At 42.1% G+C, this 66286-nt stretch overlaps 3 protein-coding genes across 3 annotated transcripts; 1 reads left to right on the top strand and 2 right to left on the bottom strand.

The window, feature by feature from the left end:
* Positions 1 to 855: 855 nt before the first annotated feature.
* On the bottom strand, positions 856 to 20476 carry DCTN6 (dynactin subunit 6). Its single transcript, XM_051964512.1, has 7 exons — positions 20360 to 20476; positions 18314 to 18378; positions 9768 to 9873; positions 7302 to 7390; positions 6437 to 6484; positions 1663 to 1805; positions 856 to 1293 (listed from the first exon to the last, which is right to left on the bottom strand). Exons 1-7 carry the CDS (start codon positions 20380 to 20382, stop codon positions 1195 to 1197), a joined length of 573 nt encoding a protein of 190 aa, XP_051820472.1. The 5' UTR covers positions 20383 to 20476; the 3' UTR covers positions 856 to 1194.
* Positions 20477 to 22760: 2284 nt separating this feature from the next.
* Positions 22761 to 32409, top strand: MBOAT4 (membrane bound O-acyltransferase domain containing 4). Its single transcript, XM_051967625.1, has 3 exons — positions 22761 to 23130; positions 28567 to 28791; positions 30469 to 32409. Exons 1-3 carry the CDS (start codon positions 23012 to 23014, stop codon positions 31427 to 31429), a joined length of 1305 nt encoding a protein of 434 aa, XP_051823585.1. The 5' UTR covers positions 22761 to 23011; the 3' UTR covers positions 31430 to 32409.
* Positions 32410 to 34107: 1698 nt separating this feature from the next.
* On the bottom strand, positions 34108 to 60623 carry LEPROTL1 (leptin receptor overlapping transcript like 1). The gene is made up of 4 exons (XM_051967624.1): positions 60504 to 60623; positions 41269 to 41344; positions 37570 to 37756; positions 34108 to 36584 (listed from the first exon to the last, which is right to left on the bottom strand). Exons 1-4 carry the CDS (start codon positions 60517 to 60519, stop codon positions 36468 to 36470), a joined length of 396 nt encoding a protein of 131 aa, XP_051823584.1. The 5' UTR covers positions 60520 to 60623; the 3' UTR covers positions 34108 to 36467.
* Positions 60624 to 66286: the final 5663 nt, after the last annotated feature.

Below are 66286 nucleotides of genomic sequence, written 5' to 3' on the forward strand. Positions count from 1 at the left end.
CACACGCACACAGACAGGTGCAGGCGCGCACACACACACATATCTCACACACACACACACACACACACACACACACACACACACACACACACGGCGCTCTGGGACCTGCGGGGGAAGCTTCCCGGAGGAGGCGGGTTGGGGGGTAAGCTCTGGAGGCTTGCAGGAACCCCCAGGGCAGAGCACTGCAGGCCTGAGCCTTCAGCCGGGCTGGAAAACACAAAGCCCGGGAGACCGAGAGGAGGCCAGGAGGCCGAGGGTGAAAACCAGGCAGTGGCAGCCTGCGGGGCCTTGAATGTCAGCATTGTACCGGACAAAAAGAGGGGCCCCGGCTATAAAACCCACACATTAAGATGTCTTGGGCCCCCTTCTCAAAGTGCCCGAGGGCCTGCTTCAGAACTGACAGGAGGTTAAGTCCATGGGGCCGACTCTTCTTCTAGACGTTAATCTCCACATTTCCCCTGAGCGGGCCTCGGCTTGCCAGCCTTACCTTCATGAGGCAGAGAAGGAGCCGAGCCCTCGGGGGCCGTGGTTTTGTCTGGCGTGGAAGGGACTCCTGAGACACCTCGTCTGGCTCCTTTACAGAGAGAGGCTGAGGCCCAGGAAGGACTCCTTTGTATATCACACGCCTCCGGGGTTCGCTCTCTCCCACCCAGCGCCTGAGGTGCCCGAGGGTGCCAGGGGGCTGGACTAGCCCGTTGGCGTGCGGCACAGACCCTGCACCAGTGGGGAAAGGGGCCCACACCCAGGCGGCCAGCCGCGGCTGGAGCACCGGGCAGCGCTGAGGGAGGCTGAGTGGCGGGGACGGGATCGTGCCCGCTGGGAGGAGCCAGCCCAGGGATTCGAGGAGGAGCCAGCTGGGTTCGCACAAGCGCCTTTATTTCTGTACGAGTGCCCGTTACAGGAAGGGGGCCCAGAGCGAGGGGGCAGGAGCACAGATCGGGCCCGGAAGGGCCTCGGAAGCACCGCTCCCGGAGCAGGCCGAGGCAGGCCGGGGCGGCCCCCACAGAAACAGTCAGCGGCTGCTCCCCGCGAGGCCGGGCTCCTTTCGTCAGGGTGACGCATGCACGAGTGTCGGCCAGCTACAAGACAGCCGCTGTCACGGCAAGGACGACACGCGGGAGGAAACGCCGCGGGCCAGCCCAGAGCAGAGGCCAGCCCAGAGCGGCCTCCCCTCCTCCCGGGGGCCCTGCTCGCTCAGCTCTTGGCAGGGGCCGCGATCCCCTTCGTGGTCTTCTTCAGGTGGTGGTAGTTGGGCAAGATTTTCATCAGGAAGTCCAGCTGGAGGGTTTGGGGCTGGAGGACAAAAGACAGGAGGAGGAGGAGGAGCCCATTAGCAAGGCCTGCAAGGCTCGAGGCCGGCCCGAGTGCCCAGCCATGGCGCCCAACCTTGGGGAAGGAGTCCCCCCGGTCAGTCTCCTACAGGGACCCAGAGCACCTCCTGGGGAGGTCCCAGAGCCCAACACCCAGCGGCCGTCACTGATGCCTCAGGAGGAGGCCGCCCAGGGGGGCGCAGAAATAGCCCTGGGGTCTGGGCTCCGAATCAGCAAAGCCCACCCTTCTCTTCCTCACCCTTTTACTATTTATAAAGTCCAGGGCGTGTTCAGAAGGCCCAGAAGGGACCAGGAAGCCAGGCTGCGCCCGGGGCCCCCCCTCAGGACCTACCTGGGGTCTCTCCGTCTGGACCCGGCGAAGGCAGTCGGCCCCATAGATGACGGTGTTCTCAGGGATCACCTCGAAGGTGTTCAGGTTGCAGCAGGCCCCGATGATGCAGCCGCTTGTCAAGATCACGTTCCTCCCTACGTGGGCTGTGGACAAGGACACGGCTCTTAGCAGAGGACCAGGGGACGGGCAGGAGAGCTTGGCTCTGAGGAGGCCGGGGGAGACGGCTCTGAGATGAGAGCAGGGGACCCCGAGGCAGCATCTGCCCCGTGGGGATGGAGATGTAAAACTGGAGCCCTGTACACCCAGTTCTCGGTCCTCCAAGTCTAGGACCCCTCCTCCCCCCGATCGCAGAGGGACCCCTGAGATACTCTGCTGCACCCTGTGGGCTCCAGGCTGGTGCCCTTCAGAGCCCAGGACCCAGGCAGGAGCACTGGGCCAGAGCTCTCACCTTGGCCTTGAAAAGCTGAGTTCTAGCTCAGGTACCTGGGGCAGGGGCAAATTCCTTCCCTTTCCTGGACTTCAGTTTCCTCATATATAAAATGAGGGGGAGGAAGGGGAGAGCAGACTGGATAAGGCCTCCTGGCCTTTGAGATCATCTGGGCTGAATCAGAGGGAAAGAGGGAAGAAGGCTGCTGAAGGCACAAGGAGGGCACTAGTAGCTACAGAGGGTAGGGGGGAGGATCAGAGGCAGGAAAGCAAACACCAGGGGCCAGCATAAAGGCTGGAAAATGGGCAGAAAATGGAATAATTCCATGAATAAGTGTTGGACTAACCATGCTGCCATTCGTGCCTCTGTTTCCTGGAACACCTCCCTCCTGTGCAGCAAGGGAAGCTCTTGAGCCTCCTGTGCCAGTGTCTCCCTTGCCAGCTCTAGCCAGGGTGGCCCCTGGCCTGGAGCCCTGATTGCCCTCCCTCCCAGAGTGCTTATCCGACCACAGCCTGAGGCCTAATGAGCTCAGTCTAATGGCCTTTTCTCAGTTCTTCTCCCTGACCCCCTCAGCCTATGACACTGCTGGACGCCCGCTCTCCTGACACTCCTCCTACTTCTCTGACCATCCCTTCTCTGAATCTTCTTCCAGACCGGGCCCCTAACTGCAGCTGTCCCTCCTGTTCTGGGCCCTCCCACAGACTGAATTACCATCTCTGATAGCTCTATGTCAGCCTCCTTTCACACTTCTTGAACTGAATGTCCAGCAGCCCTGTCAATCTCAAGGCATCCAAAACAACCCCCAACCTTCCTTATCAGTGTAGAGGGCAACCGCCTCCTCCCAGTCCCTAGCGCTCCCAATGGAGTCATCCCGAATTCCGCTCTCTCTTCCCACACCCAATCTACTGCCAAGGCCCACGGACTTCCCCTCAGCAGCACCTCCTGAACACAGCTCCACCGAGTGCAGACTCATCACCTCGTACCCCGGCTACTGCAATAAGTGCTGGGGGGATGGGGGTGGGGCTGCCTGCCTCAGGTCTCTCCTCCAGTCCATCCTCCATTCAGCTATCAAAGTGATTTTATAAAGTGCAGGTTTGACCATGTCCCTTCTATCCTCAGACCTCCACCACCTCACACTCAGTAACCTCCAGTGGCTCCCAATACAACAAGCTCTACTTGGCCCTCCAAGCCCTTCATAATCTGCCCCCTCCTCCCTTTTCCCCCTCACTGCCCCAACATGTCCTCTTCCACCCAGCGAGCCCGGCCCCTTGGCCATCGCACCAACAATCGCTTCATTTCGTGGCTCTGGGCATTGTCTTCTGCTCTGACACCCCTGGCTTCCTATAAGCCACTTCCTTCTGTAGGAAGCCTTGTCTGACCCCTCTTAATTCCAGGGCTTTCCCTCTGTTAAGCACGTCCTATTTGTCCTGTCTAGAGCTTGTCTGTATGCAGCTGTTTATTTGTTGTCTCCCTCATCAGACTGTAAGCCCCCAGAGGGCAGGAACCATCTCCTGCCTTTTTGTATTTCGAGCTTTCAGCACAGTCTCTGGGACATAGTAGGTACTTAATAAATGTTTATTGATTGATTGGTTTGTACTTCACAGAAGAAAGACTCCCCCCTGCACAGTTAGTGCATACATTCAGTGCCAGGCCCAGGGGCAGCTGATCTTGGCTCAGCTCAAGCTGGTGGCAGAAAGGGCATCTCCTGACCTAGAGATGGATCCTTGTGCTTGGAGCGCTCTCCCTGTCTCTTCCATGGCTGTGAAGGTCATTTCCCTCTCAAAGCTGGCACTCCATGACAGGGAGAAGGACATGTGGCCCTTCCATACGGGGCAGGGGCAAAGAAGCACCAGTCATGCTTGCCAGTCCCACCTAACACGTGCCCACTATAGCAAATGATGTGGGCACTGGGGGAACAAAGGCCAAAGTCCCTTTACTGGCAGATGGTAGGCCTAAATCTCCATGACAGCAAGATTCAATCTAAAGAACTGACTGAAGTCTGAGATGCTGACCTTTAGCAAAGCTGTTATCAGGACACCAGAGAATGTCTTAATAATCACCTGTATTTCTACAAACCTTGAAAAAAGACAAGAAAAAAGACTCTTCTAAGATCCTGAGCAGCTATGTGAGCTTCGTGTCAACTGGAAATCTGGTAATTGTGTCGTGAAGGGACAAGGTTCTTCACCTTGGGAGAAGGTGATACAGGGGGTTGTGGGAAGACAGGAGCCCGGATGTATTGTGGACCACACCGTGAACTGGTGTGGACATTCTGGAAAGGCCCATGCTCCCAAGGGATCCAAGATGGAAGAAAACATGGAGATGGACAAAAATATATTGGCAGCACTTTCTGTGGGGGCAGAGACTGGTGGGTGGCTGAGCAAATTATGGTCTATGGATGGGATGGAACACCATCGTGCTTTAAAAATGAGAAAAAGGGGGCAGCTAGGTGGTGCAGCAGATAGAGCACCAGCCCTGAAGTCAGGAGGACCTGAGTTCAAATCTATCCTCAGACATTTAACACTTTCTAGCTGTGTGACCCTGGGCAAGTCACTTAAACCCAATTGCCTCAGCAAAAAAAGAAAAAAAAGGAGGAAAATGAGGAAACCAAAGAAACTTGGAAGATTTGGGTAAACGAATGCACAGAAAAGGGAGCAGAAGTAGCAGCACAACTTACAGAATAACCCAATAATGTAAGGGAAAATAACTCTGAAAGACTCCAAGGACAGCCATGACAAAGCCTGGAGGCAACAGATAGAATGGTGTCCATGAAAAGTGCCTGAAGGCCAGCTGGGCTGAACCAAAGCCTAAGAAGACTGGAAAGGTGGACTGGAGGTGAGCAGAGAACGGATCTCCAGATCAAAGGAAGGCGCTTGTATTTAATCCTCAAGTTGAAGGGGGGCCATCCAAGTCTCCCCAGCAGGGGATTGGCCTGCTCAGAGCTAGGCTTTAGGGAAGTCCCTCAGTACAAAGTGTAGAGGCAAGAACGAGGGGAGAAGAAGGGACATGGCTCAGGAGGCTGCGTCCATTCTCCAGGAGAGAGGGAGTGAAGGCCACAAGAGGGATGAGAGAAGCCATGGAAGAAGATGACCAATGCCTGGGGAAACAGGAGGTGCTGAAGATGGGAGTGGGGGGTGTGCCACTGAAGGGAATCTTGACAGAAGGGAAAAAGGTGGGGAAGGAGAATGAGTTTTGGACACGCTGACTTTGAGCTGCCTACGAGGCATCTGACAGACAGCTGGGGATGCTGCCTGGAGCACAGACACTAAGTGGCTGCACAGAAAGGAGAACCAAACTTCTGGGGGCTGAGGAGATTACTGAATACAAAGAGAAAAGAAAAGGGGACCAAGGACAGAGTCTGAAGGAACATCCTTAAGAGACAAGAAAATAAACCTTAGACACCACATATATGATTGGACCGAGAAATACACACATCTATCCCAACAACCAAGTAAAGACCTCCTCCATAAAAGGCCTAGCTGTCTGATTCAAATCTGGCCTCAGTCACTAGCTGGGTGATGCTGGACAAGTCATTTAACCCTGTTTGTTTCAGTTTCCTCATCTGTAAAGTGAATTGGAGAAGCAAATAACAAATCCCTCCTATATCTTTGCCCAGAAAACCCCAAATGTGGCCATAAAAGGTTGGACATGATTGTAAAAAAAAGCAACTATAAAAGGCCCAGTCCTTTTAAGGATAAAAATAAAATGTCCCCCGCCTTTATCCCATCAAGAAGTAAAGAAAAGGTGATCTGGGAGGGACAGAGCATGGCATGAACACCTGGAAAGATTTGATTTGATTCCATAAGCATCTATTGAACACCCTCTACATGTAGGACACTCACCATTGACACTTCCACAAAATCTTAAAATTTTGTCTGATCCCTCCTTTCTTTCCTTCAAGTGACAACCTTAGCTTGGGCTCTCGTGGACTCTCACTTGGGTGACCATAACTGCCCTCCCTGCTCTCCTCTCCCATCCCATGTCTCTGCGTGGCCTGAGGGGCCTCCCCTGATTGATCACTTCCAGTACCTTCCTTTTGCCTCTAGGATCAAGTAGAAACTCCTCTGATGAGCCGAGAAAGCTCTTCACAACTCATCCCCATCACATGCCATCTCCCACTTCTGAACCTTATCCCAGACCTCCTCCATGTAAGCCCTCCCCATCCACCTTCTACCTGTACATATTTGTAGTTATTTGTATCTCTGTTCTGTGCATTTGGCTCTATCTTTGTCATGTTCCCATTGAAAAGGAAGCTCCCTGGAAGTAGGGATGATTTCCTTTTTTGTTCTTGCACCCCCAGTGTTTGACACACAGTAGGTGCTTAATGAATGCTGGATAACTGATGTTTACCTTTGGATTCGATGACATTGTTGTCTCCCATTTTCATGGCTTCTGAATCTGGAAACGAGGGTTAAGCAAAAGATGATGTCAAAAATGGAAAGAATCACCAAAAAGGCAGCAAATGTAGACAGCAGGGCGGGACGTGTGTCTGTGATTATTCACTCAGGCTTAGGGGAGATCTTGACCCAAACAAGAGCATGAAGCTTTAGTGGAGGAAGTGAGTTCATCAAACGCCGCTTTGCCTCCCACTCTGCACTGTGCACTCCTCCAGCCTGGAGAGAAGAGTGTGAGGGAGAAGATGGGCACAAAGGTGCTCCCCAAATGAGAGCCCAGAAAGAGTATACAACTCCTCCCTCAATTAGGACAACTGAGCATTTCCATAATACTTCAAGGTCTGCCAAGAACCTGGCATCAGATCCTCACCACCACCTGAGGCAGGTGCTATTATCCCTCGCATTTCATAGATGCGGAAACTGAGGCAGGCACTGAGCCTCTGGGACTCCCACTCTGCCCTACACCTGCCACCAGCTGCAGGCCTTCCTTCTGAGGCCTCCCTCTCCCTCCCGCTCCAGCCTCAGCAGATTTCCCATTACCATCACTCAGTTGATGATGCCATTGCAGGAGCAGGAGAGTGGAGCTGAGTGGGCCTGCACCTGTAGCTAGGTCCAGGGGCTCAGGTAGTCCCCAGGTGCACAGCTCAAGCCTGGCCTCCAGGTATGGCCTCCAAGAGCCCAGCATCCTCTCCCATGGGCCACCAGGACTCAGAGGAAAGGAGGAGCACCAGATCCACCTCTGGTGGAAATGTTATCATGGCAGGTGGGCCACTGTAGGAGAAAGGCCACTCTCAGGACAGGGTCCTCTCTGCAAAGGATACAACAGCCAACTTCAAACACGTTGTTGGTGCCGATGATCATGGGCTTGGGCTCCACATCCTCTGTGTCGGGGATGACGTTTTCAGGATAACTGTGGAAAAAACAAATACATTTTCAAAAAGCTTTAATGGAACACAGTTTCTCCCCTATTTACTGAACCCCAAATGTTTATCCACAGTAAACTTCAGTCCCACAAGTGTTTGTTTCTGGATCCAAGGGTTTCCAAGTTTCAAATGAGAGGAAGAAAGGAAGGAAGTTGTGGTTAAAACTCCAGGTAAACGCGAATGAAACAAATCCTCAGAAAACATTCCCAAGAAGATGGAAGGGATGGGACAGCAGGACAAACTGGGCACAGCCTTTGACCCACCAATACCACTCCTGGATCTATACACCAGAGAGAGCAAAGAAAAGAGGTAAAGGATCTACTTGTACAAAAATAGTTACAGCAGCTCTTGTTGTAGTGGCAAAGGATTGGAAATCAAAGAGATGTCCTCCAATTGGGGAATGGCTGAACAAGTTATGGTATAAGATTGTCATGGATGACTATTGTGCTATGAGAAATGACAAGCAGGATGCTTTCAGATGCAGAGGAAGACTTACATAATAAGACATAGTGAAATGAGAAGAACTGGGAGATCCCAGACAATTCTGAAGGCATGATAAAAGTGCTATATCCTGCCAGGAAGAGGACTGATCAGTGTGTGCTCGGATTGAAGCTGGTTGGTTTTCACTTGCTTTATTTTTTATCACCCAGTTAACATAGAAACATGTTCTGCATAACAGCGTATGTAGAGTGGGTACTATATTCTTTGTCTTCTCACCATGTGGGGGATGGACTGGGAGGAGGAAGGGAAATTGGAACTCAAAATTTAAAAAGAAAATTGGAAAAAAATAAATAACAGCTCTCTGGATAAACTAAACAACAACAAAAACACACTCAATAGGAAGAGTGCTGATTTGGACGTAAGAAGCTCAGGCCCCAAGACAAGAAGCCAGTTTTCTATAAGCTGGCTGGCTGCATGGCATCTGCTTCAGGTTTACTGTTAACTTGAGTGCACGAAGCTGTCCAAGACACATAAAAAAAGCTGCTTCCTCCAGAGAAACACCAAGGGAAAACAAATCACTTTGATAACTTGAGCACCCAGGCCGGGCACCTTTCAGAGCTCAAGGACACATGTTTCATGTGCTGCTGTTTTGGAGGAGAAGGCAAGAAGAGCCTGGAACCTTGGGTCCCCTGAGGAGGCTGGCAGGAATGGCGCTGCTGTTGCCTTTGGAGGCCAATGCATGGCCAAGGGCTCCATCAAGGGCAGAGCCAGAGTGACTCCAAGTCTAGTTCCTCCTCCCTCCCGTCCGCACCTCAATGTTTCCCAAGTACACAAAGTCTGGTTCATTAATGCACTGCAGACACAGCCAGACAAGGAATCTCGGCCAAAGGACTCATGGGTTCACATCCCTCCTTTGTGACTTTCTAGGTGGAGTGGGGGCCCTAGAGATAACCATGGTCAGGCTCATGACTTGCACGGACCTGGACTGGTCCTGGGACCCTAGGATGGATTGATGGCACTGGAGAAGGATGGCTATCTGCCTCAGGCAGGGCACTGCTGCATTTGGACGCGATCAAAACTCTTTCACATGTATCCTAGTGAAGAGGGCCTTCTTCTTACCAAAAAGTAAGATCTTCCACAATCTCCAAACCCTTCCAGTGTTAACAGCTGACAAGCTTATGCTGCAGTTAGCACTAAATTTCCCCAGTAGGTGCCTGGGAGAGACACGTGGAGCAGCAGAAGTCCCAGACATGGCTCTCTCCTTGCCACCAGCACAGGGTGAGCACTGAGAGTCAGCAAGATGTAGGGGATGGGGCCCTGACACCCAGATGTTTACTTCTCAGCTGTGACCCTCACTCTCACATTTTCCTCGCTGGACTGATGGTCTCTGAGGTCTCTTCCATCCCTAGATCAATGACTGCAATGACAGCCTGAATGGTTGGGACACAGAAATGAGAAGCATCAAGGAAGAAAGGTCAAAGTCGATTCTCTGTGCTTTGGGTCCAAAGCCCAGTTCATTACTTCTCTGCCAACAAATCCAAAGGAGGAGAGATCCATCCACTTTGGAAAATCTCTCTGCCCAGAATCAAATTCTTCTCTCTTTTTTTTATAATAGCTTTTTATTTTTCAAAATACACCTCAAAATAGTCTTTAAGACCAGAATCATCTTAAACTCATCCCCTCACTCCTCTGATTCTTTCTAAGGCTCCCGCCTACTCAGGCACAGATAGATTAAGAGATCCTCATCTTGTCTAACCAAAAGACGTCCTGGCGCTCAGTCTGATTAGCAATCCCACTCACAGTCGCTGGGGAGCTGAGCTGGGCAGAGCAGGCTCAAGCTCCGGGTGGCTGGAGGTGGGCAATAATGAAGAACCCTACTGCTGCCTGGCTCACAGGCAGCCCATTGCAGAGACTCATACTCACCCATTGAAAATGAAGGCCTGCTCCTCTATGAGGTTGCCCTCTCCAATCACTATTGGTCCGGCTTCTGCAATGATACGGGCCTTTGGATGAATCACTGTCCGCGGACCTGTGGAGGAAGCAGGACAGGATATTACTACTGGCAATATGCAGCTTTGGGAAGAAACAGGCCCATTCCCTTTAGACAAATTGAAATATGTATTTTTAAGCAGACATCCTCCAATGAAGGAAAGAATGAGACAAGAATTGGTCTCTCTGACCAATACACTTGACTTTTTAAAGCATATGATGCAGACCTCCCACGTGCCTGACTCCCTGTCTTACAAAAAAAAAAAGGCTTGATGTATCCCACGTAGCCAGAACACTGGCCTCGGGTCTGATAGGACTGTTCACATCCCTATGAAATGAGCAAAGCTGGCTAGCCTCTGTGTCCTCATGTTTGCCAACAACAAATTTTATTTTTTATTAATTAATAATTAATTTCATTCATTAATTAATAGCACTGCAATACTAGGAATTGATACCAAAGACAGAGACTACTTTCAAGTGGAAAGAGAGGGGATCTGGTTTAAATCCCTACTCCCAATGTGATCTTGGACAAGTCCCTCTTGTCCTCGTCCTTAATTACCTCCTCTGTCAAACAGGGGCCCAGATTAGATGGTCTCTGGATCGATGACCTTATGACTGGGCAGGGGGAGGCGGGGAAGGAGGGGCAGGTCTCCAGCTGGCACAGAATAGGGGCCCACCATGACTTGCTTTTCAAGTGGGCGTTGTTTTCCTTGTTGGATGGGAGCTTCTTGAGCACAAGCAGGCCCTATCTTTCTTTCTGCCTGCATTTATTTGTGTCTGGCACACAGCAAGTGCTGCGTGACCCCCCCTCCCCGCAGTGTTTTTCATGACTGGATCTGCACCCGACAGCCTCCAGCTGGAACAGCCCTGCTGGGACAGGAGAGAGTCCTGGGTGCTGGGGCAGAGGAAGGAGAGAAGCAGCCACGGCCACAGGAGCAGCTGTGGCCTTCTAGAGCTAATTGTGCTTAGAAGGGAATACATACACAAACACACACACTCCCTAACAAGACTGAGGGCTTCAGACCCCTGCTAAGATTTCAAAAAATGGAAGGACAGCACTGAATGAGCAAGCCTGATTCCCCAGTTCACTGAACCCCTCCCTCTAAACTCAGTGAGAAGGAGCCGCCCTGCAAGGGATGTCAGGGTTGGTTGCCATAGCGACCAGTTCTCCAAGGGATGGCTCTCTGGGAGGAGGCAGCTGAAAGCCAAGTGTGAGAGGCAAACACAAAGGACCAGAAATGATTTCCCTGTAAAACCAAGTGCTGGCCCCTGTGCCCCTGCCTCAAGGGTACCTCTCATCGCTGCCCTTTCCCTGTGGATGTGCCCACTAGCCTGGTTCTGGGTGAGAGATGATGGGGCCACTGAGCATTGTGGGGAGAGGAGCGTGGCCTTGGAGGGGGCCATATCAGGCAACAGAAAGTGGCTTGCTCTTCAGCGCCTTGTGGGCGCTGTCTCCCTTCTTAGCGTGGAGTTTCTTGCGCACAAGCAGGCCCTGTCTTTCTTTCTGCCTATATTTATCTGTCCCTGCCCCCCTCTCCAGTGTTTTCTGTTACTGGATCTGCAGCCAAGACCCTCCAAGAGGGGCAGGGATATCCTCCTCTTTGGGCATTTTGGACACACGCGTTTCCTTGGGCCCAGAGAAGTTGGGCCATTAATCCTTACCAACAGTGGACAATTCCTGACCCTGGAGATTCTTAACCTTTCCTCCATCCTGGCTCCCTGTAGTCTGGTGAGACCAATTTGCTTTTACAATAAAGAATCCCTGGGCCTCAGGCCAGCTGGGCAGAGAGAGCTCTGGGTGGGCTGTGAATGTCTGGGGTACAGCCCAGGAGAAGCCACAGGAGAGCTTCCAGAGAGGACTGCCGCATTCAAGAGGGCTGGGGGACCTGTCCGGCCTGCCCCAAGATAGGCCCCATCCCATAGCAGGAGGCCCAGCCCAGCCCAGGCAGCCCTGCAGGAGACGGGCCGGCACCCAGCCACAGCAGAGGAAGGGCAGCACCTGCTGCGAGCTCAGTCAGCACCGGCTGGGCAGGGCCTACTAGCACATGGCCACACAGAAAAAAGTCAATTCCATGGCAAAGGGGGAGAAAAGATGTTCCAGGACCAAGTTGGGCTGCTCACCAAGAGCACAGAAGGCAGCAGAATCTGAGCCAACACAAAGCCCCATGCAGAAACTGAGCCTGAAACCAGGAGGGAAGAGAAGAAAATGGCAAACCCAATGAAGAAACCTGAAGGTGTGGGGAGAGGGGAATGCCCATCAAGTGCAAGAAGAGCCTCAGCCAACACAATATCCTCTCTGTGCTGATGCAAGAGACCTTGGGGGAGATGGAGCCAGAAGTACAGAGCTGTAATGCCGAAGGAAGGACCGTGGGGAGCAAATGGCAGACAGGGATAAACTGTGCCCAAGGGCAGGACTTCTTGAAAACCAGAGGAGGCCCAACAGAACGCAAGGACTCCTTCCTACACACTGACCATGGCCAAGGAAACACACCTGGCTGTGGGTAACAGAAGGTTCTGTTCCAGACAACTCTCTTTTCTCTTTAATTTACTGGAATTTCATGCTGTGAAGTTCAGAAACAAAGGGAAAAATAAAGAGGATTGTTTTAAAAAGACCATTTCTGGAAGGGATGCTCATCAATTGGGGTATATGAATGTAACGGATACTATTGTGCTATAAGAAATGATGAGCAGGCAGATTTCTAAATACTTGTACAAACTGATGCAAAGTGAAATGAGCCCAACTAGAAAAACACTCTATACAGTAACAGCCACATTGTGCAAGGATCAACTTCGATAGACTTGCTCTTTTCAGCAAGTTCCAAAAGACTCATGATGGAAAATGCTCTTTACGTGTATAGAAAGAATTGATAAGAATCTGAATACAGATGGAAACGATTTTTACTTTTTTTCCATGTTTTTTTATTTTTGCTCTATTTCTTCTTTTACAACAGGACTAATGTGGATATAGGTTTTACATTATTACACATGTATAGCCTTTATCAGACTGCTTACTGTTTTAGAAAGAGGGGAGGAGAGGGAAAAATGAAGAAAAATTTGGAATTCAAAATCTTTCAAAAAATGAAAGTTGAAAATTACTTTTGCCTGGATAGACTTACATGAACTAAGTGAAGTGAACAGAACCAAGAGAAGATTATACATAGTAATAACAAGATTATGTGATGATCGACTATGATGGACTTGGCTCTTTTCAACAATGGGGTGATTCAGGCCAATTCCAATAGACTTGTGATGGACAAAGCCAACTGCATCAAGAGAGAGGATATGGGGATTGAATGTGGATCACAATATAGTATTTTCACCTTTTTTGTTGTTTTTTGCTTTCTTTTTTAATCTGATTTTTCTTGTGCAGCATGATAAATGTGAACATATATTTAGAAGAATTACACTTTTTTTTTTTTTAACATATATTGGATTACTTGCTGTCTAGGGGAGGATGATAGAGGAAAGGAGGGAGAAAAATTTGAAATACAAGGTTTTGCAAGGGTGAATGTTGAAAACTATCTTTGCATGTATTTTGAAAATAAAAAGCTGCTATTAAAATTTAGAAAAAAAAGAAAATAGCTTTTACATGTAATAGGGGAAAATATTTAAAAATTTTTAAAAAGATCATTTCACAGGATGATGTGAAGGAGTTTCTGGCTACTTAAGAGTCTAATGGTGCTATTTACTAGTTGTTTGATCCTGGACAAGTCCACTTCATTTCTTCACTAGTCAAATACTCAAACAGGACCAGAGACCCTCCACATTCCCAGCAGGTCCATCATCCTCATGAAAAAATACAAAACCAACTTTACACTCACTCCTACCCCTGTACAGGGCTTAATTTATCCAGCTGGGCCCTTCCATCTGTCTTCTGCTGCAAACATCTGGTCAGACCATGCCAGTTGCTATGTAGCTGAGAAATGTTACAAACAAATCTTCCTTTTTTTTGTTCTAAACAAGTGAATCCTATGCAATGGAAAGATTCTCTCCATTGTAAATACCAGCAAAATGCCCAGAGTCCTAGGTATGATCCAGCGGTACCTCATGAGAAGTCCATACCCAAGTCACAGAGCACAAGCAGTGCTTCCTGAGGCACCTCTTCCAGGCCAGTCTGCTTCCTCTCTCTCTTTTTTTTATTAAAGCTTTTTTATTTTCAAAACATACGCATGGATAATTTTTCAGCATTGACCCTTGCAAAACCTTGTGTTCCAATTTTCCCTCCCCTTCCCTCACCCTCTCCCCTAGAAGGCAATTAACCTAATATATGTTAAACATGTTGAAAATATGTTAAATTGAATATATATAGAGATAACATATTTATACAATTATCTTGCTACGTAAGAAAAATCAGATCAAAAAGGGAAAAAATGAGAAAGAAAACAAAAAGCAAGCTCACAACAAAAAGAGTGAGAATGTTATGTAGTGATCCACCCTCAGTTCCCACAGTCCTCTCTCTGGGTGTAGATGGGCCTCTTCAAAACAAGATCATTAGAACTATCTGCCTCCTCTTAAAACTTTTCTCCTAAGCAGAGAGTAAGGCGAAGCGTTTCTGTTTTGTTTCTCATCAAAGAATGCTAAACCCCAAACAAACACACCCCATGCTAAAGAATGAAAACAGCTGCCTTCTTCCAGAGAGGAAGGGAAGAAGCTTGTATTAAGCACCTACTAGCGCCAGACATCTCCTGGGTGTCCACAATAACCCTGGGAATATCATCCTCCTCAGGTAAAGATAAGGAAACTGAGGCTGAGAGTGGTGAAGCATCTTGTCCAGTGTGATCCAAGCAGGACTATTCACTCCTCCTAGGACTTTACAGGTGACTTACTGCCTAAGCGCTAAATGCTACATGATTGGCTACTGTAACATGGTCTCTGTCACAGCTCCAGCTGCCCAGTCCTGTTTCAGGGGGCATCTTAAAGAGAGACCTCATAGTATGCGTCTTTTGAGCTCACCCTTAGCTAGTGACCACCCCCAGGCACAAAGCCACCAAAACAAGAAAAAAATCTGTGGCTCAGGAAAAATTTGTGATCCCCCTCTCTCCCTTTTCCAAGAATTAAAACTATTCCACATCCAGCCATTCTGGAGAGTGATTGGGAACTATACTCAAAAAGCTATCAAACTGTGCATATCCTTTGATCCAGCAGTGTTACTACTGGGCTTATATCCCAAAGAGATCATAAAGAAGGGAAAGGGACCTGTATGTGCAAGAATATTTGTGCCAGCCCTGTTTGTAGTGACTAGAAACTGGAAACTGACTGGATGCCCATCAATTGGAGAATGGCTGAATAAATTGTGGTATAAGAATATTATGGAATATTATTGTTCCGTAAAAAATGACCAGCAGGATGATTTCAGAAAGGCCTGGAGAGACTTCCACGAACTGATGCTGAGTGAAATGAGCAAGGCCAGGAGGTCATTATATACTTCAATAACAATACTATAGGATGATCAATTCTGATGAACCTGGCCATCTTCAGCAATGAGATGAACCAAATCAGTTCTAATGGAGCAGTAATGAACTGAACCAGCTATGCCCAGTGAAAGAACTCTGGGAGATGACTAAGACCCATTACATTGAATTCCCAATCCTTCTATTTTTACCCACCTGCATTTTTGATTTCCTTCACAGGCTAACTGTACAATATTTCGGAGTCCAATTCTTTTTGTACAGCAAAATAATGGTTTGGACATGTATACTTATATTATATTTAATTTATACTCTAATATAGTTGACATGTATTGGTCATCCTGCCATCTAGGGGAGGGGGTGAGGGGAAAAATTGGAACAAAAGGTTTGGCAATTGTCAATGCTGTAAGATTACCCATGCATATAACTTGTAGTAAATAAAAAGCTATTAAAATTTTTTAAAAATCTAAAAAAGAAAAACTTTTAACATAAAAAAAAAACTGTGCATATTCTTTCATCTAGCACTGTCTCTTCTCAGTCTGTACCCCAAAGAAGTAATAATAGAAACAAACTGATATGTGCAAAAAATATAGACATATATTTTTTATTAAAGCTTTTTATTTTCAAAACATATGGATGGATAATTTTTCAACACTGATTCTTGCATAGCCTGGTTCCAAATTTTCCTCCATCCCCCTCCTCTAGATGGCAAGCAATCCAATATATGTTATACATGTTAAAATATATGTTAAATCCAACATATGTAAACATATTTATACAATTATGTTGCTATATAAGAAAAATCAGATAAAAAAAGGAAAGAAAATGAGTAAGAAAACAAAATGCAAGTGAACAACCACAAAAAGAATGAGAATACTATGTTGTGATCCACATTCAGTTCCCACAGTCCTCTCTCTGGGTGCTCTTTTCATCACAAAATCATTGGAAATGGCCTCAATCATTTCATTTTTGAAAACAGTCACGCCCATCAGAATTGATCATTGTATAGTCTTGCTATTGCCATATACAATGATCTCCTGGTTCTGCTCATTTCACTCAGCATCAGTTCATGTAAGTCTCTCCAGGTCTCTCTAAAATCATCCTGCTGATCATTTCTTATAGAATAATAACATTCCATAACATTCATATACCATAACTTATTCAGCTATTCTCCAACTGATGGGCATCCACTGTTTCCAGTTTCTTGCTACTACAAAAAGGGCTGCTACAAATAGTTTTGCATTGTTTGTGGCAGTCCTTTTTGTAGTGGCAAGAAACTGGAAACAGTGGATGCCCATCAGTTGGAGAATGGCTGAATAAGTTATGGTATATGAAAGTACAAGAAATGATGAACAAACTGATTTCAGAAAAGCCTGGAAAAATTTGAATGAACTGATGCTGAACCAAAAGAACATTATACACAGCAACACGGTAAGTGATGATCAACTGTGATGGACTTAGCTCCACAATAATGAAGTGATTCAATATAATTCCAATAGATTTGCAATAGAAAGAGTGATCCCCATCCAGAGAGAGAACTATGGAGACTAAACATGAATCAAAGCATAGTATCTTCTTTTTTGTGTGTGTGATTGTTGTTTGTTCACTTGTTTTTTTTTCTTGTGTTTTTTTCTTTCACCTTTTTGATCTGATTGTTCTTGTGAAGCATGACTAAAATGAAAACATGTTTAGAAGAATTGCAAATGTTTAACCAATACTGGATTGCTTACTGTTTAAGAAAGGGAATCAATGGGAAATAGGGAGAAAAATTTGGAAGACAAGGTTTTGCAAAGGTCAATGCTGAAAACTACCTTTGTATGTATTTGAAAAATAAAAAGCTATTAAAAGATAAAGTTCATGAAAAAAAAAAAAACTCTTCTAAACAATGGCTATTTCTGAAGGTTTTGAAATTCTATGATCTCTGCTATCAACAAATTTCTAGATTTGGAGAACTGTGGAACCACAGAAAGAAGGATATAAGTTTATAAATGTGTTGGGGGCAAAAAATGTTAATGCATTACTAAAGTGTTCTTTGATTTGGTCAAGACCAAAAGGTCTGAGGTGCAAGCACCCAAGTTCATATATTTCCAACTGCAATAGGCCAGCCTGATGGAAAGGGAGCAATAAGTTAAGAATCCAAACACTTGTTTGATTAAACTAAGGCCAGTGAGGGCTTTACATGAAAAGAAGCCACAGTCATCTGGGACAAACAGGTGATCTTATAAAGCTAAACTAAAAAAAAAAAAAAAAGTTAATACATGAAGGAATTCAGTAGTAGTAATGAAGCATTAAAAAAAAAAAATTTACAAGCATACCTAAATCTCAGACCCAGGTGTGGACTGGTTACTGCCGCTGGTCGTAATGAAGAGAGTCTGTCTGCCCTCCCTCCTCCTTTAGCCTACACTTCACCTTCAGAGCTGGGGGACACAGAGAGGGTCTACCTGGAGCTTGGGGTAGGGCTGGCCCACACTTCTGAGGAATACTTGGCTATTTCTCTGTCTGTCTGGGAAGTAGACATCTCAATGAAGGACAAATCTTTCTGTTCTGTAGGGGAACTCTGGTGTAAAGCCACTGCAGAGCTGCAGCATAAGTGGGCGTCCCCCTAACCACTAAAAACTGATGTACTGTAATACTGTAATCAACAGAAAGTGACTGGAATTGTTTACTTGATCTACTGATGGCAATGGTAAAGGTCCACAAGACCAAATGAGGAAAAAGCATAAAAATACTTTGGGCAATACTTTGGTCTATCTCACCTTCTACCAGGAAGGATGCTGAAGGAGTCCAGAGGCCTCTCCACCAGAAGAGAGAACTGGAGCTCAGGCTGGTGCTGGGGAAAACAGGCCAGATCTAGAGACAGCAGACCTGGGCCCTGGTCCTGGCCCGGCCACATGTGATCGAGTCACTTCCCTTTCTTGGTCTCAGTCTCCCCTCATCCCGAAAAGGAAGGGGTTGGGTCTCCTGGCTTCAGAGCCCTCCCCAGCCCAAAGACATGGCACTGGAATCACCAATACTGGCAAAATGGACCACAACAAATGCACCGTCCCCTCTCCCCAACTCTTGTCCTCTTACCTATGGTCACATCTCCCCTGATCTCGCTCTCCACACACACGACTGCTCCTGGAGCAATTTTCACACTGTAAACAAGAATATAAGTCAGACTCCTGCCTGTTTAGAAGGAAAACAAAGAAATGGGGGAGTTAATTGGAGTGCTTCAAGGGTTTGGGATGTCTGGTGGGGGTCCCCTGTGCCCCTGCACCAGCCAAGAGAGAGAGCAGACCTGCGCACAGCCAAGCACCCTTGGGTGGCGGGCCCACAGGAGTCCCCTTGCACCTGGGGCTCTAAGGGCACAGTCTGAAGGGCCTTTGGGGTCCCTCTGGGCCACAATTATGACTCTGTTAGAGCTACAGAAAAAAGTGGAATTAGAAACATTACATAACTTTCCAAGCTGTATTAACTCAATAAAGGTTTCAGGCCCAAATTACACCTAAGGTGTTATCCAAAAACACCTTCACACTTGAAAAGAAAAAGCCAAGTTTTAATTTCTTGTGCTTACTTATGCTTCTTTTTAAGGTAGTGGCAAAGTGGATAGTGTCAGAAAGATTGATTCGTCTTTCTGAGTTCAAATTTGATCTCAGGCACTTTGTAACTGTGTGAACCTGGCCGAGTCACTTTACTGTTTGCCTCAGTTTCTTCATCTATAAAATGAGCTGCAGAAGGAAATGGCAACCCCCCCCAGTGTCTTTGCCAAGAAATCCCAAAATGGAGGCATAAAGGGTCGGACACAACCAAAAACAACTGACTACAACAATCACACTGATTATGAATCAGCCCAACTTGTGCCCAGCAGACATCTCCCCAAGGCCCTTTGGGCAGCAAGAACTTCTGACGCGCTTTAATGAACGCTAATGCAGTTCCCTCCCGGGTGACCAGTGCAGAGCGCCCAGTCGGACCACTGCAGTTTTGGGCGCCTTGTCTCCCCGGGAGTGCCTGAGCTCTATGGGGACTCCTTTGCCTTTGTGTCCCCCGCACATACAATAGTACCCGGCTGCTAGGAGGGGTTTCACAAATGCTTATGAAGCGCTGCGGGCCGAGCTGGATACCCAGCGAACACTTCAATGTTGCTGCTGCCCTGACAATGCATAGCAGGTGCCAGGTGGGCACGGCGGGTCCAGTGTGTGGCGCACCCTGCTTCCTCCTTGTCAGTGGTGCCCCTGATTCCCGATTAAGAGGGCCAGTTCAGCCCTCTGCACAAGGCCATCCCCGTGGATCTGGCTTTGAAGGATCTCCAGGAATCTGGCTCGGTAAGTGGCACAAAACGGAAGCTCTCATCCCTCTTTAGACTTTTAAAACTAATCAGGGATTGAATTTAAGGAGTACTTCCATTGGTGATCTCACTTGATCTTACTCCCATCCATGGGATGGTGACTCCCATTTCAGAGATTAAGAAACTGAGGTAAGCAGATGAAATGACTTGTGCAGAGCAGCCCAGCTAGGAAGTGTCAGAGGCTGGATCTGAACTCAGGTCTTCCTGATCTTTTCTTAGGGTCCCCAGCCCTTAGCACTATGTCCCTGGCGTAGAGCAAGTACGCTGTACGTGCAGACTCCCGTTTGTCTATTTCAAGCCTTAGTCTTCCTCAGATATTTTTCAAAGCTTTTAAAAAGGTAACAATGTTATTAATAAGGTAGCTTGGTCCTCGTGGTTCTCTTCTCTCCCTCCCTCCCTCCCTCCTCTCCTACGGCTCCCGGGAGAGGTCCTCCCCATCCTGCCCTGCCTTCCAGCGGGTACCCCACCCTTCTTTCACTCCGCCCAGGAGGGCGGCGGCATTCAGGCTCGGCCCCAGTGGGAGGAGCCATCAGGAACCCGAGACGCACCGTTCCCATCTAGGCTCCGCCCCGCCCTTGGTTTCTGCGCGAAAACAGACCAGCCTTCCTGGGTTAGCGCATGCGCATTGCGAGATCCCGCCCCGCTCAGAGCTCCCGGCCTCTCCAGCCTGCGGTGGGGGAGGGTTAATGGAGGTCTCAGGCCGATCTTCCGTCTGCTTCCGTCACAGTTCGTGGGGGCATGGCAGGGGGAAGGCAAAATGGGAAGGTTCGAGCAACGCTGGGTAAACTCACCTCTTCGAGATTTTCTCCGACATTTTCTCTTACTCCCGAGGCAGATACAGCCGTCACATCCAGTGAGGGTGGGGTCAGCTCTGCGCTCGATTAGTTAGTTGCCGGTGGGGAAGAGGGCGCGTGCGCAGTGAATGAGCTGAACTCCGGACTCCATTATTTAGCCTGATCGACGGTGTGAACAAGGGCGCGTGCCCAGATGGGCGGGGCCCGTCGAGCTCCTTTGACCAACTTCGCTGGGCGCGATCTAGTGCTCCTGAATGCGGAGGATGCGCACTAGCGTCAGTTCCTCCCCAGAGATATCCTCCTCCGTGCCTTAGTTTCCCTCCCGCCTCATCTGCTTGCGCTCCCTCTGGCTCTAATCTCGAGACACTCAGGAAGTCCTATCGGCTGACCAGATAACTGTGTGACCCGAGGGTCGTTACCCCCGCTGCCTCAGTTTCCCCTTAGCCCCAGCTTCCGGTTCCTGAAGCTCCTTCTTGGGGTCTCTCAGGAGCCAAGTTCTACAGTTCAGAGCCCTGTTGACCCTAAATGGGCTCCGCCCCTCTCTGCTTAGTTTCCCTTCTTTCCCTCCCCCAGGGTCGAGGGGCATTGAACAAGCGACCAGGCAGCTACACCCCTGCTACCCTCCCTCACCCTCCGTTTGCTAGCCCAGTGCACCCCCTTCCCGGGAGCCTCATAACCCTGGGCAAGTCCCTGTCCTCAGGTCCCTCCCAGTTCCAGATCTAGAGTCCCATTATCTCACCACTTCCTAGTCTTAAAGTGACGGAGGTGTCCATTGATAAAATCACAAAATGACAAACCAGCCTCAGTGCCACAGGAGCTCTCAAGGGTGCACCCCTAATGTTCTAACCCAGCTGAGTAAACCACCCGTCTCCACCGCCAGTTTTGCTCTCCCAGGTCAGCCATGAGCAGAAACTGATTCCCGGCATCCTTTTACCCAGGCCTTAACCAGAGAGGAAACAGATGTCAAAAGGTTTTCTGCTTTTGAGAAGCACAAAATCTGCATTAAAATGGAAGTCTTAGTTTTCTGTGCCTGTGGCCATTGCTTTAATAGTCACGTTATATTTATCTTACTGCTTTCTTTTCTTTTTCTTTTTTTTTTATTAGTAGCCTTATTTATAAGTTATATGCATGGGTAATTTTACAGAATTGACAAACCTTTTGTTGCAATTTTCCCCCTCCTTACCCCCACCCCCTCCCCTAGATGGCAAGATGACCAATACATGTTAAATATGTTAAAGTATAAATTAAATACAAAATAAGTATACATGTCCAAACCTGTACAAAAAGATTATTTTGCTGTACAAAAAGAATCGGACTCTGAAATAGTGTACAATTAGCCTATGAAGGAAATAAAAAATGCAGGCGGACAAAAATAGAAGGATTGGGAATTCTATGTAATGGTTCTTAATCATCTCCCAGACTTCTTTCGTTGGGTGTAGCTGGTTCAGTTCATTCCTGCTCCATTGGAACTGATTTGGTTCATCTCATTGCTGAAGATGGCCAGGTCCATCAGAACTGATCATCCTATAGTAGTGTTGTTGAAGTATATAATGATCTCCTGGTCATCTTACTGCTTTCTTAAAATGTTTTATTAATGATCTTGAAAACCAGGGTACAGAATGAATGGGCATCGAATCAATAAATGGGCACTGAGCTAAAAGAACTTGATTGATAGGGATACACCCTCCTCCAGATGGGGAAATAAGACTCAAGTAGCACCTATGCGGAGTAAAGCTAAGGGGAACTGGGAACTTCTTGTTACAACATCCTCCAAGTTTTAGTGGTACCTTTCTATTTGTAGAGAAAGCTGTCACCACTTGGTCTCTGGCTCTTTCAGTGTAGTTAGCAGCCTTGGATCTAGACTTGGGACTGGAGTTTAAATTCTGATTACTTTCCTTGCTCCCTAGGTGATCTCCACAAGGTACATCTCTTTTGTGAGCTTCAATTTCCATTTGTCCAACATAGAGCTAGCCTTGGTCCTGATCTACACTTTTGACCCCCCCTTGTGACTTTCTTGCTTATACTGCATATCCTAACTTCCTCATCTTCTTCAGGGCTACACAGATCACACAGTAGCAAAGCTATCAAGAACTTCATTTTACCAGTGAGGAAATGAATCCAAGCAGAAGAATGTACTTGCCCAGAGTCACACAGGAACTAAGGCCACTATTTTGTTTCTATGTCACAGAGTTTTATATTTCCCTTGGTGCACCCCTATCCCATCTCCTTCCCAAATCTTCCTTCCTGGTCTACTTTCCTTTTTCGAAGTATATGCTCAGATATAAGCTCCATATTTTATGAGCTGTGTCCTTATGGAAAGTTTTTTCCCATAGAGAGCAAACACTTTTATATTAACCTAGTGATGGAAATATGTCAGTGTACTTACAGGAAAGGCAAATAAAGCAGTGTTTGCAACGAATACAGCTGGCAGCTGCTGAAAATAGCCAGGTGCTTTCTCCCTCTTTCCCCATTCTTCAGATGTTCCAGTCTCCCAAGTGCAGAAAATCCTACTGAAACTGCTTATCTCCACTACTCTAGCCTAGCTAGCCAAACCATATATAACACCCTGACACTGAGACTAGGGGTTGCTCAATTGTGGAGAGGCAAGAAGAAGAGACTAAAGAACCTGGCCAATTTCCCCAGTTTCCAATGGATGGCCTACCACTGTTTTACTTTCATCCTGTGACCTTTTACCAAGGGGTTGCTTTTCCCTTTGCTCTTCTTTTTAATTTTCTCTGTGCTATGGATTCTTTCTCCATCACTGCCCGGTAAGTTTGGAAGTTTCTTTTCTTTTTATCTTTGTGAAGGCTTTAACCACCAATTGGGAGGATAACTTTAGGTGAATCCCTTCTCCTATTGGGCTGGGTGATGTCTGAGATCTCTTCCAGCTGTAATCTATGACATATAAAGTAGGTTTTGGAGCTTTGAGATTTGGAACCATCCCCAGCAACAGCAGGAGAACATCTGTGTTGACAAGGAAGCTGGCAAGCTTTTGTAGCAGATGGTAAAGTTGACATTCATTGCACAATTTCCTAAATGCCATCCTGCCTGCTTTCTACCTCCTACTCCAATCTGAGTTCAAGTGATTCTCATTCAAAGGCTTTGTCTCATATAGATGCACTCAATTTAAGGGAGTGGCCCTCCAACTGCCTATCAAACTCTAGATTTTTAAAAAATTTCTTGCACACAGTAGGTGATTTAAAAAATGTGTATTAAATTGAACTGAATTATAATGAGTGCTATGCACAGGAAAGCTAAGTACATAATTAGACTCAGCTCCTTGAGGATAGGGACTATTTTTGCCTTTTGTTTGCTATTCCTGGCACTTGGCCTAGTGCCTGGCACACACTGTTTCCTAATGCTTGTTGATGTTTTAAACATGCTTAGGGAAAAAAAATGATCAGATCTGAGATTTTGGGCTGGAAGAGATGTTAGAGACCATAAAATCCAATCTCCACCCCTATTCTAGAGATGAAGAAATTGAGACCTAGAGAGGGAAAGTTAGTTATTCAAGATCACTAGTAACAAGATGGAAGTTGAGGAACCCCCCCAAGGGGCACCTTTATGAGGTGTGTGCCCCTCCTCCCATTTCTTGTACATTATTTTTCTAAATCAGATCATAATTTAGACAGACTTCAGGGAGCTGTGATGGCTTCCCTTATGAAGTTCATAGATTTTTTGTTCTGCAGATCTTCCTTCCTTAGCTGAGCTATTTAAAGGCTCTTTGTCTTTATCAGATTTTCTGAGACAAACTTGCTCTTGTTCATAACTCAGCTGATTTCCTCTGACTCCAAGGGTCTGGGACTTTGTCTTTCTGTAGTGACTCCCTTCCTTATTCCTTCTTTCTGATAGCCTTAGGAGACAGTCTTCAAGAGCTGTAATGGCACAAAAACCCATCACCCAGTGTCTGTGGCCACTCCCAATAGCAGTTTGAATAGGGCTTCTTTGTGCTGTGTCTTAGAAAATCTAACATGAGACTTGATTGGTTTCTCCTACTCTATCAATACCTACATTTGGAGCAAAGAATGGCCTGTTCGTGTGAGTGATTGTGGTAAACCAGCATTTTTGCACTGAGAAGGAAAGGAAGATCCAGGCACAAGACTGACCATGTCCAGATGAGTTTATTAAAGGCCACTCTTTACAGCCAGCTTGGAGGAAGGAGTGCTGTGACTTTTCAAGTCTATCTAGATTAGAATGATAAGATGGTAGGTAACATCTATGTAGTGACCTCAGCATGCCCCTTCTGCACAGGAAAAGGCCTATCTCTGGCCTGTATTGGGGATTCCTTCTTGTTTTTCAGGGGCTTCAGGATCATAATTGGCAGGAGGGGAATAATAATAGCATCTATGTAACACTTCAAAATTTGCAAAACAATATGTATATTGGAGAAGGAAATGGCAAACCACTCCAGTATTTTTGCAAGAAAATTCTAAATGGGGTCACAATCAGACATGACTGAAAACAAAATATGTGTGTATATACTCAGTTGATCCTTACAACAATCCTGAAAGACAGGTGCTATCATCACCCACATTTTCTATATTAGCAAATTGATATATAAGTGAAGTGACTTGCTCAGGCTCACGCACACTGGAAATACTTGAGACTGGGTTTAACATGTGTCTTCTCGAGCCCAGGCCTAGCATTCTAGGCTGGGGGAGAAAGGGGGGGTGGTGTAACTCAAGTTTCTTTTGTTTATTTCAAGTGCAAAGTGCCGTATTAAAAGAGGGGACAGCAGAAGACTGAAAAACTAACATTTTGGACTCTTTGTACTAAATCATATCTTCAGTGGTTAAAGTTAGCAGTTTGTCCTTCATTCTCAAAGAGGACTACAGACATCAGGGAGATGACTTGCAAATGAATTGGATTTAAATGAGGCAAGGTTGTGCAAAGTCATCAACCTCACTCTGTCCTTCAGAGCCAGTTGGATCCTGTGGCAAGACATAGATCAGAATGACTGGAGATGACCCTGCTCAAGTAGGCAATTAAAACGTGAAGAGGCATGAGGTTAAAAAAAGCCCAAATCCCATACTGTCTAGCTGGCACCACATAGCTGTCTTTTGAATGAAGTTCCTCTGAAGTGCCCAAGGAAGTATCCTGGCAAGGTATGAATATTATGGCCTCAGGGCCAGTACATCAGGCTTCCATTCCTTGCAGGGTCCCTTCTCAGTCACAACAGAAACAATTTAAAGCTTGCTCCCCACAGACATTGAATGCAAAAGCTTTCACATGGATAGAAGACAATCAAAGGGATAGTCACATGAGGACCGTGTAAAAATGACATAGGGTTTTGCAGGTAGATAACTCATAAGCTCCAACTGCCAGAAGGTCAGGACTTCTTGATACAAGACATTTTCATAAATCATAAATCACAGACCTGAATAACTTGAAAATGTTTTCATAGCCATCTATTTTGATTCATAGCCCCAAAGATTAGTTATCTGGTCTTTTCCTAAAGAAATTGATTGTGGTAATGAGAACCTCTAGTGGAGGGGAGCTCATTACTGCCCATATTTCCTGGAATAGTCTAATTCCATTTTGAGACAGTCCTAATTATTTGCAAGTTCTTCCTGCATCTCTGTAACTTCCACCCATCACTCCTATTTCTGCCCTTTGGAGCCAAGAAGACTGGGTTGAATCCCTTTCTCCCAGACTAACCCTTATAAAAGGCTGTCATATACCCTCTACATCTCTCTTTCAGACAAAGTATTCCCAATTCAACCAATACATGTTTGGTATAGTCTGGAGATCCTTCATCATCTTGATTGATTTTTCAGTGTACTCCCCAGTTAATCAGTGTCCTCCTGAAAATTTAATGCATGGTGTTCCAGATGTGATGTGTGATAAGGAGGTAGGTAGAGAGACACAGTGGGACTGTCCATTACCTTCACCCTGAAAGCACTCCTCCTACATCTATCTCCTCTCCACCAAGAGATAGATGTCAATCTTCTGGAATCATTTAATTGACTGGTTCTTAAGTCTTTAAAAGATGTTTTTTCCTTTACAATGTTGTGGTCAAGGTATACAATTATTCTCTTAGTTTTGCTCACTTCATTCTACTTCAGTTTATATGAATTAGTCCAAGTTACTTTGAATTCATTCCTATGGTCATTTTTTATTGTAACAGTATTCCATTATATTTATATTGTATAATTTATTCAGTTTTCCTTACTTGATGAGCATACACTTTGTTTCTTTGCTATAAACAAAAATGTTTTTATAAATATTTTTGTACAGATTTTATCTTTATCTCTTTGGGGTATAAATTTATTAGTGGGATCGCTGGGTCAAAGAGAATACAGAATTTAGTGACTTTGAAGGTATATTTTCAAATTATTTTCCACAATAATTGGATAACTTCCACCAACAGTGCATCAGTCAATTGCCTTTTCCCTTTTTTCCTTATCTTTGCTCATATTATGGCTATGAGGTGAAAGCTCAAAGTTATTTTAAAGTATATTTCTTTAATATTTAATTATTTGGAACATTTTTCATATTGTTGATGGCTTGCATTTCTACTTTTGAGAACTGATTATTCATTTTCTTAGATCTGTTAGTTAATGCCGCTTGTTCTTATGTATTTCAATTTCTTACATATCTCAGATATGCCTTTTATTAGAGGATTATCTATAAAAAATTCCCTCCTTCTCCCTAGTCCCACTCCAGCTCATTGTTTCTATTCTAGATGCATTTTGTTTGTAGAGAAAATTTCCCGTTTGATGTAGTAACAATTATCCTTTTATCTCCTGTGACACTTTGTCTTTTTTTTTTTTTTTTTTTTTGGTCAAGAATTCTTCTCTTCATGTTGTGGGAATATTTTCTCTTCAGTTCCTCCAACTTGTTTATAGTTAATTGTTTAATTCTTTGTTTCCCCATTTTGGGATGCTTAATAAATGCTTATTGCTTGAAACATTGTTGCTATGCCTCAATTTGTTGATTTCTGGTTCCCAAGTTTATAGTTCACTAAAGCTCTCTTCTCAGCTCCAAGCTCTTAGCTCCAGATGCATATTAGATATTTGCTAGCCCTTTGGATTGGTGTCCCAGCCTTTTCTCCTTTGCAGTCTATTATCTGCTCAGTTGTCAATGGTTTTTCCAGAAACAGGGCTGACCACATCACTTCTCTGCTTTAAAAACTCCAGTGGATCCTCAGTGGGACGGCTAGGTGGCGCTACTTAGATAAAGGGCCAGCCTTGGGTCTGAAAGACTTCCTGAGTTCACATCTGCACTCAGACACAACTAGCTGTGTGATCCTGGGCAAGGCACTTAAATCCCACTCTGCTTCAGTTTCTTCATCCATAAACCAGTATGAAAGGATATAGAAGACCCTTACCCAAAATGAGTACTCAGAGATCACTCAAAATAGGAAACAGAAAAGTTGTTTATTGAAACCTCTGGAGGATGAGCATCCCATCACAGATAAGAAAGGGGAAGCTCATGATAGGAGGGCTAAAAAATTAGTAAAGATATACAGCTTTTATAGGTTCTTTATAGGTTTTTAACCCTTATAGGTTATAAAAGATTACATCATAAATTGGGGAGCATTGAGAAATAGGTGCCCTCTCCCCTAATTGAATGTTAAACATTGGTGCCAAAGGCAGATTAGAACAGAATGCTTTGTTTCCCTGGTTCCAAGAGGAATCATCAATCAGCCCTTCAAACTTCAGATTACTGAGCTGATGTCATTTAAACTAATAGTTTAAATATTGATAACATTGAACAAGGATAAATGTCATCATCTCTGGTTAAATAAATATATCTAAAGTTTTAAGTAAATATTGACTTGCACACACCATACTTATGTAGGTCACAGAGACACAGAAATAATCAAAAATACAGAAAAAGAATTTAAATATTCCTGTAAGTTCTTCACCTTATCTCTCCATTCCACACACTAGGAATAATAATAGTGCTCACTTCCCAGAGTTGTGAGAATCAAATGAGATATTTGTAGAGAGCTTTGTAAATCTCAAAATGCTAAAATGCTATTTTTAAAAAATGATTGTTATTGTTATTAAGCACCTTGTCCTGGGTCATATGGCTAGTATCTGGGGCAGGATTTGAACTCTGGACTCTAGCTCTCTACCCACTGTACCTAGCCATCTAAAAGAGACCACCTATGGTGGGCCTGTCTTGAGTGGAATTCCAGGTTCCATCCTCAAGAGACTCCTGCAGATCAGGATGCCAGGGACTCTCTCTTGTTCCAGATACATCTTTCTCCTCGTGGGAGGCTGCCTGCTCGCCTGGACGGCCATGGCCCATTATTCAGTGCTGGTCTTCACTCCTGCTGTCTGTGCTGTGGCCCTCTTCCAGTCCATGAGTCCAGAGAAGGTTCACCGCTGGACACTCTCTTTCCAGATGACCTGGCAAACTTTTTGCCACCTGGGACTACATTACACTGAGTACTATCTTCAAGAACCTCCTTGCATGAGGTAAAGGAGATCCTCACTCAGCCCATGTCTGGCAGCGCCATCAGTTACAGGAACTATCCATGGAGCTTTCTCTGTAATCTTTCCACAGTCGGGCACTTCCTTTTTTATTACTGCCTGTGCTCAGCCAATACTCCAGGGAGGCCAATTTACCTCGAGAATAGCAAAGCTAGCTGAGAGAGGTAGCTGTGGAGAACAGAGCCAAAAATGGGAATTATTTCTCTGCATGGGGGCAGGAGAAGTCAGGAGTGGAGCTCATGATGGGAGGAAGTGAAGGAAGCCTGTCCCAGGACATCTTGAGTTTTCCCTACTACTGGAGGCCTGAGAGAGGAAAAAAGGATGGTGCAAGAAGATAGGCTAAAAGCCAGGGGTGTGACAGCTGTGGGGAAAAGAAAGCATACTTTGAGATGGAGCTGGTATCACACCCAGGACCTTGGGACAAAGACCACACTGCCCTGCCCTAGTTATGGCTCAGAGGGAGGTACTCTATAGTGACTGCCGGATGGGGGAGAAGTGGAGTGTGTCAAGGCTGTTATCAGAAGAGTGAGCTGGGTAGGAGGCAGAAAAACAAATTATTCAGGAAGGAACAGGATGGGAATTTGGCGCTGGGTTAATAGGGGAAGATGAAGAGAACAGCAATGGATGCCATTTGGTCAAAGCCCTCCTTTCTAAGAGAAACAGCTAGATTTTTGTAGTTCAACCTACATGCACACAGGTGGGAACTGCAGAAGAGCTGGAGAACCAGTTTTGTTCCAACCCCATGACAGCCTGGCCTTCCCGTTTTCAGAGTGAATGACTATAATTTCCACTAATTACTCTCACAACCATCAAGTCCAGGAGATCACTCTGTTCTATAGAGCATGAAACTAGGAAAGGAAGGGCTTGGTTATATGCCCAGTGATTGATGTTTATTTGCTGAGAGGGAATCAATAAGTCAATCAACAAGCACTTATTAAGAGCCTATTGTGTACTTAAAAATGTGCTAGAATATTAGAAGTAAATCCCATATCAGAATCATACAGTCAAGACACACTTCATAATAAAGCACATTTAACCAATTTTTTAAAGCTACATTTTAATTTCTGGGATGACAACCCAGGAGGGAACATACTTTTTATTTACCAAACACAATGATTTTTTGTACAGTTATACAACTTCTATCCATCTTGTTCACCAACTGATGGTTTTTAACTTTGTTTAGAAATCTCTCAGTTGTTTCCTAAATATTCTAAATGTAAATATATTTCTAAAGGTATGTGGTTACCAAAATCCAGGAAAATATATGGGGGAAAAATCTCTGGATACAGATGAGTGAAGTGGCTTTATTCCTATCTTGTCCAAGTTGAAGTACCTGGAGGGCCATTCTTTGGTATCAAATACTGGACAAGAACTCTCCAAAGCCTGATTCTTGACCAGCCAGCATCTGGCCCTGAAATCTAAATACCAACTACTTAGGTGGCCTAGAGGGATATTATTCAGCACAAGTCACTCAGGATTTTCCACACATCCCATTAACAAACAGCAAATGGATGAAAGCCCCAAGTTTCAGATATCCATCCTGCTTTCAATGAAAGCAACTGAGTCTGGGTTGATCGGGGCTCATCTTTAAAGATGTCAGTTCATGCTTGAAGGCAGTGATGAGAAAAAATTTCCCCAGTCTTTTTTCTCCATCTCTTTCAGGTTCTGTATCACCCTTTCTTCCCTCATGCTCCTGACCCAGAGAATCACTTGGCTCTCTCTAGACATCTGTGAGGGGAAAGTGGTGGTGAAGGAAGCCTGGAGAGGCCCCTGCGTCCTGTCATTTTGTAGCTACCTCCTCTTCTTCCCGGCACTTCTGGGCGGCCCTTTGTGTTCCTTTAAGAGGTTTCAGGCTCGGGTGAGTCGGCCAGAGTCACTGTGGAGGCCGCTGTACCTTGGCCCTACCACCAGGAGGGGCCTGCTGTTCCTGGGGCTGCAGCTGCTGAAAACCTTGGTGAGCGGGATGCTCAGGGCAAGTACCAGCTTGGCCAGCTGCCGCCGATTTGGCTGTGTCTATGTCATGTGGACCACGGCTGTGCTCTTCAAACTGAGCTATTACTCTCACTGGATGCTAGATGAAGCCCTCCTCTGGGTAGCAGGCTTTGGGCTGGACTCCAGAGCTCCCCTCCACAGCGAGGGAGATGTTTCGGATGCAGACATTTGGACCTTGGAGACAACTCACAGACTCTCCCTGTTCACCAGGACTTGGAACCAGAGCACCACCAAGTGGCTCCGGAGGCTTGTATTTGAGCGGGCTAAGACCTGGCCACTGCTGCAGACATTCTCCTTCTCTGCCTGGTGGCACGGGCTCCATCCAGGACAGATCTTTGGTTTCCTGTGCTGGGCACTGATGGTAGAAGCCGACTACCTGATCCATGGCCGCGCCAAGGAGCTGATCAGATCCCGGCCAGGGAGGCTGCTCTACAGGATCACCTCCTGGGCCTACACGCAGCTTATCATTGCCTACATCCTACTGGCAGTGGAGCTTAGGAGCCTCTCTGCACTCCAGCTACTGGGGGCTTCCTACAACAGCCTCTTCCCCCTGGGGTACTGTATGTTTCTTGCACTATTAGCAAGGAATAAAAAGCAAGCAGGAACCTCACCAACCTCTTTCACCCAATGAACTGGGTTCTTCCTTGATGCTGGATCCTTGCCCTGTGGGGCACTATGGCCTCATTGGGGATCATTTAGGACATTCTGATCAGAGACAAGTGACAAGACAGAGTATCAAAGGAAGAGCTACTATAGCAGGTTCAGTGAGGATGACCAAAAGCAGATCTGGAAGGAAAAATAGAGAACTAAGTACACAAGAACTGAAACAAGCAGAATAGCAGCAGCAAAAGTGTGGGAAAGGTACACAAGCATGACATGTGGCTTGGGAAATGACACATAAACTGCTGATTTGGGGCAGGCCGCTGCAAGATCCTGCCACTGAAGGAAGGAAGGTAGGTTTATTTGGTTAGGGTGTGTTGAAGTCTCAGTCCTTTCTCATTTTCATGGCCTACAGGACACTCTGCTGTTCTACCTTGCTTACTCATCTCACCTCCCACCCTAGTCTTCCTCCTCACCTCACCCCTGTCACCATCTTTGGTAGCTTCTCAACTTGTGGAGGTGGTGTGCTTTGATGGATTACATATGGGATCACTCTAGGGTCTGACTGTCCTTAGAATAGAAATCAGGGAGACAGAAGCCCTCCTAACAAATATTACACTTTTTCACAGATAGGAGGAGCTTGATCTTTCCTTGATCTTTTGAGTTGATGTAGTTTCTGACTAGATGATCTCTGAGGACAATTCCACATCTAAAATGTTTATTATGACTTTGAATACAACGTAATTTTCAAAATATGAGGAGCCTTAGCATATTTCCACAGAAAAAAAGATAAGCGATAAGAGCCAGTAATAACATTGTTTGACAATATGACAGATTAAATGAGCTCATGGGGGCTGGTCTAGGAACCAGATTTTCACTGGTAATGTTGATTCTATGGAAAGATGTTATAAATTCCAAACACTCCATTTCATCTTGAAATAGCTTTTTCATAACTCGGGACTTGACGGCTTCTGTTTTGAAAGTTTTCATTTCTGTAGGTTTTTTTTTTTTTTAATGAGGCAGGTCTGAATAAATTGTGGCTCATGAATGTAATGAAATATTACTACAGGGCCAAAAACAATGATATGTAGAATTCAGAAAAGCATGAGAGTCTTTCTATAGTGAAGCAGCTACATACATGGAAGGAAACAACACACATAAAAACAGCATGACAAGTAGGATGGTTACAGAAAATCCTGGGAAGACTTAGATGAATTGAAACAAAATCAAATAAGAGGAACAGAAGAACATTGTATACAATAATAGTGATGCTGTTATAATAATCAATTGTGAAAGATTCAGCTACTCTGATCAAGACAAGAAATGATTCAAAACAATTCAAAACAATGATGAAAAATGCTATCCACTTCCAGAGAGACAACCGATGAACTCTGAAGGCAGAATGAAGCATGTATTTTTTACTTTATTTTTCTTGGGATTTTTTAGTCTGCATTTTGTTTTACAACATAACTAATATGGAACTATATGCTTTACATTCTTCATATGTATAACTGATATCATATTGCTTGCCTTCTCAAGGAGGGATGGGAAGGAGGAAAAGAATTTGAAACAAAATATTTTTTAAATGATTAATGAAAAAATTTTACATGTAATTAGTAAATAACAAAATTAATAAAAATATTTTTTAAATGACAACAAAGTAAATGAAGAGAACAAATGAATCAATCTTGGTTTAATTATAAGGATGAAGCCCACCCCACAGGAAAGTTGAGAATATTTATTTCCTTTCTTTCAGGGCAAAGGGGAATCCTGGACTATGAGTGAACAACATAACATAGACCATGGGATACATTCAATAATATTAATTGATATTGCTGAACCATTTTCCTACCTCTTAACATCTTTGTTGGATTTTTTTAAAAAATGGTTTATTATTTTGTAGAAGAAGACATCAATCTTCATACGATATATTGCTTTCTTTATGTTTGGTTTAGGGTATGTTCTGAGATCCTGTGTATTCCACGATAAAGTACGTGATTAGATGTTAAATAAGATGCCCTAATAAAGTTATCTGAATGGTCAGACCTTTTCATCCAGAGGGCTTCAAAGTAAACTAAACAGTTTGACTTTTTTTTTACATATATATTCCCAACAAAGACTGAAGCAACACGTGAAAACAACCATACTATTGAAAATGTGGAATTTCATGGATTGTTTAGATTTGCAACAGAATGCATACTTGACCTAAGAGTTGTGCTTGTATTTAATAATGCTAATACATATAATTTTTCAGACTAAATAGAGAAATAGTCTTTTGATGTTTGTTTAAACAAAGCCAGCTGAAATAACAGTACTAGGAACACTATGCCATAAAAATACGACCTTAAAAATATTTGCAGCAATTTTACAATAAAAAGGCCTTGAGATTAAGTTCTGAGATGGTTCTGAGACCTGCCTTTTGTGACTCAATCGCAAACACGATTAGGCAAAATTTCATTTCCTGACCTTATCGGCCCCCATTCACTTAATGCCTCACATCAGGGAGTCTCAACCACGAGAAAGGAACATTTGTTACCATGGTTTCAGTTTTAATTTTGGAAACAAAGCTGTGCTGCAAGGTTACCATTAGCCAGGCAGCCATGCTATCATGTCATGTGCTTCTTAAGACGAGAAGCACTTCAGAAATGAAAAACAGGACGTCGCATGTGTTTGCTAAAAAAAATAAAAATAAAAAATCCCACAAGCAAAAACAAGAACTTAAAATCTTTATTGTTTTGTCATCAAAAGTTTTCCCTCTCTTGGACAGCAATGTTCTATCAATGCATATTTTATGGAAAAGCCACATGTTAAGTATCTTAGTCTAGAAACCAGAGGTGGCCGCAGCACTATATCAAGCCTAGTTAGCAAGCTCTGAGACACAATGCTACTGCCCCCACTGCCATTAATATATAAGAAGTGTGTGCAGCAGGTAGAAAAAAGACGTATGGCCAAGGAAATAAACAGGAGGGAGCAATGAGCCACCCTGACATCACCTAAGAGGAAGAATAACAAAAAATGGGAAAGTTTCATAGACTGAGTGGGGGGATCACAAGGCATGGCAAGTTCTCAATCACATCCACAGTTGTCTAATGCATATTTACTCAGCATTCTTGGACTAGTATGGGTCAGAGACATTTTAACATTAAAGGTAATTTTCAGCCTCACTGAAGGGGCAAGGGGCCACAATGGAGAGGGGATAGGGAGTCACATAAAAATTACCTAGGTACACAGTGTACTCTCGGTCAACTGTCCCTATGATCTTGTTACTCATTTCCTAGCCAGAAAAACAATGCAAGGTAATTTTATATATCTATAGGAATAAGCTGAACATGTCCAACATCTGTTCCCACTTCCTTCAGAAATAAACTTGATAAAAAAAAAAAAAGCAAATAGTAACTATCATGATCATTCACCATTGTCTAAGAATGAACTCATTTTTATGTATATACATCAGTACAGTGAGTAAACAAAACCAACAAAAAAGGTCTAACAGAATAGTTGATGATGAATCTCAAAGTTTTTCAAGATTCAATTTAACAATTATTATGTGCCTAGTACACTAAGGCATCAAATACATCAAAAGGTATAAATCTCTCTGTGTCTCTCTGTTTCTCTCGCACACATACACAATTTGATCAAGCTCGGTTAAGAATGAGATATGCAGCTGAGCATTTTGTGGGTTAGATTTGTGTCTAAAATGGCAATAGAGGCAGCCAGTGACATTACATGAATTGAATACACAACAAAATGAATGCGTAAGGAAGGGGCAAATCTGACAGGATGGCTATCAGACTGCTGAGAGGTAAGCAGGAAACTTGTCTTAAATATTAAGTTACATGTGACCTAACATTACAGAACACTAACTACAATTGTCATCGACTAAACATGAAGATTATTAACATGAGAGCTGCAAGACTGACAAATCACTTGGGAAATCATTTCAAGACTTGCAAAGAGAAAAAATGTAATGCTTTGACTGCACAGGATGGCAATCCTGGTCGTTTAGTATTATTTAAAGTACATTTGAAAAGTTATTTTTAGTTAAGATATACTATGTATAAAATAAATTTTAAAAGGGACATGGGAGAGGGAGGGCTTTCTTTTCTAGATGCTGCAAACAGAAAACTTTTTATCATCAGTAGTGCCATAAACATCCATCTTACCTAGAGTAAAACATGAAAGGCTGCTGACAAGATCAAAAATCTTACATATAAATAGAAATAGGCCTTTAAAAATGGAATTGCAACACTGGTTGCTCCCCACAATGTAGCTCAATCTATTTATAACCACAAGAAACACAAATAAAAACCAGGCATAAAAGATCTCTTTTCTCACATCTCCAGCATAGAAGTTCAATGAAGAAATAATTGAAGGAGCAACAAACACTCCTTCTGAGTAACTCCAAAAATAATTTTTCATGACTTAAATACCTGTCATGGGTAGAATATCATGGGTAGAACCCCCAACCTGGGCCTGGCCACTAAGACTTATCAGTCCCACTGAGGTACGGCCGGCTGCGGATTCTTCGGCACCTGTCATGTTTTCTTCCACTTGTACCATCAACAACATTGGTATTCGGCAATGGGAACCATCATCCTGCCTGAACAAGCACGTCATTTGTATAACACAGGAGCTATTTAGGAATTGAAGATGATTTCTGGAGACTAAGCTGGACCTAGATTCCAGGACCGTGGCCTGTTGGAGGGCAGGTATTACTTTCGCATACTCAAGTGGTGCTTTATTCCATTAAAAAGGGGGCAGGGGCAAGGCCAATGGAGCTAACACTGAACAGGGACAACACTTAAGATGGATGTCCCAACTCAGCAGGGCTCCATGAAAAGCAGAGGAGTCCACCCTAGCTTTAAAAAAACAAAAGTCTGTGAACCCTTTAGCAAGTCACTGTGGAAATGCTCTCCCACCCAGCAGCAGCGAGTAGAGTCTGTCCCCAGAAGACCAGCCACCTGGGACCTTCTCGACTGTCTCCTCTTCTCTTCCAGCTTCTGGATGGCATGGACGGCCACCAAATGACAAAAGGTCCGTGTTAGGAGAGTCTGGTAACAAGTTCCTTCTTACCACTGCTGCCAGCTGAAGTCATCATTGCTGCCAAAGACCAAGAAAAACCCGAGGATCGTTGCAAAGATGACCGTATTGCCCGTGAGAACCAGGGCACAAGCCCCCCACTGAATCTGGGGAGAGAAGAGAACTGAGTTACTTCATGAAGCCAGCAAGCTTGGACACCTTGGACCACAACCGCTCCCTGGCCCTTGGATCCTGCTCAAACACACTTGGGCAGTTGTTGGGAAGAAAGGGTCTTGTCTCATAGCTGCTCTCATCTGGTTTTGGTCTCTTGGAGATGACTAGACTTGGGGATGGACAATGGTTCCTGTTTCTGCTTCTAAAGGCATTTGCTTTAACTTATGTTTTGTTAAGAAAAAATTGATGTATTTTTGAGCAGGCTGCTTATAATGTATTCAAGGACTAAATGAGGGGAGAAACTGGGATAGCCAGGACAAGGAATGTATATAGGGAAATCTACTTGTCTTGGGAGTCAGGATGAGCCCTGAGTTCAATTCTGCTGACTCTTCTTAACTAGTGACCCTGTGTACTCCCCACTCCTTACCCTCTTCCACCTTTATTTTTTTCATCTGTAAATTGAGGAGAATAGTATTTGCAGTACCTATCTTGCAGGAGGGCTGTGTGGGTCACAAACGATCATGCTTTTAAAGCATTCTGAAAACCTCAGTACATTGGGAAAATGTCAGTTAAGAGAGTAAAGAAGAAAAAGACTATCCTTGGATGGCTTAATGGGGACATTACTAGTGGAATTCAGTCCTCCCTGAAGGAAGGGCTCTTCTTGATCATGTTCTTCTCTGAAATCTCATTAGGGTGGAGGGGATACCCGTGGCTTTCAAATGCTATGTTTGTGGTGGATCTTACTGAGCTGGAAAGGCCTCAAGATGGTCCCAGCAACAGGCTAATTAGCAACAAGGTGGCGCCAAGGAATGAAGTCTGGTTGTGGTAACCCAGGAATAGTGGGCATGCATGCAATGCATCCATCCATCTTTCTCCCTCTCTTGGTATTTGTGTCCCTTTGACTTCTTCTCTCCCTCCCCTCTTTCCATCCCTTCCCCCTCACTTCAAATAAAGCTATGTCATATAAAACACACTTACCAGTTGTGCCCTGGCAAACACTATAGGAAGTCCAAAAGCAGAGACAACAATGCCAGTTGTGAGAAATATTGCGAGTTCCTTACAAGCATTGCTCATAGCATCTGTGTCATCCACTAATCTTCTTGCAATGCAATATGGAATAGGAGAAAGGATATAAAAAAACAGAACAAACAGGGGCCAGTATTGGCTGCAAAAAAAAAAGAAAAAAATAGAATGAGGAAATCACCCAAGCTTCTGCTGTTAAAGCCATTCATTTCTCTTAAGTTTATAATAACATTTATCTTTACAAAAAACCAGAACAACGACTTTCCTTAAAAGAGGCCTCTGCGTGCTGCAAACACTAGGCAAAGCTTGTTTAATCTTTCCAATGCTCCACAATCAGGATCACAATCAGGGAAGAGGCCTGCAGCAACGCACCTTACAGAGGACACTGAGGTCCATCACCACACAAAACTCATAAATATCGGATGTGGCATCAGATGCTAGCTTCTGACTTGAAGGCCAACATGCCTTGTTCATCTCAGTACATGACATTGGATAAATCTCCCAGATGGCTTTCCTAAGTCTACCTTCTTTCTTTCTGTCTTTTGGCTGAGGTGATTATGGTTAGGTGACTTGCCCAGGATCACACAGCCAGGAAGTGTTAAGTGTCTTGAGGCCAGATTTGAACTCAAGTCATCCTGATGTCAGGCCTGGTACTCTATCCACCTTCTTCTACAGTCTACAGCTAGGGCCAGAGCCATTTTCACTTGACTCTTGTGCTACCCATAACAGGGCCTTGGGGCTTCCTGCTGTACCAAGTAGAAACTTTTCTGATCTGGCCTCACCATACTCTACAGAAGTGTCTGTTGGAGTACAACCAATTCCTTCCTGTGCCCTCTACCCTTTCTCCTCAACACCAAGCCGCTGCGTTCATGCTGTTCCTCTTCCTCATCACCACCTTTCTGATTCTCCAGACTTCAGAGCTCAGTTCTCTCTCCACAAAGTCTTACTTAACTTCTCAAGCTCCCAGGGAGATCTACTTTTTCCAAACTGCAATATACTGTTACTAGTACTCTCCTCAAGAGTTAAACACACAGTGCCTGGCACTATCTACCCAACAGACTATGTATGACCTGGCTGCATGGGAAATCCCATTTTATTTTCTGTCATTTCTTTGGTACAATGGACAGATTGTTGGCTGAGGAGAAGGATGTAGGAAAACCTAGAACCAACTTCCATGTCCAACTGTGTGACCTTGACAATCTCAGACTAAGTCCTAGAGCAGGTGCTGAGCCCTGTCAGAAGATTCTCCTTGGCAGTTCTCTATACTAATGAGTTTACATGCCTAGTCCTCACAACACCTTCCTCAGCATCAAGCACCTAATGGGCAGCCAACCAATAAGTGACTGAATGGTTTCAATCATAGGAAACTCCTATGCAAATGAGGGTACCTGCCCACTCATCCCTCCTACCCCTTTCCACATCAAAGTGTCACTTCCATCACAGCCAATATTTGATCATATGCAAATAAGGTGTGGAGAATAGGTGACACCTTATTTAGCTTTGACAGAGAAAGAGTTATCATGCTCACAGATTCTCCCAAAAGTCCCTCTCCAGTTCCATGAGGAAGACTCACCACCTGTGGTCATCAATTGTTCTAAGGCCTCATACCATGAAAGCAGTTGGTACTTCCTTCTACAGAATCCCTCAATCCTCTGACCTGCTAAGATTTTATGTAGGGTTTCAAAGTCTACCTGCTTAGCTATCGATATCCACTGGATTTTCACTGGTTCCATGGGATCCCTTTAAACCACTCCTAACCCTCCTCTTCTTTCCCAAGGTTAATACCTTGCAACACTTTCTTCCCTCATCTCTACTTTGATCCCACTCACCCCAACACAATAGCAACCATGTACTCCTCCCCCCAGCCCAAAGAATTCTCACTACTGCACCATACAAGTTATCAACGAGCCTTGGTTTGGTAATCCCTAAGGAGGGGAATCCATTCTCTGCTGCAAGAGCCCATTCCAGCCTTTAAAAAGCATTCCAATGATCCTTTATACCCAAAATAGCCACTATCCCATTTCTAGTTTTGAGAATGGTTCAATGAATAGAACCAGTGAGTGAAGATTACTGGGTCAAATTCTTAAGTATCCCCAAAATCTGTCTTTGGTCTTACTCTATTCACTATTATTTTGATAAAGGCAAAGTTGGCATATTAGCCAAATCTGCTTAGATCCCAAAGCTGAGTGAGAGAATTAATGTACTGGAGAAGAGAGGCAGAATCTCAAAGAATTCTGGCATCTTTACTAATGTAATTAATGAAAGATACAATTTAAGGTTTTTTCTTTCTTTCTTTTCTTTTTGCTGAGGCAATTGGGGTTAAGTGACTTGCCCAGGGTCATATAGCTAGGATGTGGTAAGTGTGTAAGACCAAATTTGAACTCAGGTCTTCCTGACTTTAGAGCTGGTACTCTATCCACTGCACCACTTAGCTGCCCCTAAATGCAAAGTCTTATGCTTGGATTAAAAAAATTAATTGTACAGTTTGTATGAAAAGAGATTTGGGGCTTTTAGTGGATTGAAAGCTTAATGTGTCATATTAGCTACAAGATGATGTGATTTTTGGCTATAATGAGATACCTTATGTTCAGAATCACAGAGGTGGTAATTCTTTGCCCTTAGTTCTACTTAGGTCACCTCTAGAATACTATGTTCCAGCTTGGTCCCACGTTTTAGGAAAGAGTTTACCAGGATGACAATAGGACTAGAATTTCCCAAATCAGGATAAGTTAAGAAACTAGAGATGCTGGGTAAGAAAAATAAGAGGATGAGAGAAAATTCAGAGGGACATGGCAGCTTTAGAAAGCTCTTCCAAGGATCTGACAAAGGGATATCACACACTAGAATGATTAGGCTCCTGTTTTGTGCTTGAGAAAAGAGCTAGGAACAATGGATATCAACTGCAGAAACTGATTTGAGGTTGAAGAACTTTCTGAACAATTAAGTGGCTTAAAAGTAGAAGGGCTATTTCAAAAGTAGTGAGTTCCTCATCATTGTAATTCTTGAAGTAAAGCCTAGATAACCATTTATTGAGGATTTAACGCTTACCTTTCCACGTACCTATACCTAAGGAGGTATTTTCACCCCTAAAGCCTCTTCCAAACTTCCATTTGAGGATGTATCCACATCAGCCATGTTTACTTCTAACTTGTCTCACCTTCTGATTATCTGCATGAGTTTACCACCTTGGTGACATGAAGGTATCTACTTTTTTTTAATCCTCATTTCAACTCCCTTTTGTGTTGTCTTTCCCATTAGAACATACACTCCTTGAGGGAAAATACACACTTTTTGCTTGTATTTGTCTTTCCAGTAATTAGCACAATGTTTGGCACAGTGTATTTAATAATTACATACACTGTCCCTTTCAAAAGATATTCCTATTCTTATAGAGTTGAAACAAATGACTACTAAGAGTCTTGTCTCCTAAGAGCTCTGATATTGGGACATTTATTTCAAGACTTAACTTGGTTTGGTAACTGAATGCCATCATTGTTATTTTGATTGGAGCAAGGCTGAAATGGAAAAGCAGAGCCTCTGATTCCCATGCTGAGGGGGTTTATAACAATTTGGTGGTGAATCCTTTTGAGATCATTAAAACACCATTTTTAAAGACAACCTTAACACAATGAAAGAGAAAATGTTCATACATACTTGTATAGTGGAAGGGCACATCCAAGCATCAAAAACATGAGCCCAATCGCTCCCCCAAAGGACAAACTGATCAGAGCTGCAAGGAAAACACACAAAATAGAAATATTCATTCAGTTCAATCACAGCTTCAATTAGTATTATTATATGGTTGAAAATATCTAGATATATTATAAAAAGAATAGCTTATAACTCTGTAAGTAAAAATTCTGCTTTTCTTTTTTAAAAAGGAGGAAGGAGCATTAAAATTAAGCCAGTCTCTGGAACTATCTCAATCACTTACTCTCCAACTAATGGTCTTTTGCAGTATTTTGAAAGATAAATATTAATTTTCAAAATATTCACATCATTTCCACCTCTTTTGTTTGTTTACTTTTTTTCCCCAGTGATTTTTTTCCTTTTGGTCTGATTTTTCTTGCACAACATGACAAATATGGAAGAACTGCTTATATATAATCTACATCAGAGTGCTTGCTCTCTTGGGAAGGGAAGAGGGATGAGAGTTAGAGGGAAAAATTTGGAACAAAGTCTTACAAAAATGAATGGTGAAAATTATCTTTACAAATATTTGGAAAAATAAAATACTATGGAGAAAAAATAAAAAAAAATTTAAATTCAAATCATATTATCACATTCTTCAATTTTGGCATTCTATTCCAAACTCATTAAACTAAGCATCTGAATATAACAAATTTTAATATTCTAGATTAAGATTACTTTATAGATACTTGTGCAGTTTTCTTTGTTAACTGTGGAAGAGGGAAGAAAGGAGAGGGAAGGCTCTGAGTAAAGTATGTTTAGCAAGTTATTGCCAAAAAAAAAATACTTCTAAAAATGCACAGAGGAGAGCAGAAGATTCAGAAAGGATTCTGGATGACCCGGAGAGTTTTCAAAGCAATAGAGATTTAATTAGACATTTTTATATAAAAATAAGCAGAGAATATTTTTTCTATTCTACTACAGATATAGAAATGTTCTTTTTTTGGAGGGGGGTATTTAAAAGAGAACTGAAGACCAATATGACTAATGAAAATTGATGAAAAAATTATAAATAAAATTCCAACAAAAAACCTAGAATAATATATCCCCAAAAGTATTCATGATGAGTGAATTGGTCTCTTGGAGTGTTTCAACATTAGGAAAACAATTAACATCACTAACATTAATAACCCCAACAATTATTATTTTCACTAAAGATAATCCCTCTTTGTATGGCTTGGACTAATTTTCTTTCTTTCTTTTAAAAAAAATTTTATTTAAGAAAACAGAATAAGGAAAAAAAACAGAAAAGGAATCTGAAACAAAAGAAAACACTGTCATGTGCCCAGCAGAACATCAAAGAGGATTCAAAATATAACAACAAATTATCAGTTTAAGAAAGTATATATATTTGCAGAAGAAATTATATTTATGAGTGTTGGACTAAATTTTCTACTGGCTCCTCTTTAAGATTCTTTGCCATCAATCAACTGATCTCTTTCAGGGACCTTCAATCACTTTCTTTCTTTACTGGTTCTTCCCACTTCTCCCTGACTTCAAATATGGTGATGTTTCCCCTCTCCTAAGGGGAAAAAAAAAGCCAAAAATAAATCTATTCCGATAGCCTTTCTTCCCCTAACCAGATCTTGACTAAATGGATATAAGTAATATCATGGGACAAGTAGATGGCATGGTAAATAGAGCATGGACCCTGGAGTCAGGAAGGTCAGGATTCACATCAAGCCTCAGACACCTATTAGCTGGGTGATCCCGGGCAAGCTACTTAACCCAGCATGCCTCAAAAAAAAAAAAAAAAAAAAAAAAATCATATCAGGAGGCTTTTTGAAGTTATGAAGACAGCAATCCAATAATGGTTTTTACATGAATAATCACACATGTATCTCAAGAAGACTTTTAATTTCTTTAATGAAATGTTATTAGACTGAACTCAGCATAATGTCCCCTTATTAGATGATGGCAGATGATGATAGGAAATATAGTCCCCAAACCACCAGATTTTATTGTCTTAAGGTAAAGGGAGAGTTAACAAGTATCTCATGGTGGAAAGTTTCTTGTATTCACAGTCAATATTTGTGGATAATACTGAGTATCAGCATATTTATTAAAAGCAAATAGTATTTATCTGCAATGTGCTTAAAGCTTAAAAATGAGTACTTTTTATACAGGCATATTTCATCTAATTTTTTTCATTGGTTTCATGAAAACTTGTTAGGCAAAATGAATCAATTGTGGCCATGGTGACATTGTTATACAACAAAAATTTAGCCAAATCCTAGTGTTTGGGACAAAAAGACCTATCCAAATTGGACGCTCAGCGATCACTCACAGAAAGCAGAATTATTTATTAGAATCTCGAGAAGGGGACCCCATCCTGGTCTGCGAGCCAAATTCACAACAGGATAGGGCAGGGCCTTGAAAATGCTTACAGCTTTTATACATTTCAGACAAATAGCCTCCAAAATCCCGCCCTCTATATGTTGTGACTGGTCACTTAAGTCTACTGTTCCCCTAGTTGGTCAGCGGAATGCAGTAGATAAGGTGATGTATAGTTTCTTTGGCCACATAGTCCAGGCCTTATCTAAAATCATGTGACTCCAGAGAAGCCGAAACTGAGGCCTATAGGCTTGATCTACTTTAGGCTTTGACCATGATATGTTAATTATAGCATTGGAAAATTGTGAGAAATGCTGAAAAGTTGGGTTTCCAGAGTGTTGCAAGCTTCTGGGTACTGTGGGATAGAAGGTAACACTGACCAACAGGTTTTCAGAATATGAGAGGTTAAGGAAGGTTAAGATTCCACACAATTAAGTGATCACTAGAAGCCTTGAGCAAACAAGGAATTGGGGGGGAGGGGGAGAATGAGGGATTGGAAGGCACGGTGGATATTAGGCCAATCATAAAGTCTTGTGGATTTCGAGAAAACCACAAATTTAAGATAATAGTTGATTCAGCCCAAACTACTTGGGGTCAATGACCTGACTTGACCAAATCACTACTGTGCCCACTTAATAGGCTAACTGAATATTAAACAACACACTCTATAAGAAGAGTTTTCCGCCACTTTTGAACATGGGCTGTATAATGAGGGAAGGGGAACATGTTTCTATATATTCAGGAAAAACATGTAGTTGGCGTATCAGAAAGATTGTAACCTGGAAGAAATAGACGAATCCACTCTCTGAAGGGAAGGACTGTGCCAAACTAGCAAATTTAAAGGTTCTCCTACTTCTATGCTCAGCATTCCCTCTTCCGAAAGAGGATTGGGTCCCACTTCTGCACAGAAATGTTAAGACAATTCCTTAAGATTCTTCTTTAATAAATTTTCCTTGATAGTTGATTTTCAGTGTCAGGAGTTTATTTCAACCAAAATGATGTTGGTTGGTGTATCTTTAACAGAGAATGGGTGTGCAATTAGTCAATTAACCAATAAACATTTATTAAGGACCTATATATAAGCCAAACACTATTCTAAGTGCTAAGGATACAAAAAGGACAAGCTCAACCCTGAAACAGCTTACAATCTAATGGAATGGAGGGGAGATAAAACTTGCAAGTTACTAATTACAAACAACTGACAGGATAAGTAAAAGATAACCAAAAGAGAAGGCCCTAGAATTAAGAGGGTTTGGGGAAAGATGGAATCTTAGTTGGAATTTAAAGGAATCCAGGTAAGCAGGTTAAGATATCGGGTAAAGTTGAAGAAGCAGGACATTTCAGCCATGGGGGACAGCCAGAGAGAATGCCCAGAGCCAAGAGACAGAGCACCTTATTTGTGGAAGAGGCAAAAGATGTGTCAATGAATTGAAAAGTATTTGGTGAAGCCTTATAAAGGTGAAGTTGGCAGGGCTTGCAATAGAGTGGATATGAGGTGGGGCAGTATATCTGATACCCATATAACTACAATAAAAAGCAGAGTAAATCTGCTAATCTTATAAACTTGGCCACCTAAGCCTAGGGAAAAACTTAAAACTGTTAATATTTTGAACATCTAAAAACTACTGGGCCATTGAGCTGATATTGCATGTAGACAACAGTGACACAATCAAACCCTGTCATTGAAGAAAGCATATTCCACATATTTATCAGATTAAAGATAACAATTTGGGGGAATATGAAAAAGCTTTTTTTAAAAAATTTAACATTTCTGTGCTTGCCACAAGTTTCAAGAAAAGAAATGACTGCATCATTTAGATTTTATCTTCTTGTTCAGTTGTTTCAAGTCCTGTTTTGTGACCTTGTGAGCTTAGGATTTTCTTGGCAAAGATACTGGACTGGTTCACCATTAATTTCCTTTTCCAGTGTCAAAGAGAGATAAATGATTTGCCTAAGATGACACAGCTAAGAAGTTATTGAGGCAGGATTTGAACTCAGGGCTTCTAGACTAAATCTAGCCTTCTATCTACTGCACTATCCTTGCTGCCCCTTAAAATTTTATCTTCAGAATTTGTTATGACAGTTCAAGTATTTTCTCATGGAACATTCATAAAATGACTTAAAAACAGGAAAAATGATTGTAAGTTTTAGAATTACCAACATTGTGTGTATATACATATACTAACAATTTAGATCTCTCAGCTGCCTCTTCTGGATCAGGAATTAGTCGCACAATGCAGCTTGAAATGAATAATAAATTCCCCACCCCCACCCCCACCCAAGGCAACTGGAGTTAAGTGACTTGCCCAGGATCACACAGCTAGGAAGTATTAAGTGTCTGAGGCTAGATATGAATTCAGGTTCTCCTGACTTCAGGGCTGGTGCTCTATCCATTGTGGCACCTAGCTGCCCTGATTAATCAATTTTTGACAACACTTTTGTGCATGATAAGTGAAGTGAATAAAAGATTGTAGATTTGTTCCTATCACAGAACTCTGGTCCTGTCCTCCCACCAAATAACCTCCCACCTCCCTGTGATTTGAAACAATCACTTAAGAACTGTTCTCAGAAGACTGGAGAACACTCATTTTTGTCCTGCATTCATGGTCTTATCATGGGAAACCATTCAGGCGCTAAATAAAAATGATTGTACTGTATTTTACCTTCCCCTCTCCCTTCCCACTTATGATTTGTATATAAAATCTCTACTTTCCTGCAACAGATAAAGATCTCCTGCCTAGGGGAACTTCTATTTTGCACATTGTATTCCTTATTCTGAAAATAACTAAACTGTTACTTGATCTCTAAAATCTGTCTCTAGACCTGCTTTGTGTGGCTCTGGCTATTCACAGCTTAGGGACCATAATCGTAAAATTCTGTACCAAAACCTAATTAAATTCTAAGGTATTATCTCACAGATTGGCTCATGTGGGAGAAAAGGAAAATGACAAATGTTGGAGGTGACATGGGAAAATTGGGATACTCATGTACTCTTGGTGGAATTGTGAACTGATCCAATCATTCTGTAGTGCAAGTGAACTGTGCCCAAGAGGATAGAAAACTGCATAATCTTTAACCCAGCAATACTACAAGGTCTGTACCTCAAAGAAAAAGGAAAAGAACTTAATGTACAAAAAAAATTGCAGTTTTTTTCTAGAGGCAAATTACTGGAAATTGAAGGAATGCTTGCTCATCAATTGGGAAATGGCTTTAGAAGTTGGGGTATATGATTGTGATAGAATTCTATTGTGCTATGAGAAATGATGAAGAGAATGCTTTCAGGAAAATTTGGAAAAGACTAACATGAACTTTAATGTTCTTGGGTTTTTTTTTTGGGGGGGGGGAGGGGAACGGCTGTGTTTTCTTTCCTAATGTGACTAATATCTACTAAGGCCTGAATTTTATCTCTTGTTAAGGGCCACTGTTCTACCCACACTGGTGTATCAGTTTTCCACTGAATAGGAACTGGTGAGAGTGCTGGCAGGCCTTCAACAGCAGCCCTGCCTAAAAAGCCGAAGTCCTTAATTGTAATCCTATCTGCTGCAAAATGTCTCTTCCCCACAGATTGATGGGGATTTTTTCAACCACAAAAGGAGTAAAAACTCCTGTTTCATTTTCAAATGTCCATTTCATAGGGACAGCACTAACTTCTGCTGCTATTGATCCTCCTACACCAGACATATAGGTGTCTGCCTTAATCTTTGGCCAGTGACATGTATAGCCTATATCAAATTGTTTCCTTTCTCAATGGAGGGGAGGGGTAGGAAAGAATCTGGAACTCAAAATTTTTTTAAAAAGCAAATATTATTTTTTTTTACATGTTAATTGGGAAAAAATAAAATATTTGAAAAAACACAACTCCATAGTATATTTTTTCATTATTATTATAGCATCACCTTGAGCTTATATAGCATCTATCTACCAAGAAGTTCCATAATACTAATGGTCATATTACTTTCACAACATTCCCAAAGGGCAACCAATGAAAAACAACAGGTTAAAATATTTACCCAAGAAGTGAGGAATCAAATTAAGTGTTCCAGGTGAGACAAACAAAAAAATATAACCTAGTTTTCCTAACTCTAATCAATGTTTCCCTCATAGGTGATAAACCTATAATGACCTTTAAAAGATTTCCTGGTTATTTAATAATTAACAATTGTCTTATTTGATTAACGAGTCCATCTATCTGACTAACGGTTTGATGCAGTTTAATAAGTCTCTTATCAGGAACATAATACTGTATCACATTCTCTTCCCCAAGGAAGCAATGCCACAGAGTAGGGGGTTCAACTTTTTATCATGTGAGATCTGCACATACAAGATGAGTTTAATTATGATTTAATTATGTTTAATTACAACAAAAGTTACTTATACCCTTATATAAAAAAATCTAATACCCAATCATACTAAGTAAGAAATATTAAAACAAAACAAAACTATGCACATAAAGTGTGCTCTTGATCCTAATTTACAAAGAATCAAAGTGAGAAAGTTCCAGTTCCCAGGATTCAATCTGAATCTAATTTTTTTATTTTTTAAAAATTTACTTTTTTTCAATTAACAAGGATTTTTTTCTCTCCATTAACTGAAAAAAGAAAACCCTGATGAAAAATAAGAAAAAACTTTTTTACTATACTGATCACAGCTAAAACTATATATGTCTTTTATTCTGTACTACGCATTCTGTCCAGAAGTGGGTAGCACATTCCCCTGTTCTCTGTGATTAGTCACTATGTTAATCAGAAGGAAAAAAAATTGGCTGTACAATGTTGTTTTTGTACAAATTATTCTGTTCTGCTCACTTCACTCTGCATTAGTTGATACAAGTGTGCCCAGGTTTCTTTGACAACCTTTCTATAATTTCTTATGATGAAATAATATTCAATTTTATTCAGGTGGCATAACTTAGTCAATCATTTCACAACTAAAAGGCATCCTCTCAGTTCCCAGGTCTTTGCCATTTCAAAAAGAGCTGCTACAAATATTTTTGTACTTTCGGGTCCTTTTCTTTTTCCCTGCACTCTCTTTACCTGGGTCAAAGGGTATCCGGACCGGTTTCTTTGAATACATGGTTTCAAATCATTTCCCATAACCATATAACTTCTACTAACACTGCAGCAGTGTACCTCTCTCTCCATAGTACTTACAAAAATTGTCCTTTTCCTTTTTTAGGGCATCTTTAAGAGTCAGATAGGTATGAAGTCTCAGAATTACTTTAATGTGCATTTCCTTAATTATTTATGATTTAGAGCATTTTTTTCCATATGGTTATAAACAACTTGGATTTCTTCCTTTGAAAACTGCCTGTTTATATCCTTTGACCAGTTGTCTATTAGGCAGTGGCTCTTTAAAATTTTTGCACCAGTTCTTTGTATAAAGGAAATGAAATCTTTATTAGCAAAATTTACTGCAAACATTTCCCCTCCTTAGCAATTTTTCTAACTTTAACTGTGTTTCATTTGTGCAAGAACTTTGATTTTTTTTTGTAATCAACATTTTCCATTTTATTCTCTTTGATCACCTTATTTATGAATTCTTCCCCTGTCCAAATCTGAAAAAAAAATCTCCCCTGGTATTTCTTGTTTACAATGTAACCTTTTATATTTAAGTTATACTATAAGGCAGATAAACGGTGATGCTGCAATGAACAGAGTACTGGGCCTGGAGATAGGAAATTCTGAATGAATAGCCAACTCTGCATGCTTTTTGGGCTGTGTGACCTTGAACAAATCTATTTGCCTCAATTTCCTTATCTATAAAATTTAAATAATAGCACCTACTTTTTAGAAATATTATGTGGATGAGATATTTACAAAGCACTTTGCAAATGTTAAAGTGTTTTTTAAAGGCTAGCTATTGTTACTATTATTATAGTATCCATAGGGAGCTTGCCTTGCTATATGGTATATAAATGGCAGGTATAAATCTAATTTTTGCTAGACTTTCTACCTTTCTCAGCAGTCTTTGTTGAATGAGTCCTTACCCTAGGAATTGGGGTTTCTGGGTTTCAAACATTATAATTTTTCTGTTTACTTCTTTTTGTTATATATCTAATCTATTCTATTAAATGATTTGTTTTTATCAATACCAAATATTTCTGATAGTTAATGCTTTATATTACAGTTTGGAAAATGGTACTATTAAACTCTTATTCTTCACACTAAAAAAAAAAAAAAAAAAACCTTGAGATGTCTGGCCTTTCTGTTCCCCTAAATGAGGGGTTAACCATTATTTTTTTTCCCTAGGTCTAAATAATCTTTTGGTAGTTTCATTGGTATGAAATTAATTAAATTTAGGTGTGGCTTTAAAAATTATATTGACTTGATCTACTTATAAGAAATTAATATTTCTCATTTCCATAAAGTGTTTTGTAGTATTTTATATTGTTTCTAAGTCTGTTTTAATAAATAAAAAATTAATATTTTCTTAAAAGGAAAGACCTCCTTTTATTTTCATAAAGAATGATTTGTGGTGTTTATATAGCCTCTGTGTATGCCTTGGTAAGTAAAAATTTCCTAGTATTTTATATATTCTGTAAGTTAGAATTTCTTTGTCTTTTTGTTAACAAAAAGTTATTTTATTATCCTGTAACTTTGAAATTATTAACTAATTTTGAATCTTCTTTGCAATATGACTGAGCAAGTGCTTCCAAACCTCTAATGGAAGGGAAAAGAACTGCTAAAGTTGCATTCATTTCAATTATGGAGCTTAGGTTTTTGTCAAGTCTAAAATCTCTCTTTTAACTTCTTCCTATGGTCCTCAGTTGCGCCCTCTGGGCCAGAGGATCATGCAGCTATCATGTTGATAAGAAAATATTTTAAAATTTGTTTAACGCATGGTAGGTGTTTAATAAATGATTATTCCTTCTTCTCTCCTTCTGCTCACCTGATTCTGCATTAGCCCATCTTCATAGGTTTCTCCAGAATTGACTTTTTTTGTCATTTGCTTCAATACTAGAGCATTCCAAATTATATTCCTATGACATAATTTGCTTTATCCTTCCTGACCTTATGGGCACCCCTTTAGTTTCTGGTTCTCTATCACTACAAAAAGAGCTATTTGAAATATCTTTGTACCTGGATCCTTTTCCCCTTTCTTTGACCTCTTTGAGCTACCTAATAGCAGTATCTCTGCACCAAAGGGGATGTGCAGAGTTGTGATTTTTGGGGCATCGTTCCAAGTAGTTTTCTAGAGCAGCTGGCCCAATTCCCAGCTCCACCAACGGTGCAGTCTGTCCTCCCACTGTCTTTCTAACAACTGTCATCTTGCTTTTTTGTCACTTTGCCAATCAAGTGGATATGAGATGTTACTTCAGAATTGCCTTACTTTGCAGTTACTAGGATTTCTCTGAAAAAAGCCTGTTTATATCCTTTGACCATTTCTCTACTGGGAAATGGCTCTTGTTCTTATAAATTTGAATCCATTCCTTCCATATATTCTCTTCTGAAGACTCAACCTTTCCATTTCCTCCACTTATTCTTGGAGACAATATATATAGTTTGCTGAGGCAATTGGAGTTAAGTGACTTGCCCAGAGTCACACAGCTAGGAAGTGTTAAATGTCTGAGGGCATATTTGATCTCAGGTCCTCCTGACTTCAGGGCTGGTGCTCTATCCACTATGCCACCCTAGCTGCCCCATTGGAGAGAATACTCTTAAGGATTCTTCCCACCTGAACTCACTGCTCGTCACCTTTTAGCTTGTCAATGTTCTTAAAATGTAGCAGCAGAACCAAACATAATTCTCCAGAAGTGGTGTTCGAGGAGAGACCTTCCTTGTTTTGGATATTAGGCCTGTGTTCATACGGCCCCAAATCATTAGCCTTCCACATAACAAAGTTAACTTTAAGCTGTTTCAAGTTTCCTCAATCCCTCAAATCACGTTCACAGGAAACTTGTCTAGCCATGCTTCCTCTTTTTCATATTGCTTAGGAATTTCCCTTCCCAAAGATGTGTCTTGTATTATTCATCTCTCAAATGTAAACCAAATGATTAACAGTGAAAAATGTGAATAGTAATCTTCATAAAAGCTGCATTTCCCCAATCATTATATTCACTAATGAAAAAGGTTTTGAAAAAAAAATTGCTTCAATTCCATCCATCTGAATACTCTTTCTATTCATTTTTTATTTTTATATCATTTGGCTACCATCCCTAGGGAAGCTGAATGTGGATGTGGCCTGTCATATCTTAAAAAAATCAGGTCCAGCAGGATGATTTCAGAGAGGCTTGGAGAGACTTACATGAATTGATGCTAAGTGAAATGAGCAGAACCAGGAGATCATTATACACGGTAACAACAAGATTATACGATGATCATTTCTGATGGACCTGGCTCTCTTCAACAATGAGATGATTCAAACCAGTTCCAATTGTTCAGTAATGAAGAAAATCAGCTACACCCAGAGAGAGAACTATGGGAAATGAGTGTGGACCACAACATAGCATTTCTAATCTTTCTGTTATTGTTTGCTTGCATTTTTGTTTTCCTTCTCAGGTTTTTTTCTTTCTTTCTAGATCCGATTTTTCTTGTGCAACAAGATAACTATATAACTATGTCTACATATATTGGACTTACCATATACTTTAACATATTTAACATGTATTGTCTACCTGCCATCTAGGGGAAGGGGTATGGGAAAGAAGGGAAAAGTTGGAACAGAAGGTTTTGCAAGGGTCATGTTGAAAAATTACCCATGCATGTTTTGTAAATAAAAAGCTATAACCTTCTATTCAAAAATAAATTTTAAAAAATTTAAAAATCAAGTCCACAAGTATTTATTAGATACTTACTATATGTTAAACTAATTTCAACAACAAAAAGGATCAAATGATGATCATGCGCCTTCCTATGGGTTAGGCGGCTTTGGCATATGCCAGTCTCCTGAGCTTGGCAAAGCCTGCCAGAATTTGCATATCCACCAGTTTGCCTTTGAGAACCCGAGACTATATTCATCACCCAGTGTGGGATTATCTAAATTAGAAATTTAGAGGAGGATGAAACATTAATGTCTCCAATTTTACAAAGGGATTGAGAGAGGAATGAACAGACAGAATGCTGAATAGATAAAAATTCTACTCCTGACAGTGCATTTCCATGTAACTTTACAATTTGCTCAACCCATGGGTTGTGAAATTTCTGATTCTGTGAAATGAAGAAAGTAGACTAAATGGTCTCCAAGTTCCCTTCCAGCACTAAGCACTTTATTTTATATTTTGGAGTAGAACATATTTCTGAGATTTTAATCCCTTATTGATATTTCCTATATATCTTCACTTTCAAATGTGTCCCTCATCTCCAACTATACAGTAATCCATTCCTTGTAACATAAAATCTAAAAAGAGAAGAAAAAAATTGGCAATATATCAACAGATTCTACTAGTATACGTACATGATGTTTTACAACTATAGGTTTTCATCTTTCTTTCATTTCCTTTCTGGAAAGAAAATTTTATTTTTATAAGTTGAGTCCCCCCCTTTTATAACTTTATCACCATCATTTAGATCATGTTCTGGTTATTTATTTTACTGTGTCTCAATCTGTACAACTTTCTATATTTCTGTTAATTCTTTCCACATACTTTTTACAACATAATAAAATTTCATTATATCATTAGACTATTTTGATCAGACATGTCCCAGTCTACTGGCATTCACCTGGTTTCTTCATTCTGTCACCAGTACCAATTAAGCAGGGTATTTTTCATCTAGTACAAAATTACACTGCTATATCCAACTTGTCTTTCTCTTCAGGTACACAACAAATTCAAAGTTGTCCTGCTAATTTTCGGAGCTACTCTTTCCAGATTCCTGCTCTAAATATTTTGTGTATGCATGGAATCTAGCTTTCTTTCTTTGACCTACTTGGAGTATATGTCTAGCAGAATCACCCCTGGATTGAGGGGTATGAAGAACAGACTTTTTAAAAATTAAATTTTATTTAAAAAATTATAAAGTATGGGTTTTTTCCCTCCTATCTTCCCACCTCCACTAAAAATTTGAAAAGAAAAACAAAACCCACCTCACAAGTTCTTATAGGCAAAAAAAAAAAAAAAAAATCCCATGTTTGGTCATATCCAGAAATGTGTCTCAGTCTGCATATGTATCATTTCTCTGTGAGGATACCATTCCTATCATTTCTCTTCACTGAAGTCCATTCTTCTTTTTTTTTGGCTGAGGCAATTGGGGTTAAGCATCTTGCTCAGAGTCACACAGCCAAGAAGTGTTAAGTGTCTGAGATCACATTTGAACTCAGGTCCTCCTGACTTCAAGGTTGGTGCTTTATCCATTGTGCTACCTAGCTGCCCCGAAGTCCATTATTCCAAAAAGAAAATTTAACTAAGGGTTAAAAAATAGTGTTGCACATAATCTGTACAAGCATGATAAATTAACCTTTTTAATATTCAATTCAATAGGCATTTGCTTAATACATACTAGGCACTGTGCTAGACAACTAGGGCAAAACTGTTCCTGTCCTTAAAGAAAGGTTTACAAAATATTCTCCCAGACAACAATTAGGTCAAGCAGGTAGTACAAGTTATTTATTTCTCCATGCAATTAGGGAGGAAACTAAGGCTAGGTGGGGTCAAGTGACCTATTAAATTATGGAGCTCAGACGTGAAGCTAGGTTCCTGTCTCCATAATATTATACTTTCCTCTAAACCACAAATGCCTTAGTCTCTAAGGAGTCACCTTTAATGGTTTAAACAAGGAATCGCTTAGTTCCTCTCAAGAGTCCTTGAACTGTCCTGTACAGAATATGCAGCACAGAAGTGATCTGACCACTGAGTTTTTCAAACTCAGTCCCCAGTCACTCTATTTACTCTTTTCCTCTTACACACAATGGTGAAAATTGACAATGTTTCTAAATGGCCCAATTCAAACACAACTCCTTGTAGCTGGAGGGGGCTGACCATCACAACCTAGAAGATTTCTGTAGGGGGAGCAAGAGGCCAGGTAGATGGAGAATTTGGGCTTCATAGGAATGAAGAAAGGTTTATTATGTAGCAAAATCACCTTGAAATGATGGGAGAGGGGAGGGAGGCGCCATACTTAAATCAAGTTGAATAATATCTCAATTTCATTTCCATGATTAGCCTGCATTGAACAATAAACACACACTTGTTGAATGAGTTGCACTCCTTATAGACACTTGGTATTCAGGTGGAACAGCATGAAATATGGCTTTTCCCTTCCACCTATAATTGGCAGCTGGAATAGAATACAACTGGAGCCAGAGCTGACTATGAAATCCCTCATTTCTCCTATGTATACCTCTCTGGGTCCTTTGGAGTACAGAGCTTTTTTGTGAAACTCTTTTGGCTCACAATATTCAATGTAAATGTGTTTCTAAAGAGATAGATGTCAGTGTGCCACACAACCTTCAATAGAGAGATCTATGACTTCACGGATGTGGCATTCTTTTCACTGATAGTTCACAGGACCCATCTCTGCTTCTCCACTCAGGACCACTCCTGTCCACACATTCCTCTAGCACTGCCACAGGTGAGCCAACATTCCTTTCTTTTGTCATCGAACTTCTGGTCACAAGTCCATGTGTCTTAACTGTAAAATGAAGAAACTGGACTAGATGATGATTGATGTGTCTTCCAGCTCTGACATTCTACAAGTCTATGATCTCTTAACAAATTACATTTAGGGAGTATTATAAGGTGTACAAAGCTATTGTCCTCTCAGCAGCTTTGTGAGGTAGCATTGCAATTTAAGTGGGGTGGATGGGAAACAGACTCAGAGCACACTGACTTGCCCCACATCACATAAAGGCCTCCATATCAAGAGCTAGGACTTGAAAACATGTCTCCAACTCTTTCTTCTTGTAACTGAAGTCTTTCAAGTTATACACTATTGAGAACACAAGGTTAACAACTCATTTAACCAAGAAATAGACTATCACTATCCAAGAGCACCTGAAGGGAAAAAGCACACTGGTCATAAAATCTAAATACTTCTGCATTAAAAGCCTGAAGGGAAAGCACATTGGTTATAAAATCTAAATACCTCTGCATTAAAAACCTGAAGGGAAAGCACACTGGTTATAAAATCTAAACACCCCTAACAAAGGGGACCCCAGAATTCTCATTTGTCCTCAACTTAGGAAGTTCAAAAGGTGGTCTGTTGAATTGCACTAAAATTTAGCTCTTCAAACCATAGCACATCATGCCTCAGGGAATGCAGAAAGGGGCAGGTGGTAAAAGCAGACTGGTGATAATAGCACTGATAGTCAATAATCTTGAGTCTTAATTTCTCTTGAGGCTACATTGGTGCTGACTAGGCCACCCCTTCTGGACACTTTCCCCCTGGGTTTCATGGCTCTGTTCTGGGAGTTCTTATGTTTTGTTGACAAATGGGATTAAATGACTTGCCCAGAGTCATACAGCTAGGAAGTGTTAAGTATCTGATGCCACATTTAAACTGAGGTCCTCCGGACTCCAGGGCTGGTGCTCTATTCACTGTGCCACCTAGCTGTTCTCAGAGTGGCTCTCTTCCAGCTTTTACAATGATCTACACACAAGCCTTGTTCCCTATGGGCAGCTATAATCCAGAGCTGTCCTGGACCCCTTCCTGCTTTTTCTCTCTTTACACTCTCCTGTGATCTCATCTGTTCCCCGGGAACAGAATCAAAGAACTTGAGTGATGGAAGGACAGCAGGGTCATTACAGATCAGTCTCTACAAGGAAGAAATTGGTACTACCATATTCTAGAGGTCTCTAAGAAGGGAGAGCCCACCATCCTCAGCAACAGTTTATTCCCTCTCTGGGATAGTTCTAATTAGTAGCAAGGTTTCCTTGATATCAGGCCTAAATTCGTTTGTAATTTGCTCTTCCCCTCCCAACAACCCTTATCTCTCCTCCACATGCCATATGTCCTTTAGACATATGAACATAGATATCACAACCTCTTTGGTGGCTTCCTAAGGTAGGTGGTGCCTGAAATAAAGCTCTGAGTCTGGAGTTAGGAAGATCTTGTAGGGGTGTTGTGAAGATTAAATGAAATTAACTCCAAAACACTTAACACAGTGCTTGCCTCATTTACTGAAAACAGGAAATGAAGTTAGTCTGGAACAACCTGTTCTTGAAGCCAGGTTGGTTTTCTGTGATTACTATTTCCATTTCTAGAAATTCCCTACCAATTTCTTTAATGATCTGCTTTGAATTTTCTCTGAAATTGAAATCAAGCTCACTGTTCCATATTTTGCAGACACTCCTTTTTCGTGGAAAGCCACATTTGCTCTTCTCCAATCTTATGGCACCTCTCCTGTTTTCTATATAACCATTATTCAGAGGACTCCAAAATGAACACATCCAGACCTCTTCTCTCTTAAGTGCTAGTCCTCAACATCTCTCCCATCTATCCCTGTCATTATTCTAATCAGATTCTAATTACAACCACCATATACCCTTACCAACTCTCTCCTGGGCTATTTATTATAGAAGTTATGCTCCTTTCTCTCCAATTCATCCTGCCCATGGCTGCTGATGAATTGTCCTAAAGGACTGATCTGACCATGTCACTGCTTTGCTAAAGAAGCTTCAGTGACCCCCTAGAATAGAACAGAGTCCTTCAGAATAAAATACAAGCTGCTTTATGATTTAAAGTTCTTCACAATCTGGTTCCTGACTATCTTTCTGGGCTTTTAGAAAGTTATCTGTACTGTGCTCCTGTCCATCTAGGTCACTTGATCTTCCCCATACAATCTATCGTGCAGCCAAATTCTGTTTATTACCAAGTTACACAATTTTGAAAATAAATACAATTACATTCCTCACATTATGTTACTTTACAAAAGTAAAAAAAATAAAATCTAAAACGTTCAGACGATATCAAAGATCATAAGTGTGAAACTGAGGGTGTGTCAATATTATAAAATATAATAAAAGCTACCTCCATTACTCTGCAGGCTGTCCCCACATCTGCATTATTCTCCCTTTTCCCTTTCCCTTTTTTGAATCTCTATTGCTCCCTTCCAGACTAAGCTCAAAGAGCACTTCCTTCAGGCCTTTCCTGATTCACTCAGTGAATCTTCCCTTTACCTGATTGATATCCCCACTTCGGCATTCCCTGTCTAATCTAAGGTTGTCTATTTTCTCCACTGGCAGCATGTTGTATCATTCTTCAGAAGTTTATGGAGAGCAAAGGCTGACTTATGTTTGTATTTGTATTGGCAGCGCACAGCAGTGCCTCATACAAAGTAGGACTTTAATGCTCAATGACTAAGGTATGAGAACTGGCTAGGAGAAAACTAGACAAGGTGGACACCAAACTCAAAAAGTAAGGCAATCTGGAGCCAACTTACCATAGGGACATAGAAGTTCACAAATAACTTTAATTTTCCTTATCACCTTGTTCAATTGAATACACTTCCTTTCGTAGACCCCAGAGCCACAATTTTGGGTAGACCTTTTTGTTCTTTTCTTGGAGAATGAAATGTTTGCTGATGAGTCAAATTCAAAACAGGGCAAAAGGATACTAAGGATACCAATTCAAATCTCTCTTTCTCTCTCTCTCTCTTTTTTTTTTTTTTTTTGAAGCAATTGGAGTTAAGTGACTTGTTCAGGGTCATACAGCAAGTAAGTATTAAATGTCTGAGGCTATATTTTAACTCTTATACTCCTGCCTCCAGGCCCAGAGCTCTATTTATTGCACCACTTATGTCTATTTTTTTTTTAAAACTCATGAGTAACAATGTATTTTATACAGTACAATAATTAATAATGATGGCTTTCAGTAAGGACAAGGATAAATTCTGCTTGGTATATTCTGTTTAAGAAGTCAGAGAAGCATATTATCTATTAAACAATAGGTCCCTTGAAAATTTTTAGCAATTTCAAGTGTAAATTGGAATAAAATCACTTATCTAAACACAAGATTTTGCTTAAATAAAATTCCTATAAAAATATCAAAAAAAAAAAAAAGGTTTTCAAAATTGTAGTTTATCTCAAGGCTGGCAAAACAAGTCATGAACTTGATAACTTGGCTGACAATGAAATAACATTTCTATGTAAACTGTTTCCTTGTTATAATAACATAGTAATAATACATTATCCCAATCCAGTGGTGAGCAAATGTTAAGTGTGACTGGTCAACTTCCAAAGCCTCTATCTAGGCTAGAGTTGGAACAGAAAAAATATACAATATCTAGAGATGAAGTGCTAATTATATGAATTTGGTAGTAATTTTTTACTTATCAAAATTGGAAATCAGGCTTGGCACAAAAGTCACTGCTTTCTTAGATCTGCTCTGTTAGCTCTTTTGATACAGCCCTGTGAGGAAACTGAGGCTGGGAGAAGTTTCGTGACTTGCCCTAAGTAGAATCAACAATGGCTGTTTAATTCAAATAACAGAAAGTGGGTTTTCGAGCACTTTTCTTTGTAAACAACTGCTTGTGATTAAATCTTAGCAAGGAAGTGTAACCAGGATTGCATTTAAAGACACTAAAGCACATTCTAAACACATCAAAAAAAAAAAAAACAAAAAAAAAACTTAAAAGCTCCTCACTTCCTGTGGGCTCAGCCTTTCTCCAAAACATCAGCTCTAGAAAGGAACGAAGTCGTCTTCCAAAAATATCTTAACACTACTAGTACTGTCTTTAAAGTGTGAGTGGGTTATTTGTTACTTAACCACAGAAGGAAAGAATAAAGGAACTTTGTAAGTACAATTCCTCTCTAAAGTCTGGATACTTCAATTTCCCACCAGGGGTAGAACTCGTTCCTAATTATCACTACAAGATTCTGGAACCCAGAACACGTAAAACAGGATCAGGACACAAAAATCAGTGGCTTCAGCCTGCAGGGAAGGAGCTGAGTCATTAACCAAGAAACCCAATGCAGTCCCCGGAGAGGCCACGCTCGGCCCTGAGGGTGGAGCCCAAAGAGAAGTCGAGGGAGGCAGATTTGTATGCAACAATAACCCAGTGCAGTTTGAATTCAATAACAGTGTAGCGAAGATAAAGAGTCCGTGTAAAGAGATGTCCCAGAATGGGATGTGCTCACTTGGGAGTGAGCATCCCTTCTGGTCGGGGCTGCTTCACAAAAGGAACTCGTATTTCCGCAGAGTGTGAGAATTATCCGGATTCCGAGATGCCCTATTCCCAACCCTCCGCTTAGGAAGTAACTTAGGGAGTTCCGGGGGAAGGTGATCAAAGACCAGCTCTGCCCTCAATTGGGGTGGGGATCAGAAGAGAGCACGCAAGACCGTAGGAGTTTCTAGCCTCCGTTCAGCAGTCACTTTAAATAGAGGTTTTACTGAAACCTTAATTTCCCTTAAGTTTCTGAAAGTTCTCGCTACGGAATGGACGCATGGGATGGTGAAATGAGGGGAAGGGAAAGGGGACAAGCATTTATTAAGCATTTACTGTGTGCCAGGCACTTTACAAAAATTGTCTCGTTTAGGGAAGACAAGTAAGCCAAGGAGAAAGAAATGAAAGGGAGGGGAAGAAAGGGAAGGGAAAGTAAACAAACATTTATTAGTCACCTACTGTGTTACCATATACCGCACTTAAGAGCTTTCCAAAAGATATCGAAGAAAGAAATGAAGGGAAGCAACGACATTAGGCTGGGGGGTGGGGAGAGAAAGAGCACGATGTGAAGGGAAATAGTGACATGAAGCGGGGGGAGGGGGGAGAGAGCGACAAGATGCTGAGGGCAGCGACATCAGGTGGGGAGAGCGACGAAGCTGGGGGGGCGACATGAGGGGGGCAGCGACATGAGGCGGGGGAGGGGGACAAATAGAGATGAGGCGGGGCTGGAGGAGGCCGAAGCTCTGGTCCCTCCTGCCCGCTTTGTCGCCGCAAGCCCGCAGCCCCTCCGCCGCCCGCCCGGCAGAGCCGCTCGCCGGCCCCCTCACCTTTGATGCCGGCCATGGCGGCGCCGACGCCCCGAGAGCCTCCACGCAGTCGCCACACAACCAGACAGACAACAACCGGAAGTGCCCAACACAGCACTTCCTCCGGTCGAGTGGGAGCGAGTGGTAGGACGTGATGACGTCAGAACAGCGTGCTCCGCCTCGAGCTCGCTCTCTCCTCCCTTCTTTAACATTGTGATTGGGCAGCCAATATAGGTTCCCGCCTTTGGACCCTCCCCTCACTCCTCTTCTTCTCTGGCTCTGCACCTGTTATTAAAGGGGCCGCGGGAAAGCTTGTTCCTTCTCGCACTCTCACGCCAGGTACGGAATCCGGGAGGGCATAAACTGGCTCCCTCTAGCACTCTCACACCACGTACGGAATCTGGGAGGCTTGTCCCGCCCTCCAGTGTTTATGCGTGGGTAGTCAGTTTGTCCACCTGGAGCAGCACCACTCACTTGGCTCATACACGCTCTCACATCCCTCCATTCACACGTCCGTCCATTCCCTCCATCATGTCCCGGGAAAGTCTTTCCAGCTTTTGTAGAGGGAAGACTTGGGTTGAAGTGCTCCCTTGATACTTAGTATCTGTAGGACTCCTAGTGGACACTTCACTTCTCTGGCCCTCATTTTCTTCATCGAGACAGGATAGAGTGCTGGACTTGACGTTAGGAAGACTTCAGTTCAAAGACAGCCTCAGACACTGGCTAGATGAATGACCCAGGACAAGACATCTTTTAACTGCTCTGTGCCTCAACTTCCTCATCTGTAAAATGGGTATAATAATCACCTGCCTCTTGGAATTGTGTAGATCAAATGAATAACATCTTATGCAACACACTTGCTTTGCAAAACGTTAAAATACCATGCACATGCTAGTTGTTATTTAAAATGAGTATATATGTGCACTCAAACTTCAAAATCCTTTTCAGTTGTTTTAAACTTTTTTTAACCTGATGTGCATAACCTTTTTTTTTTGTGTGTGTGTGTGTAATAGTTCCCTTTAATCTGATAATGTCTATACACCCCTCCTCAGAATCAAGTTTTTTAAATAAATAAATCAAATACACAGAATTCCAAAAGAAACCAATTACAATGAAATACTTTTATCAAAATATTTTAAAGAAGTTTCCAGACTCCAAGTTAAGATTCTCTACCCAATTAGCTGGCTCCTAGAAAAGGGAAGCATTCTGAAAGGTAAAGAGGGGAAAATAATGCATGGTTAAAGAGATCAACCTACAAGCATAAGGTCATACCATATATCAGGTACTATGTAACATTGGGATTCATAGTGCAACAGGAGCTCATGGAGTAAGTTTGGATTTGTTGATCTTGATAGCTTGTATGGAGCTTTTGCAGATGTTTCCTGCTAGTCAGTCCACTGCGTACTGAGGAGAACCCATTTCTGACCAGGGATGATTCAGGGGCTTTGCAAGGGATGATGAAACGTTCTCTAATTGTCTGCTGAATTGGAACTCAAGATGTCTGCGAAAACAATATTGTGCCTCCTTTTCTTTTAGCTTTGAAGCATCATGACTGTGATGACCTGACTTTCAAGAGTCTAGTGAGAAAAAGTCAGCTGGATTCTCTTTGCTGACTACTATGTATCCCTGAACACACGGAAGCTTCTGTTTCTTTGTGTTTATTCTTTCCTTATTTCAAGTGAATTTTAGTATCCAAATAAGAATTGTCAAAAAGTTTGGGTAATTCTGAAAGGACTGGGGATCATAACAGTAGCTGTCACCAGAGGGGTAGAGGTTAATAGCTAAGAGATCACCCACATCAAGAGTGCAGAGACCTACTGAGTTAAACGAACTATGGGGAGACACCAATAGAGAAAAAGCATCTTGAAGGAGATTAATCCTCTATGGCAGAGATATGGATAAGAACTCAGATCCTGTTTGAACGGTTTGCCTAATGGAGAGCAAAATCCTAAGGAAATTCTGTGAGGACTCTACAAAGAGTGAAGTGGATTTCTAGTGCCAGGAGTTGTAAGATATCACCTTGCCATATCATTGGCTTCACTGCAATGATATAATTCAGGAAAGGGAAAGGAGCAATATGATAGACAGGAGGAGAACCAGTATAAAATAGATTCAGGGCAGTCAAGATAGGAATAAAGTATGCATTAGAAAGATAAAGAGTTTCAGAGAGATCAAGGAAGATGAGGACTGAGAAATGGCCATTAGGTTTAGCAATGAAGTTGCTTTTGTATCTGAGACTAAAACTTTGGAAGGAAGAGTTCTTCTTCTTCTTCTTCTTTTTTTTTTTTACATGTCCAAACAGTTATTTTGCTGTACAAAAAGAATCAGACTTTGAAATAGTGTACAGTTAACCTGTAGGCTAGCCTGTAGGAAATCAAAAATGCAGGTGGACAAAAATAGAGGGATTGGAAATTCTATGTAGTAGTTCATAATCATCTCCCAGAGTTCTTTCGCTGTAATTCATTACTGCTCTGTTGGAACTGATTTGGTTCATCTCATTGCTGAAGATGGCCATGTCCATCAGAATTGATCATCATATAGTATTGTTGTTGAAGTATATAATGATCTCCTGGTCCTGCTCATTTCACTCAGCATCAGTTCATGTAAGTCTCTCCAGGCCTTTCTGAAATCATCCTGTTGATCATTTCTTACAGAATAATAATATTTCATAATTTTCATATACCACAATTTATTCAGCCATTCTCCAATTGATGGGCATCCACCCAGTTTCCAGTTTCTGGCCACTACAAAGAGGGCTGCCACAAACATTCTTGCACATACAGGTCCCTTTCCGGAAGGAAGAGTTCTGATATACTTCATACTTGTTTTCACTTTCTAGATCATTGCTCACCCCGTGAAACTGGAAGTTAAGCTTGAAATGTAAATTGGTGAGGAAGTGGAGGCGATGACTGTAGAGAACTCTTTCTAGGAGGTCTCAAGGGAAGAAGAAAGATAAAGGCAGTTTCAATGGCTAACAGCTGGGTCATCATGTTGTGTTTACTTATGAAGTCTTGCCACTGGACTTTGCTGGCTCTGAAGGAAAGAGTGAGGCTGATGACTTTGCACAGCCCTATCTCACTTAAAAGTCAAAACATCAACTTCTTTACATCATTGGTCCTTTCTGAAAATGAAGAACAAACAACAATAACAGCAGCATCTGGTAGCAGATTTTTAAGACTGAGGGTACCTTGTCTGCACAGAATTCTCAGCATGATTGTGAAAAGGTCTTACCCTGGATTTTCTAAGACTACCATGAAGTTCAAGGTTTATGGCATGTTCCTGCTAGGCTGGAAAAACTTTTTGCACTTGGTAATGGACTGAACATATTGGCTAAGAACCAGTTTCACTAAGGTTGGAGACAGAGTCACCTTTTCTTGGCTACAGCAAAACTGTCACAGACTATCAATTGAGTAGCAAAGGGATCCTGGATCCTGGAAGTTCTGAAATGGAGGCCAGAGATTAGAGCAGGCCTCAGTGGAAAGGGAAAGGCCAGAGATAGACTAATTAATGGGCAAGTTCCTGCAGATATGGAAAGGAGATTAGAGGAATTTCAAAGAGAAGGGCCACTTCTTCCTCTAAGGCTACAAGGAAGAAAAGACCTATGAAAAGGTAGATGAGGTTTGAGGCAAGGAAAAGGCAGCCAGTTTATCAGCAGATGATCTTGATCTCAGCAAAGCCACATTACTTGCTAAGAGGGGATGGTGGATGAGAAGTTCAGGATTGTTGCTTGAAGTGTGATAGTTAACCAAAGCTGAAATAAGGGTTGCTGTGCAGTAAGGAAGGCCAGTAATAGGTAGACCCAGGCATTATGGTTTTGTGAGCCAGAGCACAGAGGGTGGAGGCTAGAGGTGACTCAAAATTGTGGAATGACAAAACATGAACAGTGGGGGCAAAGATCAATGGTGCATAGGAATGCTTTTAAAAAGTGATTAATGCCAAGACTATGAAGAAAGGAAAGTGAAACTAGAGAAGAAGACACAGTGTAGCAGAAAAGGGAGAAACCAGTGTCTATGGTGAGAATGAAGATCAGGTTTAATAGTAGGAATAGATGATTTGAGATCTATTCCTTTGTCAAAATTCAATATTATTTTCAAGTATACTTTCTCTTCTTCCCACTTCTCCCTCTCAACCTCCATTGAGAAAGTAAGAAAAATAAAACCCCTGTTACTGTTGTGTCAAAGTTCCCTTTTAATGTAGTGACCCAGTTTCTCCAATTGTCCTATTTAATTATTCTGCCTCAGGTTATAACCTTTCCTTCTTAATGTTTGATGAGATAAAGGTTTTATATCTTGAGGTTATAGACATTCCTATATGACAGGATAAAGGTTTATCCATTTTAAATGTCATTAGAATATCAATAACCTCCCTCCATTGTGTCATCCTAGGGGCTTCCCCCACCATTAGGTTATCCCCACCTAGGTACCTCTTCCACTATGTCACTGTTCTTGTTATTCTATAAAAATGCTTGCTGTCCCAATACTCGGGGCTGGACTCTTTGAGATGATAGTTTTGTCCAGCCCTGGGATCAAACATGGATCCATTGGTCCCAGTATTTCTCTCCATTTAATAAACTATTGAATTGGTCTCTAATCTCTTGTCTTGCTCAGTTTCTCCTGCATTACATTACAAACATGAATAGTAAAGTCAAACAAATCCCTTTATTGGTCACATCAAAAAAAAAATTGTTTCAATCTCAATCTGTCTTAATATGAGTCCTTCACCTCTCTATTTGGAGGAGGACAGTATGTTTCATCATGAATTCTCTGAAATTATGATTATGATTAGTCACTATGTTGAGCAGAGTTTCAGAGGCTTTCCAAAATGTTTGTACTTACAATATATAATAACAAGTTGCCACTGAATAAAGTATTCCCTTGGTTCTAGTCATTTCATTCTGCATCAGTTCAAACAGCTCTTCTAAGGATTCTCTGAAACGATCCTCTTTACAATTTGTTATAGCACAATAGTGTTCTAGTACATTCATATATCATAATTTTTCATTACATAATGAAGGGTAGCCCTTCAGTTTCCAATTCCTTGCTACTGTGGTGATTCCAGTTCTCCCAAAGTGTAAAAAGGCAAATGAGGTGCTATAATGGAATATAATCAATGCTCACACTGTATAATACTTGAGGGTCTCATCCCTTTCACCCACGTATAGGGACCACTTTACTTTTCTCTGGATTTGGCTCACTCCTCAACCTACTGTTATAGTAGCAGGTCTAAGTCTCCAGTGATTGACTGCTTACTACCACAATACTGTTACATTCAAACTCTTTTAACATCCTAGGGGTGACACTTGAGAAATATACTTCTACTTATAATTTTGTCTCTTGAACATCTTTCCATTTTCTCCTTCCTTCCTTCCTTCCTTCCTTCCTTCCTTCCTTCCTTCCTTCCTTCCTTCCTTCCTTCCTTCCTTCCTTCCTTCCTTCCTTCTTTCCTTCCTTCCTTCCTTCTTTCTTTTTCAATGCCTTATCTCACCCAGGCAGAGGATACAGCAGGGATTTTTGGACCCAATACTACTGATCAATAAAGAAGCTTTAATGTGTTCTGTTTCCAATCTGGGCTAACTTGAATCTCCTTAGATAGCCTAGTGGTCTCCTGCTCCCACAGACTCACCATATTGGTATTGTACTTAGTGTTGACATTGGACCAGATTTAACCCTGTTGCATTTCAGGACTCCCAAGCTCAAGCAATGCAGCAGCTTCAGCCTCCCCACTAGCTGGGATGATGCCATGCCAGGCCCAATATATTTCTGAATAAACAACCTGCCATTCATAGTAATGACATTTTAAATTTT

This window comes from Antechinus flavipes, chromosome 6 (assembly GCF_016432865.1).
Source record: "Antechinus flavipes isolate AdamAnt ecotype Samford, QLD, Australia chromosome 6, AdamAnt_v2, whole genome shotgun sequence".
Classification (NCBI taxonomy): Eukaryota; Metazoa; Chordata; class Mammalia; order Dasyuromorphia; family Dasyuridae; genus Antechinus; species Antechinus flavipes.

Coding starts and splice junctions, on each gene's coding strand:
- DCTN6 (XM_051964512.1), bottom strand. CDS start 20,382: ATGTCGGAGAAAATCTCGAAGAG. Junction 9,874..18,313: donor CAGGGGAGATGTGACCATAG/GTAAGAGGACAA, acceptor CTTCCTCCACAG/GTCCGCGGACAGTGATTCAT. Junction 7,391..9,767: donor CAGGCCTTCATTTTCAATGG/GTGAGTATGAGT, acceptor TTTTTTCCACAG/TTATCCTGAAAACGTCATCC.
- MBOAT4 (XM_051967625.1), top strand. CDS start 23,012: ATGGATGGCCTACCACTGTTTTACTTTCATCCTGTGACCTTTTACCAA. Junction 23,131..28,566: donor TCTTTCTCCATCACTGCCCG/GTAAGTTTGGAA, acceptor CTCTTGTTCCAG/ATACATCTTTCTCCTCGTGG. Junction 28,792..30,468: donor CAAGAACCTCCTTGCATGAG/GTAAAGGAGATC, acceptor CATCTCTTTCAG/GTTCTGTATCACCCTTTCTT.
- LEPROTL1 (XM_051967624.1), bottom strand. Junction 37,757..41,268: donor TGTGCCCTTCCACTATACAA/GTATGTATGAAC, acceptor TTTTTTTTGCAG/CCAATACTGGCCCCTGTTTG. Junction 36,585..37,569: donor TGTTTGCCAGGGCACAACTG/GTAAGTGTGTTT, acceptor TTCTCTCCCCAG/ATTCAGTGGGGGGCTTGTGC.